The sequence below is a fragment of the Medicago truncatula genome, chromosome 7 (genome assembly GCF_003473485.1).
Source record: "Medicago truncatula cultivar Jemalong A17 chromosome 7, MtrunA17r5.0-ANR, whole genome shotgun sequence".
NCBI classification, from domain to species: domain Eukaryota; kingdom Viridiplantae; phylum Streptophyta; class Magnoliopsida; order Fabales; family Fabaceae; genus Medicago; species Medicago truncatula.
Window position 1 is genome coordinate 1454185 of NC_053048.1, and position 70390 is coordinate 1524574.

Consider the following 70390-nt stretch of genomic DNA (forward strand, 5'->3'; position numbering starts at 1 on the left):
AACTGTCGGTGCATTGTGATTCATACAAAAGAATCCTATCTGAAGGAATTCGGATTATGTAATTTGAATTGCACTTACAGCCTATAAAATTGATTTGAATTCGGATTATTTTAGCATTTAACTAAACATATTTGACGTAAAGTAACACATAATGAAAATTTAGATAATATATATATTATTTAAAACATAATAAAACATCTTAGTTGAACAAAATATAACTTACACGTAATTAAATAAAACATAAAACACGTAACTAAATAAAAAATAGTACATCATCATAGATCATTTAAACTAATGTCTTCGTCTGGTGCATCCATTAATTAGTTCCCTGATCTCTTCGTAGTTCCTGGGCCGGATCAAAATTTGTTGAATATGTTAAACAAATCTAACCAACGAAGCATCCAACTTGATTGGTCCTCTAGTACTGTACTGACCAAAGATCGAGAACATGGTTCTCACCTCGTCATCTTTTTTGAGCTTCATCCTGCTGAACTACACACTCCCGGCTAAGTCGGTCGATGGACATCGATACTCTACATCATCCACTGATGTAGTATTTTTGCATCAAACAATTGTAAGTATTTATATCGTCTCCTCAGGGACTAGTGCGATATCGCGGACCGTTCGACACCAAATATCATTTCAAGTTAAACGATAGTTGATTGTTTGTTTTAGTAACTGAATTGCAAATGATACAATTGAGATTAATAGGGCGTAAAACTTGTTAGGATTAGAGTTCCTTGATCGAGCGTCGCACGTAACCTAATGAGCATACATGGATTCTAGCTTGTCTTTGATATTATCACGTATCCCTCGACAACACCATTCGTGTCCAAACAATATTGTGAAATCAATTGTATCATTCAATGGTTGATGTCTCAAACTATTGAATGATTCAAGAGTCGATCTTATCGTTCAATTGATGATTTCTCAATCTATTTAAATGATAAGAAAGCTTTAGGTTTGGATACTCAAGGTGATTATCAAAACGTCGATTCCATGTCTAGAACCTATGTTTTGATAGATGGTTATTCTAAACCTAGATTCAAAAGTATTTCTCAATCACAATTAAATCAAAGATAAAGATTAAAGTGCAAGAATAACATCAATATCAAATCAAATGCTAGAACCATATATTTATAGATCAAACGATTACATGTTAAACTATGATCAAGTACCTCTAATCCCAACAAAGGAGATTTAGCTACTCATTGTCATGGAAGCCTTGCAAGAATGAATTGAAGAAGCAAGATTCATTACAACTTGTGATGTCTCAACAAAGGATGAAGAATCCACTCTCTATCACTCTCACTCTATAAAGCACAAGCCCTATCTCTCTCTCTCTCTAAGAATATTACAAGTGAAAACACAGAGAGAAACTAAGTGAAAAACTATGTAAAAACTATATCCCTCTGAAATGGTTGAGTGGGCTATTTATAGAATTCTGAGTCTGCCTTCACTCGCCTCGCGAGCTGCTTCATTCGCCATGGCGAGTTGAAGTTTCTTCCCCATTGGGTTTGTACCACGTCAGCATTTAGAGGCTAAACCGCCCTTACTCGCCTCGCGAGTCCTTCCATTCGCTATGGCGAGTAAGCTAGCCTTCTACTCGCCATTGCGAGTTGGTGGCGTGTGATCTTTGTTGCATTCTGGAATTGCTCGCCTTTGCTGCTTGCCATGGCGAGTTGGAGGCGAGTGATCTCCTTTTTCTGCCTTTTTGTACTTTTCTCGATTTTCTTCTCTTTGCTTGATGTCTTGAGTTCGAATCCTGCACAAATGGGTGAAGTAAGATAGATAAAGCGTAAAAGGGCAATAATCACTTATTTCTCGGCTTTTCCCTTAATAACTTGCAAAACAAGTAACAAAAGTGCCTAAAATATATCACTTAAATTACAACTTTCTAGCACTTATCAAACTCTCCCCAACTTAACTCTTTGTTTGTCCTCAAACAAAAGATTGAAAATCAAACAAGTTAATATGACAAGACACAAGTACAAAAGGTTTGAAAACATTTTCAGATGAATGATTCAAAGTGAATGCGCGGGCAAGTCTGAGTTTCCAACTAATCTGGAATTCTACCACAAATATGAAATGAGTCCTATGCACAAAGTTCATGTCAAATAGTTCAAGTCAATAAAATATTTATTCACGAACCACACCTAACACACTTCTTTGTAAGTAGATATTCAATTGAAATCAAATGAGTGAGGGTTATGAACACACATCCGGCCATCAAGTTAACATCCAAATCAAGTTATATGTCCATCCAATTATCATTTCAAAAAGCATAAAAACATGGATCAAAAGGTCTTTTAGGGTTGTAATTTGGCTTGGCTACAAAAGAAAGGACATTTGTGGGTCAATTGAATTCAAATGGCCAAGCATAAGGGAACATTCCTTCTATTCACATTCAAAAGACAAATTTACTAGAATTCCCTAACAAACCCTTGGTGTTAAAACATGATACTCCTTGATCTTGACAACTTATTCTATTTTTGGATTTTTCTTTCTTTTTCTTTTTCTTCTTTTCTCATTTTTATCATGTACACATTTTTCTTTTTCTTTCTTTTTTTATATACAAACAACGTTGTCTTGATCAAGATTTCTGATTACACCAATTCACTTGACAAATGATGACATCTACCTTTTTCTCCCCAACTTGAATAAAAACATACCCTATTTGAATGTTCCCTTAATCTATGGCAAAAGGGGACAAATAACAATGAAGGTTTAGGGTTCAACAATTAAAACATATCAAGGTCCGATAGTGCAACAAAAATGAACTGGATTTTGAAAAATATAGGGCGAATTCATCAAGCATTGTGCTTATGAATTGACAGTTCATAATTGAGGACCTTGCTTCATTTGGCTCAAGTGGGTTAACAAATACTCGCTCTTCTCACAAGGTAGGCTATTTGTGGTCAAGTATGTTTCTCTCATTAAACAAAATATGCCTTGATCCTTTCCATGTATTTACACAATTTAAAACAAATATTAGATTTAACATAAAATGATCGAGTTAAAACAATGAATGCCGGTCTCCTTGCATATAGTACAAACATTTGAGGTTTCCTCACTTTTTGGCTAGTACTAAGTGGTTCACAAACAAACACATTATCGCGGAGAACTAGATGAACTGAAATTTGTGCAAAGTACTCATTTCCTATTCAAGTAAAACCTAGAAAAACTGGAAACTTGTACCTTGGCTTTGCGCTTTATCACAAACCATCTGTTATTATCAATCATCTGAGAATTTTGCTCAAGTTTTGGCTATCTTTCAAGCGCTTTGAAATTTGAAGCTTTGAGCATTTTCTTTTCAATAAGCAAGAGTGATAAACTAAAGAAACTTCCACAATTTTCAAAAGAAAGTACTTGATAACACAAAAATTAAATTACTAAACATATTATTTTAACAACACAATACCACATTAAACAATACGGATATGAATACGAAAATACCAAAATAATTAAACAAAATGTTAACTAAACAAAGTGAGTCATTGTGCCAAATAAAACAACAGAAGCAAATATTTGTCAAAGCAGCTGGAATCGAAAGCAAATAAAGGAAATGAAAGAGAAGGGAAAGAATCGACTGAAAGCTTATAAAATGTCACTCAATAAAGGTGAACTTTCACGTCTCTTCTCTTCCTCCTCAACCCTGCATGTCATCATCATCTGAACCACCAGTTGCACTTGGGACTCTGTCTGGATCGTCTCTGTCAGAATCTCCCATCAATATATCGTCAGAAAGCGTCCCGAACGATGATCCACCCCCTCCGTAAGGATCTGGCCTGCCCTCAGGCCAAGAAACATGAGCTTGAAAAGCCTCTGGTGTCATGAATTGTGACATCACCTCCGGTGGGTACCCAGCCTGCTGCTGCATCACATACTGAGACTGCTGAAGATATGTATTAGCACGGTTGGTTGCGTCCAGCATGTTCCATGTATGGGTATGGCACTGGTATTGCCATTGAGCGAAGCTTGAAAAGTCAAAAGCAGCAGTGTGTGGGTCTAGATGTGGTGGAAAGTGGGGTTGTGGTTCAGATGATGGTTGAGGTCGTGGTGGAGGTGCCCCAGAAGATGATGCTTGTTTGCTTTTATCCTTCTTTGTTTCACCCATGATGTATCGGGTGATGAAAGCATCATTGATCGGGTTCCGGATCTTCTCATGGACACTGGTTGGTAGGCGCATGCCGGTATCTTTAATGAGTCCCATGATTAAACCGGGAAAAAAGAGACGAGCTTCTCTTTCACCTCTTCCTTGCAGGGTGACCATTCGGAGTTCCCAAGCAATGGTCCGGGCAATATCTACCTTGATCCCCTTGAGGATGTAGTAGATTAAAGGACACACCTCGACAACACAATCAGACAGATGACTATTGGGCCTGACATTATAAAGAATGAATTTTTGGATAATTTTGGCCTCATTGGTCATGAATTTGTATTGGGCCCGATACTCTCTCCCTGCATCACTGATGTCATAGTTATAGTCTCCCAACAAGAGAAATCGTTTGATTTCTTCATGGGGGCCCGGGAGGATAAAGTGGCCAAGGTTTTGCTTCTCATGAAAGTCATCAAGGTCGTCTGGGTAGGCTAACTCAAAGGGATTGCCAAGGTATGTATTTATTGCCTCACGGTCAAACCGGATAGTTCGACCCCTCACAAAAGTTTCGAATGTAAATGGGTCAGTGTGTGGATTTTCAGGTAGGGCATTGGCATAAAACTCACGCACTAACTCGGCATTAATATCTGTTATGGGTTGAAGGAGTCGTTCCCATCCTTGATCGAGTAAAAGTTTGGCAATTTCTTTATAGGGTCCCTCGGGATTAAGGTTAAAGACCCTCTCACACCACATGGATTGGTCAAGCAGTTCAATATATCTATCTTGATGGTAGCGAGACCTAAATCTCTCCCTCTCAAAGGCTTGGTTTCTAGGTGGGGGTCGGGTTGCGGATGTTTCTCCTTTCTTGCGTTTACCAGTGTTAACGGGTTTCTTTGGAGCCATACCTGCAAACACAACCAGGAATTCCACAAACACCAAACAGACAATTAAATATCAGTATGGAACAAAAAATATTGCATGTTCTGTTACCACTCGCCTCGCGAGCCGGTGCACTCGCCATGGCGAGTAGTTGAAATTTTCTGGGTTTCAGATTGCTCACTCGCCTTGGCGAATGATGAAGCTCGCCATGGCGAGTTGCCCAGAAAATGACAAAAATCGACCCTTTTTCAAAATTTCTTTCAGTTTCAACATTCTTAACCCTAAATATAGTAATTCCGACCCTGATAATGACAAAGAGATGAACTAAATCATGCTTTTGAGTTGAATGTCGAATTATACCACAAAAACCCTAATTTTAATTTTATTTTTAATTTTTACAAAAGGGTTAACAAAAATGTGGATTGGAATCAGAACAACCACGAATTTGGGCATGATTATGTTTCATCTCAGTCATGTGGGTATCAGTTTGAAGAACATTACACTATCTACTACCCTAGGGTTTTTTTTTTTTTTTGCATGAAAATTTGAAATGAATGGCAACAAAGTGAATACAAACCTGAATCAGAAGTAATCTAAGTGCAGAAATGAGTATGCAATAAGCTTGACTTGGATTGACTTGATAAATTGGAAAAAGGGTAGTGTTGAGGTGTTAGGGTTTGAGAGAAGGAAGAAAAAATTTGTGTGGTTGATGAGAGAGAAATGCAAAACCGAAAATGATGAATTAAAGTTGGTAAAGGGTGGTTAAGAGAGATTAATGAGGGAGTTAGTGGCTTTGAAAACTGAAACTGTCAGAACTGCTGCCATTCGCCTCGCGAGCATATGTATTCGCCGTGGCGAGCAATTTGGTGGTCAACGAAGTCAAAGGACAGTTTTACTCGCCATGGCGACTAGTTTTACTCGCCTCGCGAGTAATGACAGTTCAGACTTTGCTTTCTTTTGGCTTCTGATTTGTGAATGGTTTTGGTATGCACATGACTCCTACACCTAGTATGCATTATAAAAATAAATAACTTACAAAGTTGGGTTGCCTCCCAACAAGCGCTTGTTTATCGTCGTTAGCTCGACGCCTTTTTCGTTAGGGTGGCCAAAATGAAACGGACAACACATCATCTTTTGTAATCCTGCGTGTTGGGAGGAATTCCATGAATTTGAAGTATAATTGATGTGGAGTCCATATCCTCCCTAACTTTGGTTTATTGAACAAGGCACAAATCTCATCTATGATCCGATCAATCTCCAACTTGTTCACTTTCTTCCCCTTTCCTTCCATTGATTCTTCCTTGATTAGTATCCGATCCTCTTTCTCTGTCACCTCCATCACTTCTTCATTTTCAACAGTTTCGGCCTCTTCAGTATATGGCCGTTCTTGAGGAAATTCTTCTGGATGTAGTGGCTCTAATTCTTCCACCATTTTCATTGTGCTACATTCTTCTAGTATTATGTCTTCCTCGGTATCATCAACACCTTCTTCAACAATCTTTCCGACTTCCACAAATGTATTTGAATTATTTTCTTGTTTTCTGTGAGTGGATTGAATGTTGGCTTGAATATCCATGATTTGTTCTTGCATTATTTCCATCTGCAAGGATAGATTCTTCAATCTCTGATTGGTATCCTGCATGTTTATCATGGATTGCTGCATGAAGATATTCAAAGTATTTTCCATCTTTGATATTCGTTCATCTTCATAGGGATGTTGTTGATACTGTTGATATGATTCATACTCCAATGGAGTGTAGAAGTTGTTATAACCATGATCAGCCATGATTGCATTTATGTAGAGAATCTGAAACGGATATAACTAACAAGAAATTTTTCTTTGTATGCAAAGAGGGGTTAGTACCAATAACTATACAAAAGAAAATATATTTACAGAGTATTTACTGATGCTTAAAATGATAAAATAGTCGCGATGTCTACGATATCTAAACGCCAGTCCCCGGCAGCGGCGCCATTTTGATGTAGTATTTTTGCATCAAACAATTGTAAGTATTTATATCGTCTCCTCAGGGACTAGTGCGATATCGCGGACCGTTCGACACCAAATATCATTTCAAGTTAAACGATAGTTGATTGTTTGTTTTAGTAACTGAATTGCAAATGATACAATTGAGATTAATAGGGCGTAAAACTTGTTAGGATTAGAGTTCCTTGATCGAGCGTCGCACGTAACCTAATGAGCATACATGGATTCTAGCTTGTCTTTGATATTATCACGTATCCCTCGACAACACCATTCGTGTCCAAACAATATTGTGAAATCAATTGTATCATTCAATGGTTGATGTCTCAAACTATTGAATGATTCAAGAGTCGATCTTATCGTTCAATTGATGATTTCTCAATCTATTTAAATGATAAGAAAGCTTTAGGTTTGGATACTCAAGGTGATTATCAAAACGTCGATTCCATGTCTAGAACCTATGTTTTGATAGATGGTTATTCTAAACCTAGATTCAAAAGTATTTCTCAATCACAATTAAATCAAAGATAAAGATTAAAGTGCAAGAATAACATCAATATCAAATCAAATGCTAGAACCATATATTTATAGATCAAACGATTACATGTTAAACTATGATCAAGTACCTCTAATCCCAACAAAGGAGATTTAGCTACTCATTGTCATGGAAGCCTTGCAAGAATGAATTGAAGAAGCAAGATTCATTACAACTTGTGATGTCTCAACAAAGGATGAAGAATCCACTCTCTATCACTCTCACTCTATAAAGCACAAGCCCTATCTCTCTCTCTCTCTAAGAATATTACAAGTGAAAACACAGAGAGAAACTAAGTGAAAAACTATGTAAAAACTATATCCCTCTGAAATGGTTGAGTGGGCTATTTATAGAATTCTGAGTCTGCCTTCACTCGCCTCGCGAGCTGCTTCATTCGCCATGGCGAGTTGAAGTTTCTTCCCCATTGGGTTTGTGCCACGTCAGCATTTAGAGGCTAAACCGCCCTTACTCGCCTCGCGAGTCCTTCCATTCGCTATGGCGAGTAAGCTAGCCTTCTACTCGCCATTGCGAGTTGGTGGCGTGTGATCTTTGTTGCATTCTGGAATTGCTCGCCTTTGCTGCTTGCCATGGCGAGTTGGAGGCGAGTGATCTCCTTTTTCTGCCTTTTTGTACTTTTCTCGATTTTCTTCTCTTTGCTTGATGTCTTGAGTTCGAATCCTGCACAAATGGGTGAAGTAAGATAGATAAAGCGTAAAAGGGCAATAATCACTTATTTCTCGGCTTTTCCCTTAATAACTTGCAAAACAAGTAACAAAAGTGCCTAAAATATATCACTTAAATTACAACTTTCTAGCACTTATCATCCACCCTCCGTGTGTCTTTGTAGTTGAGTTTGAGGTTAATTTGATTCAGCCGACTCTTCAACCCGGAGAGGGTGAGATCAGTGGGAATCTTGAACAAATGGGATGGTTTCCCCTCGTTGTAGTAAACTACGGCTAGCTTGGTGTTCGGATCAAAGACAGAGTTTTCCATGGTTTTTTTGTGTGTGTAGTTTCTGGTTATGAACACAGAGACACCTATTTATAGAGGTCCATGGGCGTCCTGGACCATAGAAATTGTCGGTGCAATGTGGACCACATGAAAAAAAATCATGTTTCAGATTGTATAATTCGAAATGTCCCTCACCCCACAGAAGGTGGGCAGTTTCCTTTAATTTTGCCCAGTATCCTAAAAATTCGGATTATATAATCCGGAAACCATGGGAAGTTTTTGGATTATATAATCTGAACTGTGTCAGTTTCTTTTGGACGGTGGTCTGCACCACAAGAAACACGTTTTCAATGGTTTTTACCAGCATTAATGGCTGATAAAAGTCCTTTGAAACACATTTTTGACTCACCATTAAGTTTGTAATTGCACCAACAACCCATTTTTAACCTGAAAAATAAGAGAAAAATAGGGTGTAATTACATGTATAATAATAGGTAACAATTATTTATGGATTTTTTTTTCTCTAAAATACTCTCTAGAAAGACGTAATACTTTTTTATTTTGACCAAAAAAACATAATACTTTTGCTTTTACATTAATTTTATACAACTCAGTCAAACAAAACCTTATTCAACGTTTTCTCGATAGAAGTATATATAGCACATTGAGGTCATATTCATCTCAAACCATAATAAAGTTTTAAGCAAAAGAGAAGTGCTATATGTCCCGATAAGAGATAAAGTTTTAAGCATGCACTTTGACGGAATACAAGGGTAGGTGGGCAATAAAATAGCTTCGTGAGACAATCGGGATGTATGGTCTCACGATATTAAGCAATTTCCAATTCAAAAATGAAGTTCTCATTTTACAACAGAGTTTCAATCAACCCTCTTCTTAGTTAATGCATTTCGATTTTTATTTTAAAATTATTTATTGTAGTCTTGAATTGATTTTTTATTTTTTTTTCTTCAGATTTTACATCAACAAAATCTCACGGCGTTGGCTTCCTCCTCACTAGCTGAAAAGAAGAAGGTTATGTTCATAACGGGTGCAACTAACACTGGAAAAACTATACTTTTCATCTACTTAGGTACTAATTTCTTCTATGAAATCTTCAATTTTAATAAAATTCAAATTTATTAAGATCTTGACTTAACACCAGCTTGGTACCACAATTTGAATGTTGTTCGATTTCACATCACATGTTATTATGCATCATCAATGATCCAAATATGATTTCCCTGTTAATGATTTTTGCAAACACATGTCTGAAGCTCTATATTTATAGCTGAAAATGGACACCTAACCATTATTGTAGGAGGGTAATGTTCTTACATTGAAATATTAGTTGATGACCCAATCATTGAACTTTGTTCAAAATGTTATTGTTGTTACATTGAAATATTATTGTTGTTTCAAAAATCAATCACAATGAAATCATATTCAGAATTATTGGTGACGTCTAATATGTGATGTGGAATTGAACAATGTTCATCCTCTGATACCTTATTGGTGAAAGGTCAAGACCCTTATAAACTTGAATTTTATCAGAGTGGATGATTTCATAGAGGAATTAAGTACCTAAGTAGATGGAAAATTTATTTTTTCCAGTTCCAGTTGCTTTCTTTATGAACAAAACCTTGTTTTTTTGGCTAGTATATTGAGGAAAAAAAGCCAAGAAATATATATATATATATATATATATATTTTTAATGTATAGCCTATGGAAAATACAATAATACAAATAAGACTTGGAGACCCTTTTTGCCCCCTAACTTTGCACTAGTTGCGATCTTGGCTCCCTATAAAAAAAAAAAAACACATTTCAGCCCCCTAACTTTTCCCTTTTTGCAACTTTCAATTTTGATCATTCAAACCCAACCATTCATGACAGTAAAAACAAGTGGGTGTTTTTGTTTAGCAAGTTTCAAATTTATAGGGCAAAGAATACGACTTGAGACTTGTTTTTTGACTTTCTACCGTCTTGAATGTTTGATTTTGAATGATCAAAATTAAAAATTGTAAAAGGGGAAAACCTAAAGGATTGGAATGTGTTTTTTCTTAATAAGGAGACAAAATCGCAACTAGTGCAAAGTTAGGGAGGCAAAAGCGCATTTAAGCGTAAAAATAATTAAAAACCACAACAAATGATTTTGAACTAGAATCGAAATTGATTAATCTTATACATGTTGTCAATAAGGATACTATGTATATGAAGAAGAGAATCAATTGAAACTTTATTTGTGCTATACATAATGATAAATGATATATGGAGAGAAGGACCGCTAAACAGGCGAGTTTAGAATCAATTTAGCAGGAGGTTCATGGAGGGCGGGTCTATCGTTGTAGGCGTGGTAGGGATTGTATCCTACAAATATTTTGTTTTTAATTTTATGTTTGAAAATGGTGTTGTTTCTTATCTTTTTCATTACAATATTTTATTTATTTATTCACGAGTGCATGTTTATATCAAAGGATTATATAATTTGTATGTATCAGAGTGAAAACAGACTATTATTGTTATGATACCTTTCAGATTATATAATTGTAACAGTTTTATGACATTTCAGATTATATAATCCGAAATATGCGTTTTTTTACATCACAATTGACCCTTTTGGAGTGTTTGACACTTTTCAGATTATATAAGCCAAATTATTTTAAGGAGTTTCAAATTATATAATCTGAAACGTATGTTTAACTGAGACCTACACAAACATCTCTAAAATGTTTTGTCTTCTAACAATTTTTATATTGTTTGGATTATATAATCCTAAACGTTGGTCTGATTAATAAAATTTGAACGAAAAGTATTTTGAGAAGAAAAAAAATAGGGTGCAATAACCAAATAGCGTGAGAAAAATAATGGCCTTATTGATCACCCCGTAAGGAGCCAATGCCTGAAAAAAGTACCATAGATGATTGATATTTGTGGAGGCATTAATAGTCACAAAACTACACGTGGCAATTTCATATTGGTGGCTAATGATAAGGCTAGCACAAAACTTTCCATTCCTGTGTGGTTGATATGGCAGCAAAGTTTATCATATTCACAAAATGGTATTATGAAGCATTACCACAATTTATAAGACCATAATATTGGAAATAGAAAAATAAAAACATTATATAAAGCAAGTTTGAGTATAGGCTTTGCAATTCAAGCAGAAGTATATCTTACTAGTGAACAAAGTAAGGGAGAAAAACATGGCTTCCTCTATGATGTCCTCTTCAGCTGTGACTACAGTTAACCGTGCCTCTTCGGTACAATCCGGTGCGGTGGCTCCATTCGTCGGACTCAAGTCCATGGCTGGCTTCCCAGTTACAAAGGTTAACAAAGACATTACTTCCATTACAAGCAATGGTGGAAGAGTAAACTGCATGCAGGTGAGAAAACAATATACCTTGCTTTGTATCAACTTCTTAACTTGTTTGGATTGAGTTATTTTAGTTTATCTAATGACATTGAACTTATGAGACTACTTGAGAGAGCTTATGAAAACAATTTATGCTCATAAAATATTTTCAGCTTATTTCCATATGACATGTTACTCTTTATTATTCACTTATACTACAAAATTGAGAGATCCTTGTTATGATCTCAATTTATTATATTAATGCTTTTGCATGTCTTTTTTCATTAGATTTAAAAACGTATATGTTGCATATTTTGGTACTAGAAGGTTACTTGAATAACACTAAAGGATTCAAAAAAAATTTCAATTTTAGGTGTGGCCTCCTATTGGCAAGAAGAAGTTTGAGACTCTTTCATACCTTCCACCATTGACCAGAGAACAATTGGCGAAAGAAGTTGAATACCTTATAAGGAAGGGATGGGTTGCTTGCTTGGAATTCGAGACCGAGGTCTAGTTTTAATTTATTTTCAATGCCTTTTCAACGAACATATATATAGTTTTGAACTTAGATGGTTAATCGGTTTGTCATGGTTAATCTACTTGCAGAAAGGATTTGTGTACCGTGAGAACCACAGTTCACCAGGATACTATGACGGACGTTACTGGACAATGTGGAAGTTGCCTTTGTTTGGAGCAACTGATGCTTCTCAAGTGTTGAAGGAGCTTGATGAAGTTGTTGTTGCTTACCCTAATGCCTTTGTCCGTATCATCGGATTCGACAACGTTCGTCAAGTTCAATGCATCAGTTTCATTGCACACACACCTGATGTTTACTAAATTTGAGAGTTTACTATCTGCCATTGGAGGAACATTTTTTTTCTCTCCATTTGTTCTGTTTGTAATTTCCTTTTCTTTTTAAAGGAAATGTCTCCAGTGTTTCTTCCGTGTTTGCTTTCGGATTTTGAAATGCAAATAGATGGATAAGAGTTAATTAATGAAATGGTACTTTTATTCATTCTCAAATTAGTATTATCTATTCTTTTTATATCGTAAATTTGTTTGTTTCTTAATCTTAACTGTGGAGCAAGTAGTCTATGAGGTTATGTAATCTTAAAGTGCTAAACTGCACCTATGCTTCTTTTTCATTGAAGCTACTGAACTTTACCTAATTGAGATATCTTTACCCTTGGCAACAAAATGAGTAAATAGATGAATTGGTCCCTAATCGTGAGCATTTTTGTCAAAATAGTCCCTGAAATATGCTATTTGACAAATAAATCCATAAACTGTAACACATCAATCAGAATGGTCTCACTGTTAGTTTATTCCTCGAGATACTATGATGTGGCGCGTTCATTGAGCATGTAGCATTCCACCTGGATGACCACATGTTCGTTTAGCGCATCAGATCATAGCCTTCCACATCAGAGATCATTTGCCGATTTGTACAATTTAGAGACTATTTGGACCGTTGTTTACAATTTTGAAGAACATATTCTTAATCACTCGACAACATATTTATTTGCAGACCTAGCAAAGCTGCAAATGTAACTAAACACAAATTAGAGTCCAGTATAGCCTTTTTGTTTTAGACATTTATTCACTTTTCTTTATGTAATTTTCAAATCATATTGGTAATTCAACATAAATGCAAGTAAGATTGGACTTGATGAAGCTCTCTTACCACAAAAATAAATATTTTTTCTTGAACTACAAATATGAGGCCTCATGGATTACTATTTGGTTGATTATTTAGCAAATTAGAGGCCTTTAAGGTTTCACTAAAATATTGGACCACTTTTTGATAGCAACATTTATGGAAAGAGGATTTTATTTCCACAACTTTTTTCAATCTTTATCAACTTTATGCACAATCAGTACATCTTTACAAAAAAACTTGAACATCAACTATGAAAAGTATATAATACAATTATGAAAATATAAAAATTGAGTTTATAAAATGAATATGAGAATAAATAATTTCTTGTGAAGAAGACTACATTAGGATAAGGAAACGTATAAGACGATTCATTTAGCTACTTGACACATCGTTGGCGCTCCAAAAAGCAATCCACAGTCTCAAAGTCATCTTTATACGCTAAATATTCGGCCTTAGCTTTCACTATTTGCGCTCCATTTATCTTTCATTTTGCAATCTTTATTTTATACCGTGACAGCCAATCCGTTTACTCTATTGCAGCTAATTCCTCCTTTTATGAGCGGACAAAACACATCAAAATTGACCGTGACATGAATAACATTTTATTTTCTTCACATCAGATAAAACCCTAGCTAAAAATTTGACTTAAACAATGTACGGTACTCTGCAATGATGATTTTATTCATGGATAAAGTGGAAATATTCTAAGGAATCAAAAAAAAAAGTGGAAATATTCTAAGGAGTACAAGAAAATGATACAAAAGAGATGTTACCCTAAAGAGGCACAAACAAGCTATATCTAATAGAAGTGTAATTTTGAGCACAATCAGCATATCCCCTAAATATTCTTGCAATAACTTGAAGTCCAAATGATTTCATTGATTCAAAAGAGATGTTACCCTAAGAAACAGCTTTTTTTTTTGGCACAAATGATTTCTTTTACCATTTTGCAACCCTATGATGAAAGTAAGGTTAGGGTCACTAATAGATTAAGCAATATTGCTTTAATTTCTATAAAAAAATTGTTTAAAGAATCTTGATTATGAACGAATTATTAATTATTTTGCAGCTAAAGATGATTATTAGTGCAACATTTCATTGATTTATATAGGCCACCAAAATCTCAGGACGACCCTTCTTTCACATATTAAGTTAGTCTAACTTGGGAAATAAAATATAGGAAAAGGAAGAAGTTGTAAATATCTTCATTTCTAATGGACTTCTCAATCATTATCAATTTATTACTTATTACTTATCAATCCAATATTTTTTTTTTGTTGCAGGAATATAAAACCAATTTTGTATAAACATGATCCTTCTAAGAATTTTGAAATTGGATTAGTCTAATTAAATCTCACAAAACTGACTTCGAAGGTAGGGATACATTCTATTTATAAACATTTTTTAGGTCATATCACATCTAACGTAGAACTCTCAACATTCTTACATGAATCGCACGATGCAACTAGTTTTTTTTTCCTTCTGGTCATCCCCTACAAAAATTTCTATCCTATGCCTATGATTAGGATGTTAATGGCGTTTATATTTTTAGATAGCAACACACTCTTCTAATTGAAATTCAAATGGATTTTACTAAATCACGTAGGTTCCACGTAAAAATGGCGGAATTCCTAAATTTCAAACAAAAGAAGTATGTGTTACTAACATAACTGTATTAGTATTATTTTTCTTCATGATTGTATAATTTTCTCATGTTTAGCACTATATGAATGGAGCCAAAGTCTCCACAAAGGTACCATCCATGATAAAGATATTTATGGAGGGATCAATAGTGACAAAACTCCATGAGGCCAACATGCATACAATAGAAAATTATTTCAATTTACATTTTTTTATAAAAATATCAACATAACAACCATCACACATTTATGTTCTTCACAAGTGAAGATAAGATTAGTAGGACATCATCCATGTGGCATTCACATAGTGGTGCATTATGATAAGGCCAGTATACAATTTTTTTTCCAATCTCATGTGGTTAATATGGAATGTTTATCATTTTCACAATCCAAAACCATTGGTATAATTAATCAGAAACCAATTTCAAAACATTATATAAATAGCTAGTTTCAGTACTAGCTGTGCAACTCAATTATAGAACAATGGCTTCCTCTATGATCTCCTCTTCAGCTATCACTACAGTTAACCGTGCCTCTCCGGTACAATCCGGTGCGGTGGCTCCATTCGTCGGACTCAAGTCCATGGCTGGCTTCCCAATTACAAAGGTCAACAAAGACATTACCTCCATTACAAGCAATGGTGGAAGAGTAAACTGCATGCAGGTGAGAAATACTAAGTCTAGTTTGAAATAACTTTTAGTTCAAGTTTTCCAATTAAAATATGTTTAAGCTTTTTTTGAAAATTTTATCTCATAGAAATTGTTCTACTTGAGAATGAGAACAACGTATATTTAGTGAAAGCGTACTCTCATGTTATCTAATCATATACTATACTCCTTTGTTTCTATTTAATTATAACTTTTTTTAGAAAATTTTGTTATTGTTTATTTGTTGTTTTTAAAGTTTAATGTAACACTAATTACTATTTATTTGTTAGTAACATTTTTAACTATTTGTTACAAAAAGGGCAATATGTGAAATGAGATAGCAAATCATTAAAAATATTATTAGAAAAAGCAAAATAATTTCATCAAAAATTACAAAGTTTATAAATTTGATTGGTATGTGTAAATAACCTTAAATCATAACATACCACTTTGATAAAGTTTATATATTTCAATAAATATATCATCTTGTAAGATATGATTGGACGAATGTGTAAAACTTTGTACATTATTAGTTCATAGTATTTTAGTTGAAATGATTTCATGTTTTTAACATTAAAGTTATTTAAATTTAAACAACATTAATACAGTCATTGGCCATGCACAATTTTGTTAAGCCATTTACTTAATCTTTTGTACATTACTACTATATAGGTGTGGCCTCCTATTGGCAAGAAGAAGTTTGAGACTCTTTCATATCTTCCACCATTGACCAGAGAACAATTGGCGAAAGAAGTTGAATACCTTATAAGGAAGGGATGGGTTGCTTGCTTGGAATTCGAGACCGAGGTCTAGTTTTAATTTATTTTCAATGCCTTTTCAATGAACATATATATAGTTTTAAACTTAAATGGTTAATCGGTTTGTCATGGTTAATCTACTTGCAGAAAGGATTTGTGTACCGTGAGAACCACAGTTCACCAGGATACTATGACGGACGTTACTGGACAATGTGGAAGTTGCCTTTGTTTGGAGCAACTGATGCTTCTCAAGTGTTGAAGGAGCTTGATGAAGTTGTTGCTGCTTACCCTACTGCCTTTGTCCGTATCATCGGATTCGACAATGTTCGTCAAGTTCAATGCATCAGTTTCATTGCACACACACCTGATGTTTACTAAGTTCATTGCACTGGAATTTGGAAGAACTTTTTTCTTCTTCCCATTTATGTTTTGCTTTTAATTTCCATTTCTTTTTCAGGGAAATGTTTTCCTTCTGTGTTTTTATATTTCTGTTTTTGGATTTGAAAAATGGGATGTATAAGATTAAGAGTTAATGAATGAAATGGTTACTTAATTCCCAAGTTACTTAAAAGAATCCATTATCTATGTAGTTTTCCTTGTTCTGCGACATCGTTGGTGTCTAATACCGACACGGCACATATAATTACAATCCTTCACTTTCACTTTCTTAATTTATGTTCGATGTTTATGTGTCTGTGTTTAGTGTATGTATCTATGTCGGTGCTTCATAATACCAATATCACATCACAATTTATTTCAATGTGAGACTCTAATCACTTATTTTAACATGAGCCTTTTTTTTTAGTGGAAAACTTTGCCATGAAGCTATAATCTACATCACTTTACCAAATTGACATCCCTTTATCTATGACCACAGATATATTTGTAGGTCTAGCAAAGATAAGTGAACACAAATGAAATGAAATGAAATGAAACTATAGCTTTTTGATCTAGATATTTCTGAACTCTCATTTTGCAACTTGCATTTTGAGAGTAATGATTTGTAAAGGCTTAATGAATCCAATCCAAATAGCATAAAACAAAACAACTTTTCTTGAAATCTACGAGAATCCCAATACTTTGTCTGAATCTGGTCTATGGCTGATAAATATTGTGTAGTCCATTCTGTTTGTAACTCTGTTTAGGACTTATTCTAGGTGATAGTCATGGATTACTATTTGGTTCAATTGTTTGTGAATTATTGCTCCTATGATATGATATAATATCATATGATATGATAGATGGCAACTTATCTCGATGCCTTTAAACTTAAATATATGAAGTAAGGGATTTGATCTAACGAATTCAAATTTGAAAGAGGCATGAGATAAGGTGATTCACTCTCTCCTTTCCTCTTCTTAATAGCTGCTGAGGATCTCAATGTGATGATAAATGCTTTAGTGAAGGCTGGACTTTTTACCGGATTTAAGGTTGGAGAATAAGATAATGTCTCTAGCTATTTCTCATCTTTAATTTGCTGATAATACTTTGTTAGTTGGTGTTAAAAGTTGGGCTAATATTAGAGCTTTAAAAGCTTTGCTTCACCTTTTTGAGGCGCCCTTGAGTCTCAAAGTTAATTTTCACAAGAGTATGCTAGTAGGTGTCAACGTTCTTGATTCTTAGTTGATAGAGGCTGCCTACATTCTGAATTGTAAAATGGGTCGTTTACCTTTTGTTTACTTGGAGATTCTTATTGGTGGAGACTCACGTAACTTGAACGTTTGGTGTCCTATGCTTGATCGAATTAAAACAATATTATCAGGTTCGAAGAGTAGAAATCTTTCTTTGGATGATCGATTGGTTCTTCTGATGTTTGTCTTGTCCTCTCTTCTGGTCTATTTTCTTTCCTTCTTCAAGGCTCTGACGGATAAGGGGATTTAATTTGGCGTTACTTGATAAATGGTGTTGGAGGTTAAAGGTGGAGACTAAGAGTTTGTGGTATAAAGTTTTAGTCGCTAGATATGATGAGGTAGGAGGGAGTGTCGTTGATGGGGGAAGAGGTGGTTTAGTTTGGTGGAATAATTTGAATAATATTAGAGGTGGGGGCTGGTTTGGGAGTTGGTCGTTGGTTTGATGATAACCTTAGGCATGAGGTGGGAGATAGTGCTCATACTTTATTTTAGTGGATCCATGGCTTGATGGTGCGATTTTGATGAGTAGATTTAGTCGTCTTTTAATCTAGCTGATAATAAAATGGAGACACTGCCTGGGATGTATTCTTTTGGGTGGGGGAAGGATGGTGATGCTTGAAAGTGGAGGTGAAGGTTATTAGAAAAGGGAGGAAGAGCAGGCGAGGGAGTGCTACAAGTTTTTAAATAATATTGTTTTGCAGGTTAACGAACCTAATAGGTGGCTTTGGCATTTACATGTTTCGAAAAAAAATGGAATGTTACAAGTTTATAACTAGATGCTTTCGACGGATAACAACTCTTTAACTGATCACACAAACATTATTTGGAATAAGGAGTGTCCCCTGAAGGTCAGTTTTTTCGCTTGGTGTCTGCTTCGTAACCGCATCCATACGACATGCAATTTAATCAGAGGCAAGTTCTTCAACCTAATGTGAAGCTTTGTGTGAGTGGTTGTGGCAATCAGAGAACTGATGTCTTTTTCTATCTTGGGACTTTTTTGAGAAAATCAGTTATGGTGTTTCAAGCTGGCTTGGTTTAATCACGGTGCACCCGACTCATGTGACAGACCATTTACTTTAATTTGGAATTTTAGGTGGTTTTCCAAAAAAAAATAATCCACTCAGTTCATCATATGATTTGTCTTTCATGTGTCTTGGTCATTTGACGTGAAATAAATATTCAGGTTTTTCAGCAAAAGGCAAACTTGTTTTAGTTGCTGAAAGCGGATCACATCAATTGTGTCTTTGCCTCTTTTTATATTTTTTGCTACTCCTAAGACTTTTGATGTAACTCTTTACTTTCTTTTCAGGTTTTATTTTTGCATTTCGTGCTGAAAATACCTGAAGTTTCATCTAATATATTTTCATTTTAGCTCCTTAAGAAAATGAAATGTTTTGATTGAGAGTCTAAAATGATTTATATTGTTTTTTTAATTTGAAGAAGATTTTATATTGTTTTTTTAATTTGAAGAAGATTATAAAAACAAAATAATCTTAGTTTTTTATATACGAAATACCAGGCGTTTCAGTTAATATATTATTCATCACAATAATTTGAAGAAGATTTTAAAAATAAGAAAAATGCTAATAAATGTCCTTAGGGCATCAAAATATAAGGAGTTGAACAATAAATTTAAGGGTTTTGTTAACAAGTGTTTAAGGGGATTGCTTAAGGTATTCATAAAAAGAAATTTTATCTTGGAACTACAAATCAAACGCATTTAAAAATCATAACTACACAATTTTTAATATAAAAATTACTACTTTTAAATGCTTAAACAATCTCCTAATAACATTTGTTAGCATTTTCTTACATTTAAATGTTAAAACCAATTCTGAAATCCAAAGCTCCAAATTTATATCTTTTAAGTAGTATCATTTCTAAAAGTAAAATTAATGTATACTAATGCTAATTTATACCCACCTAAAAACACAAAGATGTAGTAATTTAGTAAGCTATACCCACCCAATATCATTAAAGTGTAATAAGTTAACAACATACATCCACTTGATTATTTAAACTCATTTTTATGAATTTTGTTCAGATTGTTTACACCCACCTCACTAATTTACACTCACTTTTCACAATTCCAAATATTGTTTCCTTAAAAGTTTGTCTCTATTGCATGTTTTGTACTTTAAGCATATCATTGTCTTTTTTGTTTATTTTTTTTTTTAAAAAGAGCAAAAAAAAATTCATTAAATACTTAATTTTGTAATTTTTTTTTTGTGGTGTCCGGGATTCGAACCCTGGACCGTGCATATATATTATGCATTGTCCTTACCAACTGAGCTAAGCTCACGTGAACACTTAATTTGGTAATTAATACATCCCTAAAAAAAAAATACTATGATAAGGTTTTTTTTAACGTCATTTTTCCCGAGTAGGGTATATATTTTTTTTTTTTGTCACAGTAATGGAGTTGGAGTTAGGGAAAGAGAAAAAGAAAAAAGAAAATGTGGAATGGTGCGAAGTATTTTCGCACATATCACACGAAAGGCACAATTAAAAGTCTTTTTTTTTTTTACAAATCCACAATCTATCCTGTCAAAAATTATTGTTAATATTATTATAATTATTAAGAATAAATTTTTTTAGTCTTTACAAAATTACAAGTTTTTAAATTAATCCCTATAAATTTTTAAAGATGACTTTTGTCCTCCATTTTTTTTTTACAAGATTTTTTTTTTTTTGTGAAGTAACGTAGTGGTCATAGCTCACACATATAAATGTGGAGAAGTGGGGTGTCCGGGATTCGAACCCCGGCCCCTGCATATAATATGCAATATCCCAACCAACTGAGTTAAGCTAATGGGAATTTTTTACAAGAACTTTAGTCCTCCACAATATCGCAATTTTACGAATAGTCTCTATTTTAAAAACTTTTTTTATAGGAATGGATATTTTTAGTCCTCAATATTGTCCCCATAAAGTATAAATAGGAACTAAAAATTAATAATTTTTTTTGAAGGATTAAACTTGAAAGCTCATGTCATCTGTCCTCGTGAGTTTAACTCAGTTGGTATGGACAATGCATGATATATGCAAGGTCTGAGATTCGAACCCTAACCACCACAATAAACTTGAAAGCTCATGATATTTTTTTTTTTGAAAGCTCGTGATTTTATACAGACTAAAAATATATTTAACTCTTATTATTATTATTATTATTATTATTTTGAAGTTAAAATAAATATAAAATAATTTAAACCTTAAGAGCCATCATGATTACTCTTGAAGGTGCAATGATATAACACCGAGTTACCGTTATATTTTAGTTCTTGAGAGTTGAGATACAAGCAAGCCCTTGCTCCATCAATAGACTGAAAATGTTTTTCCAGAGTATTATAAGTAACCTGCTTTTAATTGTGGCTTCATGTAATTTGTGCGAAAATATTTCGCACCATTTAGCAATACTAAAAAAAATAATAGGAAACCACCTTTTTAAGGAAACGGTTACTTGATGTTTTAATTAGTTTTGTTATTTTTAAGTTAATTAAATAAAACTTACAAAATTACCTTTCAATTTAAAGTTGATTTGAATGGTGACAAATGAACTCTTTGGTAAAAAAAAAAAAACAAATAGCTGTAGCTTAGTAATTTATATCTTAGTATTTTTAGGTGAGTGTAAATTAACATTTAATTCTCGCTATTTTTCGGAAAGGAGTGGAGATTATCGAACGAGGAAAAGGATCCAATCACTTCTTACTTTAAAAGAATTGAACGAGGAGTCGTATGAGGTGAAAATCTCATGTACGGTTCTGTAGAGTGGCAGTAAGAATGACTTATATGTCATAGGCTCGTAGTACATCAAATAAATATAAATAATATTGACGATTAAGATAGTGATTATTAGTCAATTACATACACAATATATCCCAAAAAGAGCATCATCAGTGTTATACTATATCCAAAAGGAACATTGTTAGTGTTATACTATATCGATCTAAAAAAGAAACACTATATTCAAAAAATAACACATCAATACTTAAGAGTTAAGTTATTTTAATTAACATTAATTGGGAAGTATCGGGGCAGATACATGTGTAGGATAATGATCGGATACTCTCCTGATACGTATCGGGAAGTATCAGATAATTATTTTTAAAAAAAATAAAATTTACAATTTAATATTCAGATACGCTTCTGATACGTATCCGGAAGTATCGAGCAGGTATCGGTGCAGGATATACGGTGCGTCATCTATTTTGAAGTACACTGTATATGAAAAATCAAAACACTTGAGTTGACTAAAAAACAAAAAACTCAAAATACGTGACGTTTAAAATCTTTGATTATTCCATTTCCGCTCATCCCCAAGGTACTTTGACCAACAAGCATAGCATATATGGCTATGCCTTTCAGAATTTCAAACCTTTTCCGTTTTCATCCCCAAGGTACTTTGACCAAAAAAATCCTTTTTTTTTTTTTTTTTTTTACTATTCTCTGTTTCATTTACTTAAATTTTGTTCCTTTTTCATGTGGGGTGTGTGAGTTTGAATTGCTTTTATGACCCTTTAGGCTGAATAATCCAAGATTGTAGAATTCACGTTTTTGTTGCTGAGGAGAGAGAGGTAAAGACATTGGCTATGGCTACTAGGTTTCCAGGAGTTGACAATGAATTGCAAAAGATTTTGGATGCTAATATGGATCATGTTTCTGCTAGAAGACAAGCTCGTGAAGCCTTTAAGGATGTTCAGCTTGGAATTGATCACATACTCTTTAAGGTAGTATCTATGTTTCTATATAACATGCTTATAATTTAACACTACCAGAAAGAAATACACTAAGGACCTGGTTGGATTGACTTATTTTTAAGCTTATGAAAAAACAACATATGACTATGAAGCACGGACACTGACACGCTGATATCGCTAATAATTTGAGAAACTCACATAATTCAGTGTAATTATAAGTATCGGTGTCCGACACGACATGTCCGACATCGGGACACACCTAATCTGAGGAGTGTCCATGCTTCATAGGCATATGAGGATACACTTTTTGTAAGTAAGAACTTATGAATTAACATAAAAGCTTATTTATTTGCATGAACTATTTTTCATAAGCTCAAAAGTAAGCAATCCAATCGGGCCTTAATTTGTTTTATGTTGTTCATTTTAATTTCATTTGTTTATTTAAAATTTCATAGTATTTTGGCCGGACTTACTTATCTCCGGGCCGAACTTTAGATTATCAGGATCCCTTTATCTGAGAACCGGAGTGTTAAGATCAAAACAATATCTATGTTATTTGAATGTATCTAAGTTTCAGTTTCAATATTTAAAATCTTATTGTTCTGTGGTAGTTAATTGGTGTAGTTCATGGTAGTTGAGATGTGGTTAGGTTTTCTTAAAGGCCCATTGACTTTGAGATTTCAAGTTGATAGATAGTTCATAGAATAGGATGGTGTCAACCATTAATAAATTCAATGAGGCAAGACTGCTAAAAAATCTACCGATAACACACAGAACAATGTTAACATAAAAACACAGGAATTTACATGGTTTGGAATCTCTAGTCTGCATCCACCGAAACAACGCAACAAGTACATTCACTATTTAAAGTTAGATTACAAGATTGTAACTCACCCCAAATTGTATACCACTCTGTTAACCTCAGTACCACACTTGAGTTACAACAGATAATAAAAACACTCGTCTCACTACAAGTGATAACGTGCACTATAGTCATCTCTAGAACATGATTGAGGAATGAGTATGTTTCAACTCTTCCCAGGTGCCCCTCCCCATCCGAGAAGTGGTTTTCATTCATGGATGTGTCATAAATTGTCCCACCTCTCTTCATGATAGTTGAGATCTCAAATAGTCGGGATATATTCATTCACCTCTTAGAATGTGCCTCTTAAATTTCCACTTGTATTTTTTTTGAAAAGTGAATTGATTTCCAAAGTTTTTACTTCCTCTAAGTGTTCCTTTATGCTTTGCAGACTCAATGCGATGGACTTAAAATGAAGGAGGTATGAAAGTCTCTCGTCTGCAATGATTTTTATAAAATGTATTTGTGTTTAAAATGTCGATTTGTGCTATGCTAATACCTTTTCCTCCTTTCTGTATTTGCATTACTTCATACTTCACAACAGTCATACGAGGTGAACTCAAAGGGCATAGAAATCTTCTACAAGAGCTGGTTTCCTGAAACTGCCAGGCCGAAAGCAGCTGTGTTTTACTGTCATGGTTATGGAGATACTTCCACCTTTTTCTTTGAAGGTATGTAGTAGCTGGTGTTAAGTTCTGGTTGCTTTGTTTTACTAGATAAGTTACATTGTCGATTACTGACTCGATCATATTGTGAAACTTATTTGCAGGAATAGCTAGAAAATTGGCATGTGATGGATATGGAGTTTTTGCTATGGATTATCCAGGATTTGGTCTTTCAGAAGGTCTTCATTGCTATATTCCTAGTTTCGATTCTTTAGTTGATGATGTCATCGAGATTTACTCCAAGATCAAAGGTACCTAAACTCGCATAGAACTGTGTCTTGAACGTAGTCAACACCATGTTGAAAATTGAAATTGAATACTACAAATCTACTGTGGTAGAATTAGTTTCTTGTCAGGAAGGAGAGTATAATAGTGTACCATGGTGGCATGAGTACTTAAGGCATGAAGTTAAGGAATGTAGTCCTGATGAATATTTCCTTTTGATGATATATCTTGTACCAGTTTTTGCTCCGAAAGTAGTTTATGATGAAGTTATGCTGCATCATACAAAGATTCATGTAGAATAATTATTAAAAGTGCACAACTTAGGTGTGTTTCCTTAGGTACTTTTCGTGTTGTTCTTCACTTAAAATTTACTTTTTTGTGGTTATAACAAATTTTGAGAAAATTATAGATTTGAGGAAATCATGGGTAAGTTATAAATATTTCAAGTGAAGAACAACACAAAAAACACTTACGGGAATGCACCTAATTTTGGTTATAAAGGAGAGTTATGTTAAACAGGGCTCTTAGGCCAGATGATACAACTAAAACTACAACATCAAAGGTTCAAAACACAAATGCTTTGAGAGTGTCAAATAAAAAGTAAAGTGGAATTTTTCAGTAGGGTGTGTTCTCGTCTGAAAACATGAGTTGACCTCAGGGGAGGTGGATCTTCCGAATAGATTACCTCTGTGGTGGTGGTGTGGTGGTGCCGATCTGAGGGGAGGTACCTTTCCTATGTCAAACTCGTTGTCTGTATAATATCAATAGTAAAGAGTAGGGAACGGTAGATACCTAAATAGGGTAGGGGTGGTCCTTATATATGGAAGGAATTAGCTCCCTGACGAGCCTTATGTCTCAGGCCATATGGATAATAGGGCCTCTTATTCAGATTCCTTACCACAAGGTCGATGGGCTAAACTATCTTCTCGTGTTTACTGTTCCTGTCCTGCTTTACTGATTTATCTTCGATGAATGCACAAGCATTCAGAGGTGGTTTACTTAACTGTTAGAGTCAGGACCAACTGTCGCTCTGCATTCATTAGCTCTTAAGCCAGTGAATGTGAATTACAGTGAGAAGTAAGCCAGCAAACGGAGCGTAGCATAGTTTGCGAGAAGCTAGTCAGCAGGAATATTGGGCTTTTCGCTGCCAGGTCTTTCATCCAACGCCAGCAAAAAAGGCAGGTTCATCAACCCTGCGAGGGTCATTATTTCGCTTCTAGAGAACTCAGCCCTGTGTCAGAAAGAGATTGAGGGTGAATTCCGGCTAAGAAAATGATTGAAATCCATTTTTTCATAGCTTGCATTCTCTTTATTCGCCAATGAACATCTACCTTTCACCTGTAATGTGCATTTTTTCCTTTATTTTTTCAATCATTTCGTGGCACCGGACGTGGCTGAACCATCTACGACGGGGGGAGCGAATGCACAGGGAAGAAGCTTAGATAAGAGAATACGTTCTTGCATCGCTTCTAGAGAGAATCGATGGTTTCTCAGTTCATTCTTTCGGCCCAACCTTCAGTACATCTGCACCGGGTTTGGCTGATTAGCATACCGATTCTATTAGAGATGACCAAATAATGCTGTACAGTACAGGGTGGGGGCATGGTTGCATCCCTGTTATGGTTGGATACAAAGCTTTTGTTCTTCTTGTAGTTATTATCTGGCTTAGGAGTTGCTTTTCTTATCTTGTAGCATTCATAGGGACCTTTGTCATATTTTGCAAGCTATATCAAACATTGATTGATTACCTTATTATTGTACCCGCAAACCCTTGAAAATTGAAACATTGAACATGAGTAGCTTTTTTAGCTTACGGAATGGAATAAATCAGACTGAATTTTTACCATCTTACTATTCTTCATTTGATTGATATACCTATGTACCTTTCAACTTAGGAAGTTGGTGAACTGGATTTGTCACTTAGAATTGTGCAAAATAGAATTTCTTGGAATTACTGCTGGACTCTTCTCATTATCAGTCTCAACTGAGTTAAATTTCTGATGAAGAAAACTTCCAACTGTCATCTTATAAGTTTCATCACTAGTATATAAGGGAGAGGCATCCTTCACCTTACATGCCGGTTTACATGGTTGATTAAATTTTAATCCAAATTAAGATAGTATCATAGTCTATTCAAGATCAATTGGGTGTCTGTGTTAAGAGTCCCATATAAGATGACATATGGTTTCAAAATGCGTTTATATGTCTGAGGCATCCCTTACTCTGCATGCCGATTTTGTATGGTTAAGTTAGGCTCAACCCAAATTTTAAGAGTTCTTTCTAGAAAACTTGAACTGTTGCTTTCACATGGAAGTGTATTTTGTGTTGTGTATATTTACTTTCCTTTGGATATAAACAATGAAATGCATTGTTTAGTTTCTTTGATTTTATTTCTGTATTTAATTGTCACTACATTGCATACACGTTAATAAAACTGGAGTTTTGAATTTTGATTCAAAACTATATACTTACAAAAGGTTTGCTTCATTCAATAGCAGAAAATCCAGAATTGCAATCTCTTCCAAGCTTCCTCTTTGGACAATCCATGGGAGGAGCTGTTGCTTTAAAGATGCACCTTAAACAACCTAAGGCATGGGATGGTGCCATTTTTGTTGCACCGATGTGTAAAGTACTTTTTTTTTTCTGAAAAATATAATGTTAGGTGTTTTTGTAAGATTTTCTATGATCTTTTTTAACCAGACACTCTATCTATGTAGATTGCAGATGACATGGCTCCTCCATGGTTGCTAGCTCAGATACTCATTGGTATAGCTAATGTTCTACCAAAGCAAAAGTTAGTTCCGCAGAAGAATTTAGCAGAGGCAGCTTTTAGAGATTTGAAGAAGAGAGAAATGGTTTGTGTGTCTTAATCCAATAGAATATTGTTTTTGTTTGATAATTTAAAATTTTCGAATCTTACAAATATATCATTTTTACTTTTAGTTCCTGTAAATTTATTTTTGTTTTTAATCCTTTCAAATATACCACGTCTTACTTTTGGTCATTGCTTTGTTTTAGTCTCGTAAAATTTGTTCATGTTGGAATCAATCTGTGTATATTCAATTTAGTCCTGATGTTGTCTGTATTGGAGGGACTAAAATCAAATGTACATGTTACCGAGATCAATTCCAATATCTAAACATATTTCAAGGACTAAAAAACAATAAGAACCAAAAGCAATTATTGTTTTTCACTTCAAATTTTTACACTCAGTTCTTTCTCAGCAATTACTGTATTAGTGAATAATCAAACTTTTCTGGTATCTGTGTGCAGACTGCCTATAATGTTGTTGCTTACAAAGATAAACCGCGGTTGTGGACAGCCGTCGAGATGCTTAAAACTACTCAAGAAATAGAAAAGAGATTGGAAGAAGTATGTTCCTATCTTTCGAATTCAACTTGTTAAATGTCTAAATAAACTGCATCTGCATAATCAAGTTTTCTTCTCTTCTCCTTGGATTGTTTTGCAATGCATTTATGGTTGACGATACATGTGAGTTATATCGTATCTTGATTCGATGCAAAACTAAATCCAATAGATGCGAATCTCTAGTGTCTATTTTTAAACATACATCTCATTTGAATTCAGATTCACTATGATGAATTTCGATTCATTCTAACGAATCACTATCTAAACTTGTGTAATTGCCCACTTTTTGTCAGCTTTGCATAGTCATCCGTTTTTCTTTTTCTACTTGCTTTCTGACTTAAATCTTCAATTATTTTTGTGCTTAAAAATGTCATACTTTTATTAGCAATGTATCTTACGATTCGTAACAAGATTCAATTCATGACTCTGAAAATAGGTCTTCTAATTTACTATTTGAATCTCAGTTTGACAACCATGCAATATTGAAGACTGTGATTTCTGTTAAGGTTGATATGTAATGGTTTTTGATGATTATAGGTATCTTTGCCATTGCTAATCCTTCATGGGGAGGCTGATATTGTGACTGATCCCTCAGTGAGCAAAACATTTTATGAGAAAGCTAGCAGCTCAGACAAGAAGCTTAAACTTTACAAGGATGCTTACCATTCTCTTCTTGAGGGTGAACCTGATGAAATGATAATACAAGTTTTTAGTGATATCATTTTATGGCTTGATGAGCACAGTTCGAAACATTCATCTTCTAAATAATTTATTTTCTGTGTATCGTATCCTATGAATATTGAGATTGTTCTTGGCATGGAGAAAAGAAAAGTTTCTATTGTTTGTATATAAGTTTTTTTTTTAATAAAATAAAATTGAGGAATGGAGCATTATTATTTAATAAAGTGACCCATGACTATTTTATAACTATTTTTGAGGGGATTTGAATTTTGTTCATTGATATTACTAAATCAAACCAATATAATAATAAGAAAAATACTAACAAGTGTCCCTAACCTATTTGTTAAAGAATCAAATATAATATTAATAATAATCAGTTACACAAAATACGACTGTCCTTAAGGAGTTATTCATCCCATATGCATTCAATTCATTCGATAAGAGTCCTTGTGACAAACATTATGTAGAAAGATGTATCTGAATGAAATGTTTTCTCCAGTTTAGATCAAACATTCAAGTTCAAGAAGTTGATGTAGTGAAATGAAGTACAAAAAGAAAAGAAAAAAATGAAAAGATAAAGTTTATCATGTTTTCTGAATTACAATTTTTCTTTCAAAAAAATAGTGTATCTCAGCCGTATGTCACCAAAGAAATGACCAAAACTACAAGAAAAGAGGGTCCTGGTTTATAGATAACACCTCCTTCCCCAAAAGGAAACAAGTATTTTGTTTGAAGATTACGAATTTGACAAAATTCATGTTTGAGATGAAGTTGCTTGTAATTTCATTGGTGGTACATTTTTTGGTCTTCAATAAAATATTACTTAATTAGTTGTTTGTTCTATCTCAAGTGTATCTATTAGCAAGGCTGAAAGTGTAATAGGCTGAGAGTGTAACAGTTCGTCCAAAATTCTATTCATCACTCATATTCGGATTTCTCGGATAATATTTGAAATTATGTCAATACCTATATTTTATTGTACTTCAAAAAAAAGTTTCAACGTATTCATAAAGTCTAACTCAATTGTTAATGTTAATATTGCTAGACTGAACATCTTTATTTGGATTTAAACTCATAATCTCAAACTTGTGTGTGAAAATTTTATATGGTATTTTTCACATCGTCTATAGACATTTTTTTTTTTTTTTTTGTTAATTAGCAAATGATTCAAAATGATTACGAAAAGAAACTTTATGTAACTAAGTAATTTGAGAGTGGTATAGCAAAGTATTGTTGAAATTGTATGTTGTGTACTTTTCAAGTAGAACCTTATAATAGTTCAACATGTGTATTGATGTAATAGCAACAGAAAAATCAAATGAAGAATGTGGGAATGAAAATAAATTTAAACACAGATAGTTTTGCAACTTTGCTTTCAATTAAACTTTAACAAGTTTGGCATGTATTGGCAGATATTAAACTCAAATATCTCAACTCAGGCATTAAATTCAAAGCAGAAAGCCAGCTTCCAAATTACAGAAGTTGAAGAAATTCCGTAGCTAAACTATGTCCTTCCTAGAAATATAATTTTTGGCCAGATTTTACTTACTTCCTGACCGAACTTCGGAATACTTAGGCCCCCTTTCCGTAGAAACCGGAGGGTTAACACCAAAATAAAAAATACATATACAGTAAGTAGAATTGTTATAATGCTCATAACAGTTAACAAGCATATGAAACAATAATCCATTGCAAAAAAAATCAACAACTAGTAACATCAAAATATAAAGAATTTAAAAAGACGACACACATCAATAGACTCGTCTCAGTTGGTACCTCATACAAAAGACGACACATCAAAATATAAAGAATTCAAGTCCTGGAAATAGCCTCTTGTGTAAAAAACAAGGTAAGGCTGTGTACAATACAGCAAATGGTGGGACCCCTTCCCGGACCCTGCGTATGCAGAATCTTTAGTTCACCGGATTGCCTTTTTTTTTTTTGAGTAATTATTTACTTGAAATAAAATGTAGAAACAAATATAGGAGAAGACTTAGCTACTGTTCTACCGGTTCTTCACGTAACTTATGATAAACTGCGTCATTTAAGATGTGTTGGTTGAAACGGTTTTGAGCAGTATTTTCCGTGTATCCGTACAAAACAGCACCACCATTAACTAAAGAACAGTATGCACGTAATTTCCATAAATGTAAGCTAGTTAAAGAAAACTCCAAAAGCTCTATATCACGATTTCTATGGCTCATCTTAGCATCCGTATAACCTTTTGTAGGATCTCCGAGTTTTAGCAGACGAGGGAAGCCAGACCATTTGAGTTCTCCGACTTCTAGACAATCTTAAAACAGTGACAGCCTCATCAGTCATACCAGAATTTATAAGCTCAGTCATTATCAAGGCGAAAGTCACTGTAAGGATACTTCATAACAACATCATGATACGCACTAACTGCTTCATCGATTCTACCTTTAGCACAAAGCAAAGTTACTAGCCCAACAAAACTATCTTTATCTGGTTTAAAACGTTTAGAACGCATGTATTCCAGAAATGCCTTAAATAAAACATTATGTGTCACAGGGACGACTTCAAGAGAACAACGGGTCATAAAATGGTATTTGAACAATTATTTATTGGAAATTTTTTGAGACAATCATTTATTTATTGGACAAACTTCTCAGAGAGTTGTTCTAAAGTTGTCATATAATGATTGTATAAATATCATTTTTCACTACTTATATATATATATATATATATAGGGGTTTGCTACTACAATAGACCCACTCATTTTTATGAAGGTCTATTTTAGCAAGGTGCACCTTTTCTCTTGGACCAAAATATCCATTTTTGCTTTTTGAACAAATCAAAATTCAAGGATAAAATTGTCATTTTAATGTGTTATTATTGCTTTTGTTCTTCTTTCCTCTCGGTCAATTACTGATTCATTGACTTTCTTGAGTTTCTCCATTTTCATTCTTCTTCCTAAAACCTTCTCTCTTCTTCTGCAAATCGAAACCTGTGACCCAAAGAAAATTCAAAATCAAAAACCCATTAAAAACTCATTTCTTAGCTGCTGGGATTAATAAGCTTCATTGGGGTATAATTTCTCGTGGGTCTTCCTCATGCCCTTCGCATACCAGACACACAATAGGACATGGAACACCTCTATTGTGCAAGTGTGTCCTAGTTGGCAAACAAATCATGTAGGCACTTCGGACGGTGTATTCCCCATTTTGCTCAAATTTCCAAATTGGTGTGTCCTATGTAACCGAGGAGAACATAGGTGTTTGAAAAATGTGTCGTGCCACATTGTTATCGACCAATCATTTACTATCACCAGATTTCATTGTTTTGTGTTTGGCATGAGCATGTCCGCAGTGAAATGATGTTAACAACATTTAGTTGTGTCGTCGGGATAGTTACTTCGTCAATGTTTAACTAATTATTGTGATTCCATATTGGTATCCTATCCCAAGTTACAATGCTCCATTGAAAACCGCGACAAATCACCTGCTTCGCACTCCAAATCCCAAACCAAACACAGCTCAGGTTGTGGCCAATGGTGAAGAGTAACAAACATAAAGAGTCAAAATCGTAGCCATCTAAAAGAATGCAATCCACTCGTAAGCCTAAACTGAACACTTTCACTTGAGTTTGATGATAGGTTTAGGGTCGTATCATTTGAATATGAAACATTGTGTTTATATTTGTCATTTCGTTTCCTGGCAAATAAAAAAATAATATATTTTAGATCAAAAGTGTACATCATATCTAATATTCTTCGCTACTAAGAGCAACTTCATTGACTATATACGCCACAACGTAATTTCAAAAGGGGAGTATTTTGCCAAAAAAATTATTAAAGTGACGACTTATAATCACCGTGCTCTACTGAAGCAACTCATCCTGCACATTCTCAACGTTTTTCTACAGCAAAAATGTGAAAAGACGAAAGAGTGCAATAAAAAGCAAATAAAATATTAATATGTTTGGTTAGATGTGGGACCCGTTTTAAATTTTTGAGGTTACATCATTGGAATAAAAAAAATAAAAATGAATGAGGAAGCTGATGTTGCTCAATAATGTTTAGTAGAATTCACCATTAGAAATACTAAGGTTTAATAGAATTCACCATTAAAAGTAATCTAAGAGATAAAATTGGTTAAACAAAAATTAATACACTATTTTGTAAAATAAAATAAAATAATACATTTTAAATCAAATACATTAATCTTTATTGATCTAAATATTGTAACAAAAAATTCTAAATATTTTTTAAGGTGTAATAGAATTGTTTGGTTGGTGTCTAATATAATTGATTCTGTCTCTAAAATTAATTTTGCCTTTAGAATTGATTCTATTTGAAGTTATAATTTGTAGATTTTGTTTTTAGAATTGATTTTCACACGCAAATTTACAATTCAACTCACTACATGAATGTGTTCAAATATAAATCATTTTAATTAATTTTAACCAAAATCAATTCTATCAAAATCAGCTATTCCCACTAGGGTTGGGAATAGGCCAGGCCGGCCTACAGGGGCCTATGGCCTGGCCTGTTTAAGCCTGGCCTGACCTGGCCTGTTTATTAAAAAGGCTAGGCTTAGGCTTTTTAAAAAGCCTATTTAAGTAAATAGGTCAGGCTTAGGCTATCAAAAAAGCCTATGAAGCCTAATAGGCCGGCCTATTTATGCATGTTAGGCTTCATAGTGGACTTTTTTAATAGGCTTTAAAGCTTTATAGTGAAATAGGCTTTTAAGGCCTTATAGTAGTGATAGACAAGTCCTACACTGAAATAGGCTTGGAGGCCTATTAAGCCTATTTAAAAGTAGCTAAAATGGAATGTTTAGTGACTTTAATAGTAAGTAGGCCTGTAAATAGGCTTTCAGGCCAGGCCAGACTTTTAAATAGACCAGACCAGGCCAAAAAAATAGGCCTATGAAAGACCATAGGCCAGGCTCAGGCCTGCAAAATTTTTCGTAGGCCAAGCTCAGGCCTATCAAAGCCTGGCCTGGCCTGGCCTATTCCCAACCCTAATTCCCACTATAGAACCAAACACACCCTTGTATTACAACAACATGTGAAAGTACATATGAAAAATATATACAATATGCATGTAATTTCTTCCTTTCAAAAAAAGTAAAATTTAATTTCTTAAATTATTATGAATATGTGTGTTCGGTGCATCACACCAAGAAAGTGTTTAGAAAAGACAAAACAAGTGGAAAGTGGCCATTGATTGAAAAGCATCACTTCCAATTTTAGCTAACTTTTTCTCTTTTCACAACCAAATTTCAGCTTCATATACATATATGAAGAAGTGGCCATTGTTGCTGAATCTGTTGTTCACTACATACTTCTTTTGCTTCTTCAATCATGTCTTTCTCTTCTTGCTATTCTCATTCACCATTACCATTTAATAAGGTAAAGCACTTTCTTTGTTTTGTTTTGTTTTGCTGTCCTGTTTTGTAATCTTATCTGCATTTTTCTTGTCTTTTTTGTACTTTTCTTAATTTTCCACAAATGGGGTTTCTGTTTGAACTTTAAAGTTTTGAACTTTGAATAAATTTATCTGAATTTGAAAAATGTTTTCTGTTATAGATTTGAATCACCAATGCATACTAATGTGAAATGGGCCTTTGAGCTTCTTTTTTTTTAGTTTGTAATAGATCTGATGTTAGGTGCATGTTGGTATTAAATATGTAGAATTGACACTGCAGATTGATGTCACTGTCATGTTTGTGTAAGTGCTTCATAGGCAATAAAAGGGAGTTTAAATTGCCGCGTAAGTATAACTCAGACGGTAAAATGTTGCAGTGAGTCAGTGACATTTGATATGTTATAGTGCATATTGGTATATTGTCGCGAAAGTACGCATCATATGGTAAAAGGTTGCAGAGAAATTTGATATATTGTCGTGCAGGTTCAACCCTTCATTCTCTACTTTTTAGCACTTAGTTTGTGTGAGTTTTGTCGCTAGGTTGTTTAAAACAAAACAAAAAGGATTTTGTATTTCAAAAAGTTGGCACTTTTGTGTCATCAAACCAACTTTGCAGCACCGACACTTAAAATTGAAGATTTGTCCGGTGTTTGACATGTGTCGGTGTCCAACACCGGCATATGTGCTTACATTGAATTATTTCATTTTTTGAGTCAATGTAGTTTATTTATACCTAGGGTGTATTTCAGAACTCAAGAAGTTTTATTCTATTTCTTATTGATTTATCATCATTTGGGGCGGCAGGATATAAAACTCTGTAGGACAGTTGGGCAAGTGAAGCTGAATTTTCCTTTCTCTATCACGAGTAATGGTGTTACCGAACACATTTCGAGAAGTAGATTCAGTTTAAGTGGAGATTGGAGTTTCATAGGAGGGTCCAGAATTGCTGTAAAACCAAAAGCTACAAGATCGGTTCGCCATCCAAAAAGAAGTCAAATACATGCTTCATGTAATCCTTTTTCATGTAATCTAGAATTGGTGCAATGTGTTTCTTACAGATACTTTACCATTCAAGATAGTTTATTGAAACAGCTTATAGATTATATGAAAAAAGTTCAACTTTATTTTACCTTTTGTTATTAAAATAGTTTAGACATAAGCACTTATACGATAAGTGTCAACTAAGCTGTTTATCCAAACAGGGTCTTGTCTTTGCTGAGCTCTACTCTTTGTAAGTTTTTGGAGACAAGTTATGGATGTTAACATTGCTCCTTTTGCATGTATTCCCTTTTCTACAATTATTCATGTGGCTGCTGATCTCAGCTATTTGAGTTTCCTAATTTTCTTTTATTCTTTTGCATATTGTAACTTTCAAAGCCTTGAACAAATACATTTAGGTCGACACCATTGAATCGAATAGATCGTTATAATGTACTTGAAAAAACTTGATTATGATCTATGTTTAAATTGCTTGTTCTGTATACATGGTGGTGATCGTGACTATATGTCTATATCTGTTCTGAATATTCATCGTTTTACCTCAATGTTGCAGGGTTCATGGGATCTCAACTTGCTAGCACTGTATTTACATGGGGAACAGTCGCAGTGCTCCCGTTTTACACACTTATGGTTCTAGCTCCAAAATCCGAGCTGGTACGTTTCTTTCTGCATTTGAGAAAAATTATGATTAGTAATCTCGTTTCACAATTCGTATTCAGTTTTTAGGTTCATTAACAAAAAACCATTCGGATATTCCTTTTCATTTCAATTATTTGGTTATGATACTGATATGCTAATTCATTTTTCTGAAATTACAAAATATAGACCAGAAAGTCTATGGAAAGTAGTTTACCATATGTAGTGCTCGGCGTTCTATACGCTTATTTGCTGTGCCTTTCTTGGACACCTGAAACAGTTCGATTGATTTTCGCAAGTAAATACTTACTACCTGAGGTGTGTATTCATTCATCAACGAAGTTAAGTTTTCTTTCTTTAAAGAGTTCTATTATTCAAACTCATAACCGTTTATATTTGCATACTCCTTGCAGCTTTCTAGCATAGGAAAAATGTTCTCTAGTGAGTTGACTTTAGCCTCTGCTTGGATTCACCTTTTGGTTGTTGATCTTTTTGCTGCAAGGTGCTGTTGTATCTTTTGTGAATTCTACGTCACCCATTTTTCCTCGTTATTGCTGGTTTTTCATTCATAAATGATATTTTGATACAAATTTGCGAACGAAAAACCGAGAACAATTTGGATGATTAATGCCGTTAAGGTATGTGGTTGGTTAATGAATATAAGTAGATGTCACAACTCATTAATCATCCAGTTAATGCAATTAACCCTGAATTTGGACGTTATAAACCATGGTTTTTAGATGTTCAAATATACATGGTATCCATTAATCATCCCAATTACGTCACCATCTTCAGGTTTTCGAATGCACATGATATTCTATTAACCATAATCTGTGTTCACATATACACATGATACCGTGATTAATATCATGATTAATGACAGTCAAAACCGTGGTGATTTTTGCTGTCGAGTTTCTGTTAAAATAACACAGCTCTTTCTCATTCTTTAGTTATTTCTCTGATAGTATTTGTGGTTCAAAATGCAGGCATATTTTTCGTGATGGACTGAAGAATCAAATTGAAACTCGGCATTCAGTTTCCTTTTGCTTGTTCTTTTGTCCTATTGGGATCCTTACTCATGTCATCACCAAAGCAATGACCAAAACTACAAGAAAAGATGGTCATGGTTTATAGATGGCACCGAAACATGTATTTTGTTTGATGAATTTAGGAAGACGAGTCATGTTTCAGTTGAAGTTACTTGTAATTTCATTGGTACATTTTTTGGTCTTCAATCAAAATATTAGTTGTTTGTTCTATCAAAAGTGTATCTATTAGCAAGGTTGATAGTGTAATACCAATATTAGAAAACGTATAGACAAAATATTTCTAATCAAACAAAGCTAGCTTCCCAGTCTCTTTTGATATCAGAAATGGAAGGAATTTCTCGTGCAGTAATCGAGCATCATACCAAATTGAAGCATTAAACAGGATCACATTGACATCCCATTTCTCCACCCGCAACACGAGTTTGAATGTACATTCAGAAAACAGGATCAAATCACATTCCATTTCTCGACTTGCAACATGACTTTGAATGTTCACATTTGGAAAAATACTAATTATGAACCGTCTGGAGTTCAGAAGTACCCTTCTGAAAACATGCTAGGTATATTAGAGGGTTTTTAGAAATGAGAGGTGATTGACAAATTTGTTTAAGCCCTATTCATTTTTATCTGTGTGTATGTAGCATTGGAAAAGAAGATTTGATTGAATGACTTAGTCACATACAGTCTGATAGAATAATAATAAAGTTGAGAAAAAAGGCATGATTCAGATTTCAGATTCAGAATTATATTTATTTGTCCCTCAGATTCAGATTTCTCATTTAATATTTGAAATAATGTCGGTACATATGAAGGCCAGACACAACACAAACACGTCTGTACCAATAATAATTTGAAAAAATGACACAAATCAATGTAATCATATGTTTCGGTGTCGTGTCAATGTCGGACACGATATGTATCTAACATCGAGAGACACCTAATCCGAAGAGTATTTGTGCTTCAAAGATCAATACCTAAATTTTACAGAATTTTAACGGGGCATAATGCTTAAGTTTTCATCCCATTTCAAAAGGTTACAATGTTACTTCAGGTGCAAAAAGAATCATGAAAACTATGGAAATTAAACTGAAGAACATCTAAGGAAATAAACTTGAAGGCACAATCACAATTCCAAAAAGTTATTGCTATGTGTTATCATCCACCAAATAATATTCATTAAACTCTTCATTAAACTCACTAAAAATTAATTGTAGAATCACACAGTACAGAGATAAAACCACTCATACATTTTAGACATATTTCAAAAGCTAAGTAAGCTTAGTTTTCTTCGACTTTACTTGAGCTTTCATAGCAACATCATCGTCATCTTCTGAGGAAGCTTCTAACGACTCGTCTGGAACATCTTGAGGAATATTATGCTTTGTTATGAAATCCTTCAATACGGCCATGCTTTGTTCTTTCATGTTAACCAGTTGCTCTGATAATGAAGAACCCTTGGTTGCCTGAACAGAATATGACTCTGTGCCGAGACGAAATGTGGCATTCACTTGAGGTCTGGGAACCACTGCGTCACATAATTCTGTTTCCATCTGTGTATTTCGAACAATTAAAGAAACAAAACAGACAGTTAAGTGCTTCATTATTTAAAAGTAGCACTGATTATTGATGTATGATGATACTAATCAAAGGCAACCAAATAAAGTGCATGTTTTATTAGCTGAAAAATATTTCAAAACAAATCTAAAGCAACAACACTGTATATCAAAACTAACCGGTCTCATTCTGTAAACCTCTGTTTGAGAGGTTGCAGGAGAAGGGAGGGGAAGACTTTGAGGATAAACTAAGGAGAAAAGGGAAGGGGAACAGAAAATAGTCCTCACTATGGACAGACTTTGGAGGGTTTTGAATAAATTTTCAAGTCGTTCTCATATCTTTATAATATTCTCAAACCAAAGAAAATATAAGTTATAAGTATTATTTTTCCATCCTCTCAAAGAAATACTATTCTAAATAAGGTGAAATTTTTCCTTTTCCTTACTCCTATTTCCTCAAAGGCCTCATCCTAACTCCCAAACAAAGTCTAAGTATTTCACTTGAGACAACCCTTATAAAACTCGAAATCAAGTTCAACAACAGCACAATTTGGATTGCCATCAAACTCATGAGGCTTCTCAACTGACAAAGTCAGAAAGATAGAAGTTTCTCAGCCAATGAAAAAAGGCTTCCGAATTTTTTTATAGTTACATTAAAATTCATCATTTTTTTCATTAGTTGCTTATTGAAAACTTTAAGCTACGACAATTCAGAAGGCTGAATCTATGACTGCATTCTGTAAAACCAGAACTAGATCAGAAAGAAGATAAAAATCATACAAGCTTCTAAAATTGAAAAACACAATCATATGAATGAACCAATAAAGAATCGAAGAAACTAGCAAATGAAGGAATTAAGGCCCTATTTGGATGTAAACAGTTTAATTAAACGCTTATAGCTTAAGCTATACGGGTTTATGTATAAACTATTTATATAACAAAAGATAAAATAAAGTCAAATTGTTTTCATATAAGCAATAAGTTGTTTTCATAAGCTAGCATGGAGAGTTAAGTTGTTTTCAGAAGCTATCATGGAGAGTTTATGGAAATTTTATATAAGCAGATGGACATGTGACAATTGCTTCTATATGCTCTCCCAAACAGTATCACAAGTGTTTATGTAGTTGATAAAATTTACTTAAACAAGTCAATCCAAACAGACCCTGAATCCAAAGAATTAACTATTTATCTAGAAGCTCAACTATCCAAATGTTAAGCTAAAGTTCAACTTTCCTCAATCAAGCATACAAAATTAAAAGTTAAGCACAATTCGTCATACCAAACACAGTAATTATAAGACAGGCACTTATGTATAATGAGATAGGATCCGTTGACACCAGGTGTCAACGAATTCGTTGACACCAAATCTTAACCATTTAATACATTTAATCCAAGGGTCCTGATTATTGTAAAATTAACTCACGTATGTGTCTATTTAACAAGACACACTAGATTTAAATTCTACCTGAAAGCTAACAAATTGTTTTTCTCCACTAGATCCAAACATCCAATTGTTAGAATTCATTCATCATCTGCAATCTTCATTTCCCTTTCGTTAATTCCATATATTAATCGCAAATTAATGACAATTTTTTATGTAGAACTCATGAAATCGTAAGCAAATTGAGACAGGATTATAAGTCTAGGAATTGGGTTCATAAATCAATTGATCGGCTTGTGAATTGTTAAAGCAAATACATATTTGGATTCATGCTATATCAATATATAAAATCAATTTTTATGATTATAGTAAATTAGAAAACCCTTTGAATTAAACTGTGTGGTAGCCAATTATCGATGTGCATAGAAATTAATTGGCGTTGTCTATGTTGGATATGAATAAGGAGTGGCAGGATTTGAGATAATTGATAAGAAAAAGAAGCTTTCATTGTTGTTCTTTCAAGATTTGGTGGTTAGCGCAAAGGAGAAGGTGTGAGTGTGCAGATTAGGGGGGATCAAGTGGAGAACGGTTCACGTGAGTTAATTTCACAATAATTAGGACGCTTGGATTAAACATAATAAATGGCTACGATTTGGTGTTAACGGATTCGTTGACACCACCTGGTGTCAACGGATCCTGACTCATGTATAATTTATTTCTATAACAAAAGATATAATAAAGTCAATATGTTTTCATATAAGTTGTAAGATGGTTTCATAAACTATCAACGAAAATAAGCTGAAAATAGTTTATGGACATGGTGTAATGTTTCTATAAGCTCTCACAAACAGCCTCATAAGTGCTTATGCCAGTAGATAAGCTCAAATAAGTCAATCCAAACAAGTCCTAACAATTCCTCAAACAAAACACACAGAGACATTTCATCAAACAGTTAATATCTATCTTCAAATAATAATAATAACACATTCCAAGTTTCAACTAATTGAACGGTTCAAACAGAAAAACAACAATATTGATATATTGAAACAACAACATACATAGAAACAGTGAAGAAATTCGAAATGTTTTGCGGTTTACCTTGTTGACTCAGAGACAAGAGTGAAGGAAGAAGTAGCTCTTAAACGACACGACAGGATTTAGCTCCCGTTTTGCGGCAATATCCTTATATTCAATTGAAAGGGATTTTGTAAAATCTTTCTTATACCCCCCATATGTACTTCCTACACTTACTTATACAAACCCCTCTAAATTGATGACCATTTGTGACAAAGAGATAAGTAAGTAATTTTGTGTAAATACGTATGTTTAAAAAACATTCAAATTAATTATTAGAATAAAGAAAGAATAAGTAAACTTTGATGAGTTGGTCCAGTGACAGTGATGCTTGTGATGAACCTTTAAATGTGTTCATCTAAGGTATTATATTTGATTCCTTTTGATTTCAATTTTTGTATGTTAGTTTGATTGCTTCAAAACAAAACAAAAAACAATTTGTGTAAAATATAATAACTCTAAGAATGTAATTTAGTACAAATAGTAAAGCCTAGCATAAGTCCCTGAAGCCTAGCTCAACTGGCAATGTTGAAATTGTTAGGTTAGACGCCTTCACTCGGGTGAACCCGAGACAATGCAGTGTGTGTGAGTTTCAATGGTGTTTACCACTTCGTCTACCGACAAAAAAAAGCTTAGCATAAAATGGTTTTTGATTTATAAAATTTTCGATTTATTTGCTTTAATTGAAAATTAGAAAGAGTTTAATTTTGATACTTTTTTGATGTAAAAAGTTTACACTATTAACAACAAATCACGTATAATTCTAAATAAATGAAGATTCAACTCAAATATTTTTTAATGATTTGACAAATATAATTTAGGAAATGGCAAACTTAAAGGTATACTTTATGGTTCTGGATTTCAAAATTGGTCGAGTTAGATGATTATGGATTCATATATATTGGTTAATTATTTAGAAATTAGAATCATTTACACCAGATGCTATTTCTGGTTACCATACATTAACTTGCATGTAAACATCATAGTGAATGTATGTGGCCAAATAAATGGTGTTGCTTTATAAACACAGACACGTGTGCGCACGCGCGCACACATCCTTGGAGTTGAATATCTTATTCAAGAATTGTTTTTTTTATCTAATCTGGCAGCACCAATCTTCCTTTAGGGGCATCAAAATGTGCTTATGTTGTACTACTTTAACATGTACAAAATTGTGTTATCATCTCTTATGCAAATTTCAATTCCCACTATTAATTTGAGCTGAGAAAGAGGCATCGATGCTGCATTTGAAACAGCTTGGAGCTGGTTTCTTCCAATTATCAGTAAAAAGCTGGATCATACTTCTATCCGTAAAATTGTTTGGTTTGGCGTCTCTGTGTTACTGTTCCAGATTAAGTTATTGCACTGTCGCTACAGACTCCACACTTGCGTTGTCCAATGAGGGCCACAGCTGCTATCCCAATTCTGCAAACATTGGAAAATGAAAATTGCAGCACCTTCTCGGCCTGCTGCAGACTGACATATATCAATTCAGAACCTGCTCTTTAGCTAGGAGCGAATGCTGTTCGGATAGCAGAAAAACAGATGCAATCCATCTTCTAAACCATCATCACAAAGAGCACACACAGCAGTACATCGAATTCTTCTGTCTTGCAATCTTATCTGCGTTGGTAAACAGTTTCTGCACACACATCACAACAAATTTTTAATTTTCGGCAGAACCTTCAAACTCCAAATCATTTTCCATCTTCCTTCCACTTTAAGCAAAGACGAATCATAAAATGGTCGATACAATACCTATAAGCACTACGAACGGACAAGGCTCCATTTGTGTTTTGTTTTCTTGTCCTAATAATTGGAATCGGGCTTCTTGTAATATTGACATCCTTTCAGTTTGAACTGACTAATGCCATAATTTTTTTGTGGCCATCAGGATAAGCATAAGAATACACATTCCCATTGCAGAGAAGGCAAGCTCCAATAAGTTTTATGTCAAGGTCAAGAAATTAAAATATGTTAATTTAATAAGTGATTGTGTATACACACACTACACAAAAATGGAAATAACAAAGCAATTTCTCAAGCTTCAAATTTTACTCACTATTAATCAACTAACAATGATACATGAAGTTGCCAACACTTGGAACAAATATAAAATCAAATAAAGATAAACAAAAAATAAACATAAAAGTTAGGAATGAATCTCATTCTCAAGTGATGTAGCACATCATCTACATCCTAATATTATAATCAAGGTGATATCAAACTTTCAACATAGACTTCTGATTCTACCCAACTCAAGTCTTGAATCTTCAAATTCTTTATAGTATCATTTTTTGAATCATAAACAGTCCACTTCAATTTACGATCCTCTCTAAAGACAAGCAGCACACGGTTGTCGTCCTCCGAAATATATACTATCCTGGTATAAGCAAAACCAAAATCACCAAAGTAAGGAAGATGAATCAATTTAATCCAAGACTCTTTATTTCCGTATTCCTTCATAAGCCAAACATCAGTAGAAGAGTGGTGACTTTCTCGAGAAAAAATGCACAAGCAATCCCTCATCACACCCAAGGTTAACTTATTCAGATTTCCATAATGAGGTTGCGGTATCTCTTGATAAGATTCCTTCCCCAAATGAAGAGAAACAATGGAACGCAACCCATTAAAACCGTTTAAATAACAATATGTCAACCAATTAACCGTGCCACTTACGAATATTCCATGTCGTTCCAAACGAACATTAGAAGGGAAGTCCTTAATCCTTCTCCAAGAGTTGGTGCCAAAGTATGAACTTCAACTTGAGTTTTGTAAGCCCTGTGATAAGAACCATACCAAAAAACAGCAACAACCTTGTAATTATCAATGAAAGGATCATATCCAAAAGCATATACAGTTGAACCTTGTACTCGTGGAAGATCAATAAAGGGTAATTTCTTTATTTTTCTAATGCAAGGGTTATAGAGAACAGCGAGACGTTGATTAATGGCGAAACAAAGGAGACCGTCGCAAGAAGCAACGAGGCCATCGTTGGATGTTGGAATAATGGGAGAGTAATCGAGTTGTGTGGGATTGGAGGTGAAAATTGAGTCGAGTTGAAGAGAATCGAATGGATAAGACATTACCTCTAACTCTTTTGCGATGATCCATGTGGTTGTGAGGAGGTAGTGGTGTTTGGTTGTTGACATCATGTGAAGGTGTTTTTTGGCGAATTTGGGATCATTTGAGATTAGAAAATTCCACGACTTACAGACGCAACGGAATTGTAGGAGGAATTTCACTGGGAGTCTACACAAGATTTCTTTCACGAGATCAAACGGAATACAGATTTCCGGTGGCGGCTTGTGAACTGAGATAGTTGTTTCCTCCACCAGTGGTTGAAAAGAAACGGTGTTGTGGTATGGAGTCATTACTAAATCTTCTAACAACTCACCCGAAACATCTTGAGGAACATTATGCTTTGTTATGAAATCCTTCAATACGGACATGCTATGTTCTTTCATGTTAACTAGTTGCTCTGATAATGAAGAACCATTGGCTGCCTCAACAGAATATGATTCTGCGCCAAGACGAAACGTGGCATTCACCTGAGGTCTATGAAGCACTGCATCAAATGACTTTGTTTCCATCTCTGTATTTTGAACAATTAGAGAAAGAAAAAAAGACAATTAAGTGCTACATTGTTTAAAAGCAACACTGATTACTGATGTACGATGATGATACTAATCATAGACAACATAACAAAGTGGATATTATTAGCTCAAAAATATTTCAAAACAGATCAAAAGCAACCACAGGTGGCAGTGATAGATGTTACTCATATATAAACAGGTGGCTTTGTTTAAGAGTTTAAAGGGAAAGAGAGGGGATCTATGAAGCACCGACACAGTTACAGACACTGGATACGACAATGACATTGCAAAAACTCATAGTAAAATTAGAATTGTTTTTTTACCAGTAGTGCTTACTGAAAACTTAAAGCTACTACTATTGAACAGGCTGACTCTATGATTTGTATGTTTCCTGAAACACTAGAACCAAACAAACAAATGAAGGAATTAAGTCCAATGAATAAACTATTAAGGGTCTATTTGGATAAACAGCTTAATTAAACATTTATAGCATAAGTGCATATGCAATGTACAAGCTATTTCAATAACAAAAGATATAATAAATTTAATGTTTACACATAAGATATAAGCTATTTTTGAGAGCTTATGAAAATAAATTGAAAACAATTTATAGACTTGTCATAAACTATTTTCATAAGCTCTCTTAAACAATCTCATAAGTGTCTATACCAATAGAGAGACTCAAATAAGTCAATCTAAACAGCTCCAAGACCCTTTTTTGAATAAACAATTTATGGAATAAGTGATTATGTATAAGCTATTTTCATAACAAAAGATAAAATAAATTCAAACTGTTTTAAATAAGTTAGAAGCTAATTTTATACGCTGTCTTCGAGGGCTTATGAAAATAAACGTCATCAACTATTTTCATAAGTTCTCACAAATAGTCTTGTAAGTGTCTGTGCTGGTAGGTAAACTCAAATAAATAAATCAATCCAAACAAATTCTAACTAAAGACAACCCAATATCCTCAAGTATACACAGAGACATTTCATCGAACAGTTAATATCTTCAAATAATAACCACAATGACACAGTCCAAGTTTCCACTAATAGAAAAACAACAATATTGAGATGTTCAAACAACAACACAAATAATTGAACAAAAAATTCATGAACATGAAATATAAAGACAGTGAAGAAAAGCAACAGGTTTGTGGTATACCTTCTTGACCTAGAGACTCAAGAGCCCTTCAATTTTGCACATCAGGTCCTAATTTTTGATCGGCTATTTTTGTGTGTTAAATTTGATCCCATATAATATAACCTTGATTAGGTTTTTCAGCTAAACAAATTTGAAGGGTTTATTGAGCAATCATGTTGAATTTAATGCAAATAAAGTCAAATATATTATTTTGTTTTTAAAGTAAAATATTTTTAATAATATAAAAAATATAATTAATTAGAGTTTGGATTTTATAATCTCACTCACTCTGCAAAATATTTGCACACACACATGCATCCAACCACTTTTTAAGTTACCTAATTTTTTTTTTTTAAGGAACCTAAAATATATATCAATAACTATTTATTTATCACAATTTGATCGGATACATGTGTAAAATTAAATTACACTATTGATGTTTGGAACTTAATTTCATTAGATTTTATAAATTGAATTTTTCATATCATTATTGGTGTAGTGTATGCAGCATTACCCTGTTTTTTACACAACAGACTGTTTCCAGGATTTGAATCCGTGACCTTCCAGTCACATAACAACAACTTTACCAGTTGCGCCAAAGTTAAAAGATTAAGAAACAAAACAAAAAGAGGAAGAAGAAGAAGCAACACAGTGAGCAATGGCAATGACAATGGGTCTTTCTGTGTGTTCAATTTTCAAAGTTTCTTATAATCATAATTACAACAATAAGACAGTAACAGTAGCATTACAGAAGAAGGAGAAGATGAGTGTTCCTTACAATCTAAAGGAAGGGCAATCTCGTATTTTCCATGAGCTTCCTTCTGGTTTGAACATGGAAGTCATTGTTCAGAAGAAGAAGAAGAAGAATGAAAGTGAAAGTCAGTGTTCACCACCTTTGGTATTTGTTCATGGAAGTTATCATGCTGCTTGGTGTTGGGCTGAACATTGGTTTCCTTTCTTTTCTCAATCTGGTTATGATTGTTATGCTCTTTCTTTGCTTGCACAGGTTCTATACTCTTTCTCTCTCTCTCTCTAAACTACTTTTTTTTTCCTTCATAATTATAAGTTAATAAACATATTGATGCTCAAATTTGTGAGCATTAATTAATAGCTTAACCAAGGTGTTGGGTTCGAATCCATTATTGGACAAGCAATAGTGTTAAAACTCTTGAGGAGAGTCTCTTGTTCATTTGGGTCCCACAAGACTTGAGAGATTAGTCTCCGCAGTTGCGCGCACGAAGGACACCCGATTTACACCAAAAAAATAGTCAGTTTAATTTGGTCATTGAATGTGTGAGACACCATATGTATCGAAATTGCAAACACATACTCAAATGTCTCCTGAGGGACTATAATGAGAATGCTACACACATTCAGGGACCAAATTGTTTGTTTAACGTAATAAATATAAATGAATTTTTTATAAGGATAATGTTTGGTGTACACTCATATGAGCGTATACACCTTGAGAAAGAAATAGATAAGCGAGAGTGATGTGATAGATGTGATTGGTTGATGATGTGGTAGGAAGAGAGTGATAGAGATAAAGTGAGGTGTTGAATAAATGTAGGGGAATTTGGAGTGTTCAAATATTATGATTGATTTCATAAATTGGTGAATATGTCATTTAAATTGTAACACATTTCTCAAAGGATCAATTTTTTTATTTCTGTTGTTAGAGGATACGTCATGACACGTTAAATGAATATGTAGCTATGAAACCTGTATACAATGTAGGTGTGGGTGCGATGTGGATACACGGATATGTGATTATTTTTTTTTAATTCAGAATACGATACAATTTAGATGCGTTAATAAAATATTTATAATAAAAATTATATACATATAAAAATACTTGTATAAAGATGCATGGATCATTCTTCATTACAAGAGACTTAAGTGGCATATGAAATTTATGAGGTAAAAATAGTTTAAGAACAAGCCATCAATTCAGTCCATAAAATAACCACTCTTTCTCCAATTTATTCCCTTAAGTATGGAAACATAATCAGTAGTCACTACTGCAGTATATGAAATCCGTCAATTTGATGTGTCTGGAGTTGACTTGACATGAAATGCATGAGTTTAACATCATATGTAAGTTTCTGGTAATGTAACATTGATGTGAGATTCACGTAGAAGTTCACATGTTCATTTAATGTGCCATCTTAGCCTTTAAAAGGAGAGATCATTTTGACTGACGCGTTACAATGTTAAGGATGTATTTACCAATTTGCAAAATTAGGGATTATTTTGATTTTTGACTGATGCTTACAACTTCAATGACTAATTTATTTACAAGAGTTTATTTAGAAATTACAATAACTTATGTTGGACCTAAAATTAAAGTATATTATTACTTTTTAGAAGGAAAAAAGTTAGGGGAGGGGAATATGTTATTGTCATGCCATAGGCTCCATGTTTGTGTTCAATGTATTGTAATGTTTAGTGTTGTGGGATTGTGGTTACTCGCATCCCTAACACATTAGGACAGATTTTATACTTGGAATTGCTGCTGCACCACTATCATCGTCATCTGCATTGTTGAACATGTGATTTTGATGTTGTACTTTTGGTGATTTCATGGTGTTCATAATTTGATTATCTTAAACTGTTCTGTCATGTATTCCACATGTGCAGGGCGAAAGCGATGAACCAGAAGATTCGGTTGCTGGTACGCTTCAGGTAAACTTCCTCTCCCTTTACTAGTTTAGAATCATTCATCTATAACTTTCAATTTATGTGTGGAATAACTTTGACATGCATACTTCATTATTATAGGTTATGTTCACATACTCTTATGGTTGTACCATGTTCTGCAGTAGACACATGCAAGAGATGTTGCAGATTTTATTCATCGAAATATTCAATCGCCACCCATCTTGCTCGGACATTCATTTGGAGGACTTATTATTCAGTATTATATTTCCAATTTAGGAAATGACAAACTCAAAGGTACTTCCTGATTCTGGCTTATTCATGCACTCGCTTGTTTGAAAATTGGTTGAAGTAAAGGATTCTGGTTTCCTATATCCTATAATGATTAATTGTTGAGAACCATTTACACCTGATTCTATATGTGGGTACTTGCTTTAAAAATACGCACATGTACGCACACACCCTTCGAGTTGAGTATCTAATTTGACAACTGCTTTTGATCTAATTCAAAAGAATCTATAGAAAAAGAAAACCCCTTACATTATACCAGATTTAACTCGGAAGTAGTTCATCACCTGTAGGAGCTTGTTGATAATGAGGGAACCATAATTTCTCTATTGGAGTGCTTATTTGTCTATCTGTCTGATGAAGGCAGAATTGTTGATCGTTTCCTTATTTCTTCGATAATTGAGTTGACTATCTTTGTGGCATTGATTGTACAAGTTTGTGAGAAGCTGGACCAATGTGGTCAAGATCGCGATTTAGATCGTGAGATCGTACGATGGGACGATCTCACTTGTCCCCTATGATCTAACGTGCATGCAGAATTGGATTCTTTTGAGACCAAACGTGATTGCGTTCAAAATCGCAGATATTGTGGAATTGCAGCCTCTGGACCAGGACGAGTGGAATTCCACACACACATACACTCTTTTGTTCACAACACACGCACACGTGCACACACATGTATGTGAGTTTTCATTTCTGGTTTGTTATGCTAATTCTGTTTGAGGTTGATTCTCTAATAGAAAATTTATACCCGGAGCTTAGAGGAGCTGTCCTTGTTTGTTCTGTACCTCCTTCTGGTAATAGGTAACTAACTATTTTTTTTTTTTTTTCAAGATAGAGAAAGATAAAGAATTGTTAAATATGACTACACTGGTTAACAAACTTTCTTTATTTTTATTAGTGGACTAGTTTGGCGATATCTAATTTCGAAGCCAATTGCTGCCTTCAAGGTAAATTAAATTGAATTTTCTGTATAATGCGACGCTTCCTTTATTCATCTTCTTATATGCACGTGTTCAATCCACTATTTGGCAGGTGACTTACAGCTTGGCAGCAAAAGGTTTTCAAAGCTCTCTCTCTCTTTGCAAGGAGACATTTTTCTCAGCCACAATGGAGGATCATGTTGTTAAAAGGTTTGTTTTCCTCGAATCATTCTTTTCATGATCACTTCCTATTTCAATTTGACTCAAAAAGATGTTGCTTTGTGAAACATTGACAATAGTCACTAGGTTTTTGTCGAGAGTCCCATGTGATATGCCCTGAAATGACTTTGTAAGTTGAGTTAGTTAGGCCGGTTTTGTAGAGTGAGTACCCAACCCAAATTTTCAGATGGTATCAGAGTCTATTCAAGATCCGGTATCTGGCCATTTGGGTCAAGCTCAAGATACCTAGTCCTGGGTGGGAAGTGTTGACTGTTGACAGTTCCACATGATCTGGTCTGAAAATATGTTTATAAGTGGGAGGAAACCCCTCACTTTAAACATCAGTTTTGTAGTGGTAAAGTAAGTATAACCCAAATTTTAAGAATTTTTATTGAAAGAATGGAAATTAAACTGTCAATTGTGGAAATTAACCCAGTCATTCACTAAAAAATTGTCAGTTTTAACTAGAACTTATCAGTGTTGTGGAGATGATGTAAAGTAAGAATCGAAGACATTTAGCATACGAGGCTAGAATGGAAGGTTTTGGTGTCATGGATTGGTGGTTGACAATAATATGACCATGATATGTTTTTTTTCATCCTCAATTTTATTTTTGTTGGTTTTGAAGCTTTTTGAAGGCACCGAGCCTGTACTTTTCTTTTAATATTTCAGATATCAAGAACTAATGAAAGAAAGTTCACGGATGCCATTGTTTGATTTAAGAAAGTTGAATGCTTCCCTACCAGTTCCTTTGGTGCCAAATCTCCCTGTTGAAGTTCTTGTTTTGGGTTCAAACAATGACTTCATTGTGGTAAGCTCTATTTCTTATAAATGGTGAAAAAACTAACAGAAATGGTGGTGAGTGAAAAATAAATAACTGACAAAAATGTTATTTGAATATCATTTTGAGAAATCAAAATTCAACAACTTTTTAAATGGATCACGTAGTTCGCACACGTGGTTAATTAAGCGCTAGATTCGGTTAATAGATATATCGGGTGTCACAACTTATTAACCATCTACTGAACTTCATTAACCTTAAATTTGCACATGATTCACCATGTGTGTGAACTACACTAACCACGTAAAAAGTTGTCAAATTTAGGTGTCACATATTGTTTTATGATCTAGTTCATGACCTATTAGAAGTAGGAAGCGCTCCCTAGAATACTCGCGGATAGGAATTCAGTTTGATAATGATTGAATGACTTTGTTTCTTTCGCTCGAACCAAGGATGAGAATGACGTGCTTTTTTTTTTTCTTCAATGATATTGTCTAATTATTCTTACCTAGTTATCTTCGCTGTCAATATTTCTGCGACGTTGATTTTGTTTCTGTAGTTTTTGCTCTAACCTAAGGTAGTTTTCTGCGTTTGTTGATTTATAGGATGCAGAGGGACTCAGAGAAACCGCACAGTTTTATGGTGTGTCGCCAGTATCTGTTGAAGGACTTGCTCATGACATGATGTTGGACACTTCATGGGAGAAAGGTGCAGAAGTTATTCTTTCATGGCTGAAGGGTTTACACAAGTAGGAAGAAAAAGAGTAGCAGAGGAAATGTTTGGTTCAATTTTCTCATTTTGTTAGCAGTGATTGATTGCTTCAACTCATTACAAATGATTGAAAAGTTTCACCAAGCTTCAAACTTAGGCAACAGTGGAGGGTCCAAATAGGAAATGTGATATTCTATGTGACCACTATTGTTTATTTTTGCATATTACTTTGACATTGACTAATACAAGCTTGTTAATTACATCTAATGTACTACTTTTGGAATTTCTAGCTGGTTGACCTTGTCTTCTTGTTTCTATTGCAATCCAACTTTTCTTTTCTTTTACATAATGTCGTATTTAATTATTTTCTCCATGGTTGACCCAAAATAAATTATGATAATTATTTCCATTAGTTTTAAAAATTAATTATATTGAAGCTCCTAAAAAAAAAACATTATATATTCCCTCAAAAAAAATTACTACTATATTGAAGGTTTATACCAGTAAAAAGAATATAATACTGACGGTAATAATTTAAGAGTAAAGACCCAAATTAGTCACGATCATTTTTATATGAAGGTTAAATTATTCTACTACTAATTATTTATTACATATAGATTAATTTGTCATCAATAAAATATCAAAAACTAGTTTGATATTAATTTTTTGTCGGATACTACACTGGATCATACGAAAATTATCGGAGACTAAATTGAGTCTTCACTCGTAATAATATGTATATACACCTCTCTTTCCAATATGTATCAAACTTTCTTTCCTATTTATTTATATTATAAATGTTTATAATGTGTCTACATCTTTCAATTCACTTTCTAGTTTTATGAATTTAAAATATGCTTGAAAACAAAAGAATGTATCTAGTAATTTAAAATGAGATTCATATTTAGGTACACATTTTTTTCCTTCAAAAAAGTGCTTATATACAGAGAGACAAAATAGTATCAAGCTTCACATTCTATGTTTTATTTAGAATTTTTAAGTTTAAATCCACAGTTCAACAAAAATCAGTCTAAACACAATATTTGGAAACACTTCACTTATTGATATTATTTATAAATAAATTTACAAATAGGAATACATCTACAATGAAATTTTCTCTCAGCCTCTGTGATCTTATTACAGTTACATTTACACTAAAGTTCTGCTATTACATAGTATTACACAGAAATTTTATTATTTTATTCTCATATGACAAAAATAATAAATAATAAAAAATAAAAATAATTAAAACACTTGCTAACTTAAGATTATTATTTCTTTTAGCAGCAATATATAATTTTATTCGCAAACATGGAAAAAAGTGCAAATGGTACTGAACCCACTAATCGAGATGAAGTACAAGTAGTACTCTGCCCACCAAAGATCTCGAAAACTACCTAAGCTACCTAAGTACTCTTTTCCATAAACCAAATCCAAGAATTCCTTTTTATTTCCTCCACAAACTCTTCAACCTTAGAATGCTTAAGAGTCTTCAAAAAACTTGCTATTAATCCCTGTTCTGTACAGATGCAACTCGGACTCACTTGCGACGCTAATCTCTGTGTAAGCAGGAGCGAAAAGAGCATCACCTTCGGTGATTTCATAAACTTTGGGTGATCCTGTGTTCATCGATCCTTCCCCGGCCGTGACCAAAAAGATGGACGGACCTGGAACTGCCGGGAACACTACTGTTTGCCCTTTTGGGAGAATACAACGGTCAATCTCGAATTCCTCAAATGGCGGGATATATTTATTTACATATGGATTCATAGACACTCCCCGCAAAATCTCTGGAAAACCCTGTAAAAAAGTAGAAGAATAAAAAAGTGAGTTTAAAACCGAGTTTCGCGTATTCAAGCAACCTATTAAGATTCATTTCAAAGACCGCGTGCGTATTCCGTCAAAATTTCGAAACCATGATTAATATGTGCATGCCAACTAGTATATGGTTATGCATGCACATGCCTACAATTGAGTTAATATCACACAAAGTTGCAATCAAATAGCTAACCAACCAAGCAATCTATGTGGCATGAGAAGTCTTAAGATGCAAAAAAACATAACAAAAGGCACCAAATCTCAATAAAGATGAATCCATGACCAATATAAAATTCAAAGGAAGAAAAAAGTGACACATGCCTTAGCATAGTATCAGGTGTACGACTGAAATAAGTTCCAACGGTAATTTCTATCTAATAATTGAACTTTAGGGTCCGTTTGAATTGACTTATTTGAGCTTATCTACATATGCATACACACTTGTGAGACTAATTTGAGCTTATCTACAAACATAAATACTTGTGAGACTGACATGTCCATACGTTGTTTTCAGATTTGACTTTATTTTATTTTTCATTATGGAAATAACTTATACATAAACACTTATATGATAAGCACTTATGCTATAAGAACTTAAGTTGTTTATCCAAAATTTCCAAATAAGGCCATTAATGCATCATGTATGTTATAGAAGTTGCGGTAAACAGTCTGATGTGATTTACCTGCTTGTATGTGAGCATGGAACAAAGAGTCGGCACATCTATGAACTTGGGAGTTAGGCCGGCTCGCACAACGTTGTCAGAAGTTGCCATGCATTCAATACATTCCCCAGATAGATAAGCATGTGGTTCGTTCGCCCCAAGGAACAATGCTTCACCAGGATTGAGTTTGACATGGTTCAGAAAGAAAGCTGCAATCACACCGATATCGGATGGGTATTGATTTTCCAACCGCAGCACCAACAGCTCCTTTTCTGTCAAATGCCTCATCTGATGCAAAATGAGAATATTAAAGCTTCCACATACCATCTACCCAACACACAATATGGAGGAACAGAAGTACAAGAGATAACTATCGATGGCATAATAGTGGTATTCATTACTGGCATAAGCACTTGTGAGACTGTTTAGGAGAGCTTATGGAAACATCATATGACATCTATCAACTGATTTTAGTTTATGAAAACAGCTGATAGCTTATATGAAAATAATTTAACTTTTTTATTTTATCTTTTGTTATAGAAATAACTTATACATAAGAACTATAATAAACATTTAGTTATAAGCGCATAATTAAGTCGTTTATCCAAACAAGGCTTAAGACCATGTATATCACATCCTCAACAAAAAAATTGCCATTCATTTCACAGACATCGAACTAACTCTAGGAGACAAGAAGGAATAAATCTACAAGAATAGATTTCGCGTCAAAGCCAAACTATTAAAACCAAACAGATTAAGTAATCAACTAACCTCACTTTCCTCATGCAGTCGATTTATCAATCTGTTCACTGCATCGGTCACTATCTCTTTACTAGCTGACATAAGATGAGTGAACACTGCCTGTAGAACAGGTTTAACCTTCTCTTCATTCTGATCACTAGTTTCTAACACCAGATTTGCATTTGAAGCACCAACTAGGTTGACAACTTCCGGAACGGTATGAATCACAGCTTTAAGCTCCTAAATAGAAAAAAACAAAAACACATTACAATAAATCAGTAAAAAGGTGGTTGCATATACCACAGGTAAGCTCTAACCTTATTCTACAAGTAAGATTTTGGACATGTTTAAAAAAACATAGTTAAATTTGTGTCAAACTCGAAATTGTTCGACCAATAAAGACTGTTTAGGCAACATTTTTTCTTGATTGAACAAGTAGACACTCTAATACAAGCTAAGACAATGCAATCGAAAAAAAGCAGTATTAAAATCCCGTCTTGGAGAATGACAGAAATGAACCATGGGCAAGACCAAAATCTGAACTTTTGAGTTAACTAAATTGATTCCCTACATCCATAAATCTAAACTGATCGTAGTTACACCTTTTAATAAAGACACATTATGTAGAGAGGCGTAGCACAAAATACTTCCCTCTGTTCCTTTTAGCAGTTGTTTAGGTAGAAAAATCATATTTCTATTTATTTGCGTTTTTAGATTTCAATATAACATTAACTATTGTTTTTTCAATAATACCCTTAACTACTTATAGCAGAGATAGATATGCGGAATGCAATAAGAATAATTAAGGGTATTATAAAGAAGACATAGTTTCATCAAAAAAGTAACAAAAATTATTTATTTTCATGGCACACGTAAATGTGATTAAAACGACAACTAAAAAGGAACAGAGAGAGTAACAAGGGATGTCACAATCCCCCGAAGAAAAAATTATTCTCAAAGACACCTCAAACTAAAGCAGCAGAACTTCAATTTGGCAGTTCCAAACAAAAAGATCTGTAATAAAAATATACTAAATTTCCACCTATTTTACTTTATAACAAATAGTTGCTTCATTAACACCAAAGGGTTATCATTTCAAATTTTTCACATGTAACCTATGAAGCACGGATACGGGCACGGACACCGAACACGACACGGACATTGACACGCCGACACCGTTAATAATTTGAGAAAATCACATCATTTGGTGTAATTATATGTGTCGGTGTCGTGTCGGACAAGACATGTGTCCGACACCAGGACACGTCTAATCCGAGGAGTGTCCGTGCTTCATAGCATGTAACTCTTTATTAATTGTTGGTTAGAACATCACAGGTTGTATTGCATCAGAAAAAGGCCTCTCAACTCAACAAAGAGAATGAAATTGACATGTGAATAAAATTAAAGTGAACAGAAAAAAGTTTCACTCAGTCACATCATTAAGGAATTATACCTAACAGATGGACAGTTCCAATCACACTAATGAGTATTGAATATTTTAAAGTTTATAAAAGAAGTTACTTTAAAAATTAACAAATCAAATCATCAACAAACTCTAACTTGTCATCAATAACAATACTTAAAACAGAAAATTTAAGATAACACCACCTAATTTTCATCTTATAATAAGGCTCATATTCACAAAAACTATTGTTAAATTAGAAAGAAAACAAATCACAATCAGTGTCTTAAACATAAACAATGAATCTTTCTTGACACAGTCAATGAAAGCAAAAGCCAGTTCAGTTATTCTCATAATACTAACAAAATAACAATAAAAACAAATTAAATTAGTAAAAATCCACAGAATAATTAAATACTACCTTAAGAGTGATAAATCCACAAAGAGCCTCAAAATCTGTCATTGCAAGAGCCATCTCAGGTTTATGATTCCCATCTTTATACACATCAGGATGCAATTTATGCAGCATCCTAGCCAATTCCTTATCTGGGTGAGCTTGAATAGACAAAGCCTTCCCTACAGACAGCACCTAATACATGAAAACAACATAAAAAATCAACCTTTTCATTAAATATATACACCCCTTTAAACAAAAATAAATAAAAATCAAAAGGGCAACACATCCTATGAAGCATTGATACAAGCATAGACATCAGACACAACATTAACACATAATAATTTGAGAGAAGGGTACATTTAAATATAATCACACACATCAGAGTCTTGTCAGACAAGACCAGACACGCCTTCAATCTCAAGTACTGTGTTACATAGAAAACAATACAAAAATTCAACCTTTTTCGTAAAACTAAACACCCATTTAAACAAAAAAACTAAGGGAGCACCCCCATCATATGAAGCATGGACATAGACACACTCAACACGACATTGACACGCATAAATATAATCATAAATGTCAGTGTCCAACAACGGACGTGTTAAACAGCACCTGACACTCAGAGACGCCTTCAACCCTCAAGTGTCGGTGCTACATAGAAAACAACACAAAAATTTAACCTTTTCATAAAATCTAAACAACCATTTAAACAAAAAATAAATAAAGGGTATCCAACTTCACATTGGTCTGAGCAAAACTGAACTCGAATCCCTTAAGTAAGGTCTCCGGTTTCTAGAGACAACATGGTTGGGATGGGAGACTTCCCCGACATAAACACAGGTTCTCCGACACAGATTAATTATCAACGAAAAACATTAAAAGAACCAATGAATGTTTGACAACAATTACATAGTAATCAACAAAAAACTTTAAAAAAAAATCAATAGTTATGAAAATCACATACCTTAAACAAGAAAGGTAGATCAGAACCCCATTTCTTAACAACTTTATGACCAAGCAACAAATCAGGGTTATCAAAAATCCAATCTTTAAGACTAATCCTTTGTCCATCATCATCAGAAACAAGAAAAGAAGGACCAGAATCATGGGTACCAATCCAAAGTTCAGCATAAGGCTTCATTGGATCAAATTTAAACCCAGAATTAAGCTCAGAAAGCTTAGCAACCTGTGACAATTGACCAGGTAAACCCCAATCGTAATTCTTAACAGAACAATGAAGTTTCTGAAGTGAATTGTTGGGATTTGAATCTTCCATTGTAAGAAAATTGAATGAGATGTTGAAATGGGTTTGTTATTGTTATGAGAAGTGAGATTGAGTCATTGGTATTTGAAGAGTTATAAAGAAGAGAGAGAAAAGGGTTAGAGAGAGAAAGATTGCAGAAGGAATGGAAAAGGAAACGGTGGATTGTGTCTTGTTGTTTGAATGCAATGAATTGAATTGAAGATAATCACTTTTTTGTGGATTCTTGTTTGGGAATTTATCTTGTTCAACACGGTGTTGAATTTGTTGTTACCCTTTGTGTAAGAAAGAAGAACCGAAATTTCATGCACGAACGATGACAGAGACACAAATGTTTCGACGAGATTTAGGAACTTTCTTCTTCTTCGTACTTTTGTCTGTTTTTTTTTTTTTTTTGTAAGGGATAAAAATTTAGTCTTTTTTTTGTTACAAGAGAATAAAAATGAATTCTTTCAAAAAAAGAATAAAAATTTAATTTGAAATCTAGAGATTTTTTTTTTTTTTTTGAAACAGAAATCTAGAGATTTTTTATTAGCCAATTTAGTTTGAATTATTATTAACTAATTTGGAATAAATAGTTTTTTTTTTTTCCGAAAGAATTTGGATAAATTCGTTTGAATTGTTATATACTTTTTGATTAATTATTACTATATTTTCTTACCATGGTTTGGATTTGACGGATTATTTAGTGGGGTCTACTTGATATCTAGTCTAGAATAATGAGGTCTAATTGATAAAAATATATGAGCTATATTTCTAATTGATAAAAATAATGACGGACGGATTATTACTATATTGTCAATGTGAGTCTAATTGATAAAAATATTGTAAAATATATAAAGGGATCCCACTTGGCCATTTTAAAAAATGAATTTCTAACTATTAAACTACTTGACAAAATATATAAGCTATAGATTATCCGAGGTATCAATTGATAGTCATCAATTGTGATTCATTTTTCCGAATTGATTGAGAGACAAATGTCCCTCAATTGTTATTTCTTTAACTACTCTACTAGAGAAGATGGGTTAGAGAGAGAAATATGGAATAGTGTGAAGCGTGGATTGTGTCTTATTCTTCAAAGCAATGTGACGAGGTTAATTGTCTTTTTTCTTATTATGATTCGTATTTGTGAATTTTGTGATCTTATCTTCTTAAACACGATTTACTGTTGATGTTGTTGTTACATTTGTGTACCATGTTTGTGATCGTGTCCTAATCTTCAAAGCAATGTATGAGGCTACTTACCTTTTCTGATTATGATTTATATTTGTAAATTTTGTGATCTTATCTTCTTAGATAGAATTTGTAATTGATGTTGTTGTTACGTTTGTGTACCGTATTTGTGAATTTTGTGATCTTGTCTTCTTAAACACGACTTGTTGTTGTTGTGCAAAGAAAGAATAATATTAAGCAATATTTTGCAATTAGCTAGCTATATTTGATAAACCTTTATCAGCCTCTTGTAAATAAATAATAGACGTCTTAGATGTGATTCTATTTGATAGTCTTTTTATCTTAAAATAGATGTTCCGTTTGAATTTTACACGACCATTAAAAAAATGGTTAAAAATATTTATTTTAATGGCAAAATATATTTCATTTACCCCGACACCCTCTAAGGAAAAAAGTTAAACTCTACTCACAATGTAGTATACTTGATTAGTTGGATGTGTCGAAAATGTAAAACCTCTTACACTTCAAAGTCAAAAAAATTAATGCATTATATTTTAATTCTAAAATCTCAGTCATATTTCAAATCAGATCCCTATATGAAAGTTATTTGTCATTACAATCCATTATAGATCAAACAACCAACTGACTCAATAAATGGAATTTTATATTTTTGTCAAGTATTGGGAAACTTAGGTCATTAACCATCGTTACCTAATTCTTTAAAATAAAATAAAAAAACATCGTTACCTAATGACTTGAAATTCCATTGCACATACCCAAACCTTTTTTTTAACAAACATACCGAAACCTATACCAATAAAAATATGATAAATTTTTTCTTCAAACCGTAACTAATTTAATTAATTTACCTTTGAATTTGAAAAGTCAAATTAAATACGTATATACACATCTCTTAATACCTAACAATGATCAAAGCTACACGGCGAATTGCGGCGAACTGGACGATATTGATCATATTTTTGTTAAATGTAATTTTTTGGGCAGAATTTGGTATTATATTTTCAATTGGCTTAGTTTCTATATTGCGTCCAATGACAGGGTGTAAGAGCACATATATCAGTTTGGTAGTTTAGGGGTTTTTCGCATAGAGTTTAATGCTTCATAGATGTTATTGGTTTTTTGTCGTTTGGGTAATCTGGAAGGAATGTAACAGTCGTGTTTTTCAGCGGAAGGAGAAAAATCTGCAAACTCTCTATGAAAGGGTGAAGCTTCAGTCTTTTTGATGGTTTAAGTTGAAATACTTTTTATTCGATTTTGAGTACCAATTATGGAGGCAGAACCTGATCTACTGTTTAATTGCAGTTACCTAACTAGTCTAGTTTGATATTTTTTATACTCTACTACTTTATCAGGCTTTTTTCGATGTGTTGAATTGACTTGATTTTGATTATTAATATATTTGTTTCCTTTGGCCTTTTAAAAAAAAAAATTCACATATACACAAAATACAATTGAACAACACAAAATAAACATATAAAGACGCTAATGCATCATAAAAAAAGAAATACATATTTATAGCTTTCAATATTAGGTTTTTTGTTGTGGTGGCCGGCGACCGGGGTTTGAATCCCTTATCTTACATCTATTATACATTATCCTTATCAACTGAGCTAAATTTACGAGAACTTAAATATTAGGTTTAGTATACAAAAGATATGCCTTGGATCAAAAGATTCTAGAATTAAACTCCGCTCGTGTCTTTGATTAAAAATGAATGTAAAATTTATTTGTAAATGAAAAATCATTCAGATTTTTAAAAAAGATGCATATACTAATGAATTTCCATGGCATAAAATCAAAGTTCAAAGCATGAAAAAAACGGCAAGGAGATAGCCACGTCTGACGATGAAAGCACGAGGTTTTACAGAGAAAATGACAAAAGTACCCATCCTCAAGTAAACGAATACGACACCGTTTGCTGTAGCAAAATCCGAAACAAAGAGGGTCGGTGCGGTATGGCAAGGCATGCAACGTAAAAATAACTAACAACTAACGCCATCAAGTGGGTCCCACAAACTGATCTTACCAATCACTCTCTTCCCGCCGACACTAGCTGCAATTCACCTTACATATACAATATTATTCTTCCTAATCTTATATCAAATTAAATTAGTAACAAGTATGTTTGTGGGAAACTTTTTATTTTAATCAATATCCACTGTCATTATAAATGTGTTTTACACAGTCTGTTAATATAAATATTTTATACTATGTCCTTGACCTTTTTTTTTTTATACTAGTCAATTAATCATAATTGTCCTGGTGATATTGACTTGAGATATACGAGTTGCTCCGTCTGTTCGATTTTTTCCGATAGTAATTTAGATGGACTGGTTAGTTTTTCTTATTTTAAAAAAAAACTTTAAAGAGAGTCTAATATGTTTTAATGGTGAAATCATCTGGATAAACTTCTCAATTTTTTTTCGCAACTTGATGATCCAAATTATTATTATTATTTTTTGATGAAAAGAGGATCCAAATCTTAAAATTCACATCTGAATGTTTGTGATTTATCAGCATTATAAAACTTATAATGATAAAACTACATAATAATACTATTTTATATAAATATTTTGTTGGAGATATTTTAAAGTAGAGATATTTTAAGTTAGGTTATTCTCGCAATGCTGGATTTGGAAATGTAGTCATGGTTGAAATTTGGATCAAAACAAAGGGTTTAGAAATTGCTATTTCAAAATGTGTTTGTTAAATATTTAGATTGAGACTTATTCTATTGGAAGCTATATTTTGCATGATGGTGGGTGTTCACGAAGTTATTCTTGTGCATGTCTTATCTCAAAGATTAGAAGTCTATTTGGGAAGGTTCAAGATATTTATTTTTATTTTTTTTGCAAATCCAGTGCATATTGTCTCTTAAACTTTTCCAAGAAGAAAAATGAAATTCGATTATTACATTATACATATTGGGAAAGTCAGTGGATATTAATATTATTCCCAATGATAAAGATAGGCACTGCCTCAATTTGATTCAATCATATAAATGGAAATGTGGGGTGGTGGAGTGATGGGTACGTGTGATAATGGATAACTATAACATTTCAGAATCCCTTCGTGCTTTAGAAGGGTAAGTGATTATTGTGGTGAATGTGATTCTGCAACTAGTTCTGTACTTGCAACGAAATTTCTCACGTGAATATGACACCTTGGTCCTTGTGTTTTGTTCATCAATAAGGTTGTTCAACTTCTTTGTCTTGCCAACAATTTATTACATTTACACAACTATTTTTATTTAGTAGATAGACGAGATGGCAAGACCATCATAAACTTACAACAAAGTGGAGTTATCGGAGTTCGAACTCCGGTCATGACGTCTGGCGTAACGATTTCGATATTTTTGTCAGTTGAATTAGGACTTATGGGACAGATTTACACAACTATTCTTGTGGCTAAACATTTTAATTTTTGAAATTGTTAACATGATTTTTTCTTACTAAATTAAATAAAATTGTTGACATAATTTTTTGTTTTCTAAAAGAAAATGTGGACATGATCGATAGTATTCTTGAAAACTGATTTGTACCATATTTATATACACATTATATCAAACGTGGAAAAGTCATATCTTCATCTAAAATTATAAGGTATTATGTATATGGATCACGATGTGCGATTAGGCACTCACACTTGAAGCAATGATCCAATAGCATGATTCACCCCGCTACCCGACCAAGTTGAATCGGAGCTTGATATTACTTGTTGGAGAGTTCATGGTAATGCCGAGAGCAACATATCAATGTCTAGGACCGCAAGAGAGGAAAACATCACATCTCCATCTCAAACTTTTAGATATTATATATGTATATGGATCACTTATTTATGATAAATACAACGTTTTGTCCATCCATAAGCGGTGTGAAATTAACCACTCACCCTTAAAACAATGATCCAATACCAACATTCATCTCGCTTCCCCACCAAGTTGAACCAGAGCTTCGATACCACTTGTTGGGGAGTCTGAGGGAGGGTTGAGAGCAACCTATCAATGTTAACATAGGACTATAGAAGAAGGGACACCACATCTGCACCAACAATCTCAAGGTATTAGACACCTCTCTTATATATCTAATATTTTATCCATTTATAGGTGATGTGAGACTTAACGACTCACACTTTCATATAGCTACCACATGACTATGAATGAAATACTCTTTTTTGTAATATAAAACTTGTGTTTTTTTCTTCTTCTTGTCCCTCCATATCTATGGGGAAGGAATATTGTTTTAACTATAATATAAACTTAGATTCTTCCAAATGGTTTATCTTAACTTGAGCTCATTAATAACTCTTCTGTTAGTTGGTTTTACCTATATTATATAAGAAGAAAGTCGATCGATTTGAGTTGACTTTTTCTCCTTTAAATTATACCTTTAAGAAAATTTAACCGTAAGAAAGTTATTTTATTGGTGTCATTCAAAAAGATAAAGAGTTTAGGCCAAATACCACATTTGATCCTTTTAGTTTGACAGAATTCCCAAGTTAGTATTTTAAGTTTCAAAAGTTTCAAAGTTTTAAATAGGTCATTTTAGTTGGGGATAAACTATTTCACTGTTACCCATGCTATTAGTTAATAATTAATTGATGTTGATGTAGTCGTTAAATTGTTAACTTGGATCAAAACGCTGCATTTTAAAAGTTCTGCGGTGTCAAAACGTTATGTTTAATGGTCACAAATATCATTTTAGCACTATAAATGTCGTTTAATAATGGTAAAAAGACATTTGTTGTTGTAAATAGCTGTTTTCTAGCACTATAAATGATCATTTGTGACCATTACGTAGCGTTTTGACATCTTGAAGCTTTTAAAAAGGCTACATGAGCATCAGTTAAATGTGGATACTGACAGCAGGGGTAACAGTGAAATAGTTTATCAACTAAAAGGACCTATTTGAAACTTAAAAGACTAACTTGGGAATTCTATCAAACTAAAATGACCTAATTGAAACTTTCGAAACCTAAAGGACTAACTTGGGAATTATGTCAAACTAAAAGGACCAAAAGTGATATTTGACCAAGAATTTATTATATTATTTGAGTATTATATTTGTTATATTGTTGGTATCATTGAAGAAGTTATGTATAGTTTGTTACAATATGAAAAATATCTACTATCTATTTTGATTAAAATTAATTTGATTTTAATTTTTTTTCCCTAAAAAAAAATTAAAATCAAATTAATTTTAATCAAAATTTCATAAAACTATTGTTCGTAATTTATACGCATTAGCGCAATAAGTAATTTTTTTTTTATAGTTAAGCATTAAAATAGAACTTATCAATCTCATAATTTTTTTTATGCAATTAATTCATTTTCTAAAGAACTTGTTTGTTACATGTAAGACTAAGTTGAGCTTAACTCTTAATTGCATAATGAGAAACATAAGCAAAATGAGTTGCATGACCACTTTAAACCAATCCTTAAAGCAATTTGTCCATAATTTGTTTCAATTATAAGAAAATAAGGTATAGTTGATGTGTTAGTTCAGTGTTAAAACTTAGCTTATCTTCATTCATCAATTGAGACTTTTCAATTAGTAACAAGCCAAACAGAAACTATACTTAATGGGGCCTATGCCAGAATCATGGACAATTGGACATAAAACAGAAACTCATCTTTTGCATCATCATCAGTGACAGAGTTGCCTCATCAATCGGACTTGCACTTTTATCGAAATGATCTCTCAAAGATGGTGAATGAATTCCAATAACGCGGTTTGCGCTGTGATTAGGTTAGGTCTCTTGGAGCTGCAAAGCCTGCTCAAAATTCCACAAATCATCTCTCAAAGATGGCATGTCCATTCCATACCCAGACAGGCAGACTGCTCCTAACAAATAGGGCATGATTTTCCAGATCTCCTAAAATTGCATTTTGTTTATAAAGAAATTAGAATGATTATTTCAAATATTCAATTCTAAATTAGAATGATTGTTTCTAAATGCCCTTGAAGTGCTTTTCAAGTGCCAAAAGTTGCTCCAACTTTACAAAATTATGTTTGACATTTTGGATACTAAAAGCAATTCTACTTGAAGTTATTATGTATAGCTTTTGATTCTATAATTGATTCTAAAACACAAATTTACAGCAAATCATGTTTACATGAATGTATCCATACATAAACCACTTTACCTGCAACTCACTTTTAGTCAGAATCAATTTTACATAATATAAATTGAGACAAGTAATAATGCAATCAGAATATTCATTTCAGCAACATAGTTGCGTTTCATATGTTTCAATGTCTAAGTGTTCAAACAACAATGGTTTTGGTTGATGCAAAATGCCTCATTTCTCTTTCTATCAAGATAATGCATTCAATAGTTTTGTTAAAAAATGAGTATAATTTTAAACGATACTTATTATGAAACACATGAATAATTCTCTTTAGAAATTTAAAATGAGAAAGATCATCATAAATAAGAGATGTGAGGTGACATAATTTAGGGTTGATAAATTTCTTAACCACTTAGCCCAACTCTGAGATGGTTACCAAATTTGCTTGATATACCACATCTTGAGACACGTCTCACTGGAAGGAAGATGAGAGAAAGATAGTTGTATATTATGAAATAATAACCTATGTTTTCGAGCGCCATAAAATAATTTATATTGCAATTCATGTATGAAGTAACTAGAAAATTACCGCTTTGAATAAATTAGTAGAAAAAATAAGTACAATGTGTTTATAGAGAAAAAACATTTCTTAAAATTAAATTGATTTATTTGACTCTTTAAATAATCAGAATACAAGAATAAAGTCTTTAGTGAACCCTCTCAGGTCAACCACTACTATATGTTTCTTCGTATAAAATAATTCGATTTGAAACACAATGTAGTGGAAGCCTTTGAGGGTCACAAAACACATTTTTCTTTGTCCACTTCAAAACATGGAAACTTGTTTAGTACAATTCATATTTGTTTCCACACTAAGCTGATGAAAAATGTTTGCAATGAGCTTGTATATATATAGTAATGAGGGGTTTGTCCTTTCAACTCATCCATAGAACAACCAAAAAGGAATAAATAATTTCTTTTACTATATAATTTCTTTGATTCTTAGAATTAGGTTTTTACCCGTTGACATATTTGGGATATAGGGAATATGGAAAAGATAGAGTCTTGGTAAGGAATATGAAAAAGTGTTTACTACATAACTGTTTACTATTTGAGTTTAAGTTTTGCTGAATTAGATTGAACTGAGTTGAACCATTATCAGTTGTTGGATAAGGTCAAGTGATATTCTTTGTGGTGGTTAAAAGCTAGCCATGCCGTTTTTGTTTTTGGTTCTGATTTGTGGTGGTCAAGACCCTTGGATTGTTTGGGTCTTGGCTAACTCTTGATTGACTTTGTATATCTGTAATTTTTTGGGGACCCCTTGGTACACCTTGTACTAGGGAGAACCCTTGGCTTGTTAATATAAGTTCCATTTTTGATTGTTAAAAAAAAAAAACCGCACTTATGGTGGTTGTAATTTTCTTTTGTAGGTGAATATGATTTATAACCATTATCTATATAATTTTGTTTGTGTGATTTTAAAATATGTGATGCAATAAATGACAGGAAAAATGACATGACAATATAAATTTTGTATTAAGGGAAACATTATTCATGTGCAAGATTTTAAAGCAATGTTAAAAACCAGATGAGAGATCAAATCGGTGAGACCAACGAGTCTTAATTTAATTAGGCCAACAACACTTGAAGGGGATACAAAAAAAAGTAAGGTATTAAAAAAAAGGGAAGTCTAATTAAACGAGACTAATGTAATCAGATTGAACCACATAGAAAATATATTGGTTCTTTCCCAGTTTAACTAGTTGAATTGATCGATCCGATTATTACAACATTGTTTTTTGAAGGCTGCATTGTGAAAAGGAAATGTAAAAAATGTTATGCCATTATAGATTTTTATTGGAAGATTGAACAATGAAAGAAAGAAATGAATCCTCTCATGTTTAAATCCAGCATATGATAGAGTTATGCTGATGATCTAAATATTAAACCTTTTTTTTAAAGGGCTCTCACCATTAGAAATAATTGGATTATGTATATATATTTTTTTTTATTCGAAGTTTTAGAATCCATGCATAATCCCCTCATATCAAATTCAAAATTAAGATGATCCAAATGCAAGAAAGAATGTAATAAAAATATAAGCTCTTAATCATAGCTATAGATTCTTAATTATCCTACATATTATTCTCATGCAGATCTCCTACTAGCCTTCTACAAAAACCAATCAAATCAAAATCATTTTTAACTAAAGTCAAATACATATCTCCTAGCTGCAGAGAATAATAATAATTCATGCAAAAGATGCCATATTTCCTATTTTGGTAACATTCCATTACAAAAGTCAAGCACTGCCTTCAACTTTGTGGAATTTGCTGAGATATTGTTCTTGAGACATAATAGTTAAATATTCATGATAAAAAAAAAAAGCAGTCATATCTTAAATTTGGTGAATCAAATTAACCATAAAGTAAGGGAATTTTGTTTGGCAAATTGAAGTTCATGTTATATACCGCACCGCACATAATCAACAAGTTTGTAAGATCTATACATTTGATATTTTTAATAGAGAAAAATGCTTTTAGTGATATTTATAAAAAAACATTAATGTTAACTGAGAACAGGACAGAGCAAAATCACTGGTTTCAAAGACAAAACTTTGATGTTGAAAGCTTGAAAAACAAAAAATTAAGAGTTGCCAAAACCCAACAGCAGGAATAGTAAGAAGTAAGAACCAAAAAATAAAAATCAGTAACAAAAAAAAGTTAGACGACAACATACTATATTGTAATAATAAGGCATAAGCCATATACTATATTGTAATACTCAACGATATCACAACAAAACAGTAATTGAAATTGCAATTTAAAACCTGTAATTTTCAGTGCAGTATATCATCACAGTTAACAGTAATCGAAATTGCAATTTAATTTTTTCTTAATTTGTAGTGCACTGCGACAAAGTTTACAATGACTTTCATAGCGACACATAGTTCATCAAACCACCAAATCCAGCAATGTCTTTGTAACAGACTAGCAGCTAATGAAACAAAAGAGAGATTACTACTTACTTACTTACGTTATCATACATATTCCGAATAAAATGAAAATTTACATGTTGCAGAAGCCCTTGAACATGAGGTTAGTTCTCTTTCTATCTCAGATCGTTTTCTGAAGCACCAAATTGACATAGTTTCTAAAACTGATGAATTGTTCAGAATATATGTTGCTAACATAGTGTGCTCATGTTGAAGACCTGCAAATCCAAAGTCCCTCATAGAGCATGTTTTAAGGCTTAGTGAAAGGCATGGTGGAACAAATTTTGGAAGAACCCAGTTTTGACCATATACGAACTCATGATCCCTAATGCTGCCTTGTATCTTCTGTTAATAATACAGATAAAATAAAACTATACATTTAAGAAAATAAAAAAATCAAATACGATTGTTAAAATTAAGAAACAAACCTGATAAAATTCAATATTTTGAAGCTTAGGGCAAAGGTAGAGCACACGTTGAACTATACCCCAACTGTAGCTGAGCACCAAATGAGTCAAATTATGGAATGTAGGAGAGTTAAAAGTCTTGTATAGTTTTATGCGTAGAAACTCCACATTTGAAAGTGCTTTCATCGGAACATCGCAATTACATTCAATAATATCTGCTCTAATCAACTTTGTTAAGGTTTCACAACATCTGTTGGGATCAAGAAAAGTGAGATAGGATATATGATATAGTTGAAGATCTTCAATAACTGGACAATACCCTAGAAGACACTTAAGATCTCCATATCGATCAAACTTAATGTCTTTCAAATGTAGGGTTTTGAGTGAAGGTAATATTATGGGATAATAACAAAATGCCGGACCCATATAAAGATAACTGAGCTTAAGAACAACAAGGGTTGTACAAGTAAGAATAGTATTAGACAATTTAGGGGTTATTGTTGCCCAATTATGCGATATGTGTTCATCGTCCCAGATGAAACTGTGGATGGAATTATTACCAGCAGCTTTTCGCAAGCACAAGATGGAGTCAACGAATTTGTCGAATAAGCGTGAATCGGAGTGTTTGGTTTTGGTAAAGTCAATAACTGGAACAAAAAACCATAGATGCTTCCATCTCTTTGAAAGAATGGAAGTGAGAAAGGCTTGTTTGGTGGGAAGAGAAGAGAGAATTTGAATTAGGATATCGTCTGGTAAACTGCTTATCCTATCTACTTCTTCCGTTGAAGTTTCTGGCGGCTTAGACATTTTGTTACGGCAGTGCGGTGTTCTTCACGGTGGAATTGTGTCGTAACAGAATAGGGTTAGGGTTGGAAGCTAATAGGGTTTAGAAGCATCAACGATTCTATTGTGTAGCCCCAAGCCTATGCTTAAATAGGGTTTAGCGTATTCACGAATTGGGTTGAATTGGGATGGGCCAAATTTTAACGAATTCAAGTGAAATAATTAACCGTCTTTATTTTAATTTGAGTGTCCATTCTCTCAATTAACCTCGTTACGGGTCAAGCATCAATATATCATTCCTATGCCGTTTTACCGTTTGATCTTGCTTTTTTTTTTTTTTTTTTCAGTTTTTCTACATTTTTAATTTGAGTTTTAACCAAAAGTTATTGAATGCTACTTCAAAAAACTCTTTCTCCCCAATTTATTTCAAAGGCACCTCTCTTCAACTACCGCCGGCAACCTTTTGTTTTATTTTTCAATATGCTTTTTTCTTCCATTTTATTTTATTTTATTTTTTTAACCGGTCCATTTAATTTTTTAATGAGATTCCATTTAAGTTTATTATCTATTTTTTTAAGGAATTTTATTATCTTTTTATCACTTATATATTAATTTCAATATTTTTTGATCATCACAACCTCGCAAATATTTGTATTCACACTGTCAATGAATGACACCGAATATTTTTATTCCCTTTCTTCAACCACGAAAATACACACACACGTTAGCGTTTAGAGTCATACTTTATGTTTCTCTTTCTGTTTTTTTTTTTGTTATGCTAATGCGTATAATTTTTGTTAGTGTTGTGTAATGCGTATAATTATTTTTATAAAATTTTGATTTTAATTAAAAGTACAAGTGTAGTTGCCTAAAAAAATTATACTTATATATAATTTACACATTTGTATTGTAACAAACTATGCATATTTTTTTCTTATTAAAAAAACTAAACATATCTTTTTCAATGACACCAGCAATGTAACAAATATAATATTATATAATATAAATTCTTATCTTTTTGACCAACACTAAAAATATGGTATTCTTATAACAAAATTTGTTATAAAGTATAATTGGAAAAGATATTGTACAAATTTGTATTCATGTTACACAAAATAAACGTCATTGAGTAAATATAGTATTGGTAAAAATATATCTTTTATATTTTAAACATTTTTTCCCTTCAAAAAATATTTTAGACATTTTTTTATTTATTATGTTAATTCATAATGAATTCAAAGTTTTTTTATTTATAGACAATGCATAAATATATGCAAGGTCCCAGGTTCGAACCCAGACACCACCAAAAAATAATAAATTCAAAGTTTTGTACAATATTTTGCCAAACAGCTTTTAACTCAAAAATAGCTTTAGAACTAAAAAAAAATAAAGAAACCAAACAGCTCTAGCCTTTTTCTGAAAGAGATTTATTTTAACTTTGTTTTAAAATAGCTTTTAAACCGAAAAAAAGCCTGGCCAAACGGTACCTAATTCAAGATATAAGGGATCTCCTTGTTACGCACAATTTCACTGTCCACCATTACCTCTGTGAAGGAAACCAATGCGTTGATTTCATGGCAAAATTGGGAGCTTCGTCTAATGATGAGTACCTCATCCA

The 70390-nt window shown here is 33.2% G+C and overlaps 9 protein-coding genes and 1 long non-coding RNA gene across 20 annotated transcripts; 5 read left to right on the forward strand and 5 right to left on the reverse strand.

Annotated features, from left to right (window-relative positions):
- Positions 1-6074: 6074 nt before the first annotated feature.
- On the reverse strand, positions 6075-6740 carry LOC120577157 (uncharacterized). Its single transcript, XM_039828229.1, has one exon. The coding sequence runs from the start codon at positions 6663-6665 to the stop codon at positions 6075-6077; it is 591 nt and encodes a 196-aa protein (XP_039684163.1). The 5' UTR covers positions 6666-6740.
- A 4862-nt stretch (positions 6741-11602) lies between these two features.
- On the forward strand, positions 11603-12816 carry LOC25497424 (ribulose bisphosphate carboxylase small chain 3A, chloroplastic). The gene is made up of 3 exons (XM_013592003.3): positions 11603-11832; positions 12175-12309; positions 12408-12816. The coding sequence occupies exons 1-3, from the start codon at positions 11653-11655 to the stop codon at positions 12636-12638; spliced, it is 546 nt and encodes a 181-aa protein (XP_013447457.1). The 5' UTR covers positions 11603-11652; the 3' UTR covers positions 12639-12816.
- A 2682-nt stretch (positions 12817-15498) lies between these two features.
- LOC25497425 (ribulose bisphosphate carboxylase small chain 3A, chloroplastic) lies at positions 15499-17077 on the forward strand. The gene is made up of 3 exons (XM_013592004.3): positions 15499-15764; positions 16421-16555; positions 16654-17077. The coding sequence occupies exons 1-3, from the start codon at positions 15585-15587 to the stop codon at positions 16882-16884; spliced, it is 546 nt and encodes a 181-aa protein (XP_013447458.2). The 5' UTR covers positions 15499-15584; the 3' UTR covers positions 16885-17077.
- A 5318-nt stretch (positions 17078-22395) lies between these two features.
- LOC25497428 (caffeoylshikimate esterase) lies at positions 22396-28856 on the forward strand. Of its 7 annotated transcripts, none has more exons than XM_024771422.2 (9): positions 22396-22534; positions 22659-22864; positions 24088-24117; positions 24241-24367; positions 24466-24612; positions 27082-27215; positions 27304-27441; positions 27860-27958; positions 28493-28856. In XM_024771422.2, exons 2-9 carry the CDS (start codon positions 22727-22729, stop codon positions 28721-28723), a joined length of 1044 nt encoding a protein of 347 aa, XP_024627190.1. In that variant the 5' UTR covers positions 22396-22534; positions 22659-22726; the 3' UTR covers positions 28724-28856. The 7 variants fall into 7 exon arrangements, with proteins under 7 accessions (XP_024627190.1, XP_013447461.1, XP_013447462.1 ...); XM_013592007.3 differs by having other exon boundaries at positions 27082-27176; XM_013592008.3 differs by having other exon boundaries at positions 27085-27215.
- A 4892-nt stretch (positions 28857-33748) lies between these two features.
- LOC25497430 (protein ABA DEFICIENT 4, chloroplastic) lies at positions 33749-37033 on the forward strand. The gene is made up of 6 exons (XM_013592010.3): positions 33749-34012; positions 34833-35037; positions 35581-35681; positions 35853-35981; positions 36077-36165; positions 36650-37033. The coding sequence occupies exons 1-6, from the start codon at positions 33965-33967 to the stop codon at positions 36795-36797; spliced, it is 720 nt and encodes a 239-aa protein (XP_013447464.1). The 5' UTR covers positions 33749-33964; the 3' UTR covers positions 36798-37033.
- A 756-nt stretch (positions 37034-37789) lies between these two features.
- On the reverse strand, positions 37790-40969 carry LOC25497431 (uncharacterized). Its single transcript, XR_003006501.2, has 2 exons — positions 40745-40969; positions 37790-38262 (listed from the first exon to the last, which is right to left on the reverse strand). It is a non-coding gene; the product is annotated as an uncharacterized lncRNA (long non-coding RNA).
- Positions 40970-42745: 1776 nt separating this feature from the next.
- LOC25497432 (F-box/kelch-repeat protein At3g23880) lies at positions 42746-46363 on the reverse strand. Of its 5 annotated transcripts, none has more exons than XM_039828066.1 (3): positions 46238-46358; positions 44640-44715; positions 42746-44278 (listed from the first exon to the last, which is right to left on the reverse strand). In XM_039828066.1, the coding sequence occupies exon 3, from the start codon at positions 44185-44187 to the stop codon at positions 43396-43398; it is 792 nt and encodes a 263-aa protein (XP_039684000.1). In that variant the 5' UTR covers positions 44188-44278; positions 44640-44715; positions 46238-46358; the 3' UTR covers positions 42746-43395. The 5 variants fall into 5 exon arrangements, with proteins under 5 accessions (XP_039684000.1, XP_039683999.1, XP_024627361.1 ...); XM_039828065.1 differs by lacking the exon at positions 46238-46358 and adding an exon at positions 45481-45757; XM_024771593.2 differs by lacking the exon at positions 44640-44715 and having other exon boundaries at positions 42746-44315; positions 46238-46363.
- Positions 46059-51306, forward strand: LOC25497433 (uncharacterized). The gene is made up of 8 exons (XM_013592013.3): positions 46059-46465; positions 48100-48144; positions 48285-48414; positions 49146-49209; positions 49307-49355; positions 49441-49538; positions 50220-50358; positions 50934-51306. Exons 1-8 carry the CDS (start codon positions 46118-46120, stop codon positions 51078-51080), a joined length of 1020 nt encoding a protein of 339 aa, XP_013447467.1. The 5' UTR covers positions 46059-46117; the 3' UTR covers positions 51081-51306.
- Positions 51307-52097: 791 nt separating this feature from the next.
- LOC25497434 (mannose-6-phosphate isomerase 1) lies at positions 52098-57665 on the reverse strand. The gene is made up of 5 exons (XM_013592014.3): positions 57024-57665; positions 56084-56251; positions 54291-54500; positions 53541-53807; positions 52098-52839 (listed from the first exon to the last, which is right to left on the reverse strand). The coding sequence occupies exons 1-5, from the start codon at positions 57333-57335 to the stop codon at positions 52522-52524; spliced, it is 1275 nt and encodes a 424-aa protein (XP_013447468.1). The 5' UTR covers positions 57336-57665; the 3' UTR covers positions 52098-52521.
- A 9832-nt stretch (positions 57666-67497) lies between these two features.
- Positions 67498-69008, reverse strand: LOC25497436 (F-box/FBD/LRR-repeat protein At5g56420). Its single transcript, XM_039828303.1, has 2 exons — positions 68011-69008; positions 67498-67927 (listed from the first exon to the last, which is right to left on the reverse strand). The coding sequence occupies exons 1-2, from the start codon at positions 68794-68796 to the stop codon at positions 67628-67630; spliced, it is 1086 nt and encodes a 361-aa protein (XP_039684237.1). The 5' UTR covers positions 68797-69008; the 3' UTR covers positions 67498-67627.
- Between the last annotated feature and the right edge of the window lie 1382 nt (positions 69009-70390).

Coding starts and splice junctions, on each gene's coding strand:
- LOC120577157 (XM_039828229.1), bottom strand. CDS start 6,665: ATGGAAAATACTTTGAATATCTTCATGCAGCAATCCATGATAAACATG.
- LOC25497424 (XM_013592003.3), top strand. CDS start 11,653: ATGGCTTCCTCTATGATGTCCTCTTCAGCTGTGACTACAGTTAACCGT. Junction 11,833..12,174: donor GAAGAGTAAACTGCATGCAG/GTGAGAAAACAA, acceptor TTTCAATTTTAG/GTGTGGCCTCCTATTGGCAA. Junction 12,310..12,407: donor GCTTGGAATTCGAGACCGAG/GTCTAGTTTTAA, acceptor ATCTACTTGCAG/AAAGGATTTGTGTACCGTGA.
- LOC25497425 (XM_013592004.3), top strand. CDS start 15,585: ATGGCTTCCTCTATGATCTCCTCTTCAGCTATCACTACAGTTAACCGT. Junction 15,765..16,420: donor GAAGAGTAAACTGCATGCAG/GTGAGAAATACT, acceptor ACTACTATATAG/GTGTGGCCTCCTATTGGCAA. Junction 16,556..16,653: donor GCTTGGAATTCGAGACCGAG/GTCTAGTTTTAA, acceptor ATCTACTTGCAG/AAAGGATTTGTGTACCGTGA.
- LOC25497428 (XM_024771422.2), top strand. CDS start 22,727: ATGGCTACTAGGTTTCCAGGAGTTGACAATGAATTGCAAAAGATTTTG. Junction 22,865..24,087: donor TTGATCACATACTCTTTAAG/GTAGTATCTATG, acceptor TATGCTTTGCAG/ACTCAATGCGATGGACTTAA. Junction 27,959..28,492: donor TAGAAAAGAGATTGGAAGAA/GTATGTTCCTAT, acceptor TGATGATTATAG/GTATCTTTGCCATTGCTAAT.
- LOC25497430 (XM_013592010.3), top strand. CDS start 33,965: ATGTCTTTCTCTTCTTGCTATTCTCATTCACCATTACCATTTAATAAG. Junction 35,982..36,076: donor GTAAATACTTACTACCTGAG/GTGTGTATTCAT, acceptor TACTCCTTGCAG/CTTTCTAGCATAGGAAAAAT. Junction 36,166..36,649: donor GTTGATCTTTTTGCTGCAAG/GTGCTGTTGTAT, acceptor TTCAAAATGCAG/GCATATTTTTCGTGATGGAC.
- LOC25497432 (XM_024771593.2), bottom strand. CDS start 44,313: ATGGAAACAAAGTCATTTGATGCAGTGCTTCATAGACCTCAGGTGAAT.
- LOC25497433 (XM_013592013.3), top strand. CDS start 46,118: ATGGCAATGACAATGGGTCTTTCTGTGTGTTCAATTTTCAAAGTTTCT. Junction 49,356..49,440: donor AGCCAATTGCTGCCTTCAAG/GTAAATTAAATT, acceptor ACTATTTGGCAG/GTGACTTACAGCTTGGCAGC. Junction 50,359..50,933: donor CAAACAATGACTTCATTGTG/GTAAGCTCTATT, acceptor GTTGATTTATAG/GATGCAGAGGGACTCAGAGA.
- LOC25497434 (XM_013592014.3), bottom strand. CDS start 57,335: ATGGAAGATTCAAATCCCAACAATTCACTTCAGAAACTTCATTGTTCT. Junction 53,808..54,290: donor GACTGCATGAGGAAAGTGAG/GTTAGTTGATTA, acceptor ATTTTGCATCAG/ATGAGGCATTTGACAGAAAA. Junction 52,840..53,540: donor CCATGCTCACATACAAGCAG/GTAAATCACATC, acceptor ACTTTTTTACAG/GGTTTTCCAGAGATTTTGCG.
- LOC25497436 (XM_039828303.1), bottom strand. CDS start 68,796: ATGTCTAAGCCGCCAGAAACTTCAACGGAAGAAGTAGATAGGATAAGC. Junction 67,928..68,010: donor AAAATATTGAATTTTATCAG/GTTTGTTTCTTA, acceptor TATTATTAACAG/AAGATACAAGGCAGCATTAG.